Source organism: Biomphalaria glabrata, chromosome 13 (genome assembly GCF_947242115.1).
Source record: "Biomphalaria glabrata chromosome 13, xgBioGlab47.1, whole genome shotgun sequence".
Lineage (NCBI taxonomy): Eukaryota > Metazoa > Mollusca > Gastropoda > Planorbidae > Biomphalaria > Biomphalaria glabrata.
Genome location: NC_074723.1, coordinates 3,744,918 through 3,817,006, shown reverse-complemented (window position 1 = coordinate 3,817,006; position 72,089 = coordinate 3,744,918). Strand labels below are relative to the sequence as shown.

Sequence of the window (72,089 nt, the reverse complement as noted above, 5' to 3'; positions counted from 1 at the left end):
AATTAATTGAGAATAATATGATTATCACTGATTTATGATGATTTTATTATTTTTATTTTATCATTTTTATTTTATACATACTCACTCCTGTAACATACACATAGGCCTACCTTTATATTTCTCGCAAAGTGGTGTGAGATTGTAGACTTTACCAAGAAATGATACCCACAGATCATCTGTAGTATTGTGAACTGAAACTTCCTTGGGGGTAAAATACTTTGGGCGGCCGCTAACAGTCATTTTGCTTCAAATATTTGGAAAAAAATTAAACAGAACTATCGTTGCCAATGTCAACAAATTTTCCATGACCTAAAATTCTACCACTTTGCTTGGAGAGCGGTTAAAAACAAAACCTTAAAAAGTAGAAATAACCCCTTATCGAGAGAACAATTAAAAGTTAAAGCTAACGACCCCCCCCCCCCCCCCCCCCCAAAAAAAAAATCGTTATACAATCAATACAATGTATTTGTTTCCCTTACCTATTCAAAAGAATATCTAATGCTAAATATTGAGAAAATGTTGTTGTTTTTTTACAAATCTTTCTATATCTTTATTTCTCTTTAGTTTCACTCAATCACTTGTATAAACACAACTTCATCTGTTTACTATTTTTAGGTCTATTTAGTCTTCGAGACTTCTTAGTATAGATCCAGTGACCGTAGCAGGGTAGACGAGCCCGGGATCTGAAAATGTATCGTGTTATGCTGCCTATATCAGTCCTATAAATAGGCTATAGTTATAATTTTTTAAAAAGGTACTTCATTTTAAGTAATAGATATATTAATAATAATGTAATTCCGATTGCGGCCTCAGAACGAGACAGCTGGAGGTCACTCACGAAGGCCGCGGGATACGCATTTGAGACCAAATGAAAATCTGCTGCCGAGGACAAACGTAGACGGCGAAAAGAAAATCTAAATCGACCGCCTGCGGACAATGGTTATATGCTTGCCCTGGATGTGGCAAAATATGTAGGTCACAGCTGGGACTGCGCATCCACGGGAAATACTGCATTCCTCACTAATCTTCGGACTCGAAGACAAACCTTATAATTATTATTATTTCAACTTCGACGTTTAGCCTAATAGGCCTTAGTCAGTGGCGTAGCAAGGTACTCGGCGCGTACGTCGTGGGCTCGGGGTTTCAAGAAACGAATTTAGGAAAGCTGATCGAGTGTGACTGAAACCAAATTTATCCATATAAATATTGTATCTAATGGTAAGATAAAACAACACATTGGACGCAGTGCCGGCCCTAACAATTGCGGGACCCTATGCGAAACGGATTTACGGAACCCAGTCTGGGTGAGCATAATTATTAATGCCTATGCGTCCCATTAAGATTTTTAATAATTTCAGGAGATTTCCACGACTTTTTCGTATGCAATTGCAAAAATAGACAAAATTGTTTTTTTTTTTTTTTTAGGTGCCAATCATACGCGCGATAAAAAAAAAAAAACGGCATTGTCAGCTTTCATGTAGGCCTAATAAAAATTTATTGCAAAGACCAATGTTTTTTCTAATACAAAATCTTAATGGGACGCATAGGCATTATGCTTACCCAGACTGGGCTCCGTAAATCCGTTTCGCATAGGGCGCCGCCATTGTTAGGGCCGGCACTGCAAATTATGTGGGAAAAAAATTGAAATATTTGAACTCATTATTAAGTTGTAGTAAATAAAAAGAAGTAAAGTTCCTCTTTTCAGACCATGCGATCTATGGTGCAGACGATGTTAAGGTTTCTTTGGCCAACGGTTAACGAGCAGAGTGTCATGTGGCCAGCACAACGACCAACCGCATTTACTTTCCCCCAACCAAAAGTCAGATACTGTTATGCTCCAATCAAAACTATTATATCTCTCATTCGAGTTCGTACAGCTGCTCGGCCTTTTAGGCGCTCTTCAAATAACTGACTAACGCTTAGCAAACCTTAAAAGCGTTTATTTACATGAGGAACAATGGTCGTCGAGTCTTCTCTTTATAAGCGTCTCTATTGTCACTCCTTTTAGCGGCTCTAAATATGTCGTATTTTCTGTCTAATTCTATCTGCTATTTTGGTCTCGAGATTAATACTCAAAAATACTATAACTATACATCATAACAACTCCCTCCCCCTCCTTCTGAAGAAAAAAAAATCCCATTTTTTTCCCGTCTAAGTCACCGTCCATTACAATTGCACTAGAGGCTTTTAATACATAACAACATCATATGGGAACACAGGAGCACAACATACATCAAGGCAATTTCATGGCGTATCTTCAGGATGGTCAAGAGTGGACTCGAATGTTTAACAAAGTTCAATTCATTTGATGCTTTTCTTCATATATCGTTAAATCGTTCAGTTCATGAAACACAGTTCATGGTAAGTTTAAAGGTAGGCCTATCACTGTCTTTAGTTTCACCACAATCTGAGCATGCCATAAGCATGAAAGTTATAATAATAATCCATCTTGGTATCTGCCTTGTAAGTACTGACATTGCCGCTCACTCTCTAGACCGTCATGGGGCAAAGAAAATAACAACATTCCCATCCATCCATCCATCCCAGTGGCGCTACAGCCCATGGAGGGCTCTGGCCTGCTTTAACACATCCTTCCATTCAGATCTCTCCTGGGCCTTTCGTCTCCACGCCCTAACCCCTAGCTGCTTCAGATCTGCTTCCACGTCATCTATCCATCGCATTCGGGGTCTGCCTTTGGGTCGCCTGCCTTTTGGTTTTTGCCTGTATACGATTTTTGCCCCTCTGTTGTCTGACATTCTTTCAAGGTGACCTGCCCAACGTAGTCTGTTCTTTTTTATTTCGTTCACTATTGGTGGGTCTTCATATAATTGATATAACTCATGGTTAGTGCGTGTCCTCCACCCTGTTTCATCCTGTACGGCACCATAGATTTTCCTAAGAATTTTTCTTTCCCAAGTGTTAAGTAAATTTTCAGATGAACATTCCCATCAGCTACAACCTATACTATATTTACCGACTTTATATACATGGCCACCAATAAGTCTACATTTCAACAGCCTTTACAGATAGACCTATCCTCACTGATGAAAAAAAAAAAAGAAACTAAAATGTATACAATGAAGGATTTATACTTACATCTCCTGTGGTTACCATTATTAAAATTAAAGTAATAATACCTTATAGAGTTAAAAGATCTTCCTTTATATTTTATACCAATTCACTTCATTAGTAGGCTACTATAAAATATAGACGTTACTTCAAAAAAAAGAAGATGATTACGTCCTTCACGTCATATTCGTCTAGTCATGCATGTTAACCAAAGACTTAAATTCTGCCAAGTCACTGGTTTTCCTGGTTGGCTCAGACAACCCATTCCATGCTCTAATAGCACTAATCCTTACTGGTGCCAAAGTAAACATACTAAGATAATACCTTGCAAAAAATATTATCAACATAACACAATAGTCAACTCAATAGAATACATCAAAATGTACATAATTTTATCAGCCAAGAGCGACAGTTTCAGTATGTTTCTGTTCTGTTTTTATTGCCGTCCACTAGAAATACAAATCACAGTTATGCCAACGTGAGCTTTCTTATTTTTTTAGACTAATGAACTAATTGTGGCCATATTGAGATTCTTTTTCCTTGTTGATTTTTGTCTTTAAAATTGTCAACGTGCAGTCATGTACTCCCCCCCCCCTTACTCCCGGGGTTCTCTGGCATCTTCAAAAATGGTGTACACCTATGATTTTCTTACTTGATCATCATGTAAGCCTAAGCATGGTAATAATAGCGTGGGAAACGCCCAGTGCAAATCATAGCAAATTTAAAAGAAAAGAAAAAAAGACAATGTGGTTACAAAATTAACTTAATTTACACAAATGATTTAACCAGCCAGTTTCAAATTTTATAGAAACATATTCACTAGGTATATAATGTGGAGGTCATCGTTTAATAGTCTGTATTTTTAGAAGAAGACCAAACGTTTCATACCAAGTTAACTTAATTAGCATCTTGGATTAATTATACACAACAATGGTTTTAGTTATGTGTTTGTTTGCTACTGGGCGTTTCCTGTCAAGGAATGAACCACTGTCACCTCTTGTATTCACGTTGAGGTTTACCTCTTTTAAAAATTTAAATATGCGTTAAATATAGTCTAGCGTGCATGTAGGCCTACATATTTATATGTGTTCATATTTTTGTCAAACGTATGTAACAAGAATTGAAGAAACTACTTCGTTGATGGGAATATTGGTGAGGTGTGGTGCAGGTCTATTATCGAGACCTCAGTTTTGCAAGTGTTGGGTTGTGACATATAGATTTGGGTTTTACTTTTCCCAGAGCATGGGATGTATCCTATAATAAGCATGTTTCAGTTTCTCCAGGGAGCGATTATTTGCCGAATGACAAAACTATTTAAGTAGTTTTCTGTGTCTCTGTATAAATGTACATAGTAGTGTTATATGCTTCTCAAATACTCTTATTTAGTTGGCTAACTGTTAGATACATAAAGATTCATTAGGAGCGTGAAAGCTGATAGTCTAACAGCAACAAATAAATAATTTGGGAACTCAAATCTATTAACGGACAATCCAATAGTTGGTCAAACGGGAATTAGAATGCGTATTTCAGAAAAGTAACTGTAAAAATAAATTCCTTCATACATTTTTAGAAAGTAGGACGTAATCTTCTTCTTCTTTGAAGTAACTTCTGTATTTTATAAGATAATGTCTAAATAGCTTTCAGTGCATTGTATAATTTCCGTTGAATGCTGACGATGAAAAAGAATTAGCTAGATCTATATCAAGACTTCATTCCAAGTCCAGAGATTTTTTAGGAATCTTTGATTAGAAGGCCTGAATTGAACGAAACTACACTTTGCATTCTCTCTGTGTGAAGAGTTCCACGCACAACTTTAAGCAAAAGATCACCTCCATATAAGTCTATGATCACACCATGATCGCACCTTTATGTGCTTGCAGCTACGAAGTAGACTTAGCAGAGAGTCAAGTACTCCCTGGGGATCCGCTAAAACTTTTCTATAATACAACAGCGAAAGGACTGGTAGTGAGAACGGCACCATCTAAGGATAGGTTGACGAGTCGTCTTCGTCATTCCTATCACAATATAATTTATTCGCCCATTTTCTGCAATTTGGAACGAGAAGTCCACTAATATTTCAGTTTCAAATACAGTCTACGCTTCCGGCTTGTAGCGATTAACTCTTTCCCTCTGTAATTAGTGTTGACATTCCAACGGAATTCTTAATTTTGCCCATTAGTATTTTTCTACACTGCAATGATTAAGCTTGAATACGTTTTTTCGCTTGTTATCAGAATGTATGCCCATTTCGCAAGTGAGACCTGGACACTGACTAAGACATCTGAAAATTTACTTAATACTTGGGAACGTAAAATTCTTAGGGAAATCTATGGTGCCGTACAGGATGAAACAGTGTGGAGGACACGCACTAACCACGAGATATATCAATTGTATAAAGACCCACCAATAGTGAACGAAATAAAAAAGAACAGACTACGTTGGGCAGGTCACCTTGAAAGAATGTCAGACAACAGAGGAGTGAAAATCGTATACAGGCAAAAACCAAAAGGCAGACCCCGAATGCGATGGATTGACGGAAGCAGATCTGCAACAGCTTGAGGTTAGGGTGTGGAGACGAAAAGCCCAGGAGAGATCTGAATGGAAGGATGTGTTGAAGCAGGCCAGAGCCCTCCATGGGCTGTAGCACCACTGGGATGGATGGATGCCCATTTCAAAGAACACAAAGTCAAGTTTATAAAATCAAACACTGATTTAATTTAATGAGGTCAAACCAACGATGGCATCGTCCATTAACCCTTAAAATGCGTGTGGTATATTAGCCTCTAAACATCAGCATTGTACTTCCATTTGGTATGCACTCATTGTAAAGCTTCTCAGCACTTTAAGGGTTACGAGTGAAGGAGTGAAAATATAGTCTCCCTTATTTTTTAAATATTCATAGTGAATAGTTGTAAAAAAAAAAAAAAGGTGTATTTTTCTGAAATAAAAAAAAAAAGGTGTATTTTTCTGAAATAAAAAAAAAAGGTGTATTTTTCTGAAATAAAAAAAAAAAGGTGTATTTTTCTGAAATAAAAAAAAAAAGGTGTATTTTTCTGAAATAAAAAAAAAAGGTGTATTTTTCTGAAATAAAAAAAAAAAGGTGTATTTTTCTGAAATAAAAAAAAAAAGGTGTATTTTTCTGAAATAAAAAAAAAAGGTGTATTTTTCTGAAATAAAAAAAAAAAGGTGTATTTTTCTGAAATAAAAAAAAAAGGTGTATTTTTCTGAAATAAAAAAAAAAGGTGTATTTTTCTGAAATAAAAAAAAAAAAGGTGTATTTTTCTGAAATAAAAAAAAAAGGTGTATTTTTCTGAAATAAAAAAAAAAAAAAGGTGTATTTTTCTGAAATAAAAAAAAAAATGTGTATTTTTCTGAAATAAAAAAAAAAGGTGTATTTTTCTGAAATTAAAAAAAAAAGGTGTATTTTTCTGAAATAAAAAAAAAAAGGTGTATTTTTCTGAAATAAAAAAAAAAGGTGTGTTTTTCTGAAATAAAAAAACAACTGCTCTTATAGTTAATTTAAAAATTAAACATTTCGCTCTCAGAAAAGAAAAAAATAGTAGCCGTTGCATCAGAACTTTGAAAGATCTAAAATATTATGATATCAGATTTTCAAGATTTAAACAGGGTGAACAGACTGACCACATGAAACTAATAGCGGCTATTCCCCCTTTTAAAGGTGGATAAAATAATATAATTTTTATTGGCCCAATCAAATGGAAATTCAGTTTGACTACATTTGACCACCTCAGCGTGACTACTGCACATTTTCTGTCATTTTGTTCATTTTTCTATATCCATCAAAATTAATTAATTACCACTAATTAATTATCATTATTTATTTTAAAATTGATTCATGTTTTGTTAGGGAAATATGAGTAATAACGTGTTCAAATTTTGTACCAGACATACGGAGTGAGATGATATAAGCTCTGTAATAAAATAACAAAACACAAGTTTATTTTAACAGCTTTAATTCAAACATAGTTTCTCAAATGTAACATCAGAGATACATGACAACTCAGACAAAAAATGACAATATTGGAGAGAGGGGAATCCTATTTTGCATCCCTCCGGAGCTATCGCTTGTGCCTAAATGAAACTTGCTTATTAGAAAAAATGAAGAGGTTAGGAGGTCTCTCAAATCAACATATCCTTGAAAAAACTTGTATTTCTTGAAATATGACTTTTAAAAAAATAAAGTAAAAAAAAAAAATACATCACTGGTTGGAATTACAATAGAACAATTTCTGAACAAACAAAGGAGGGCATCCACTAACATCTTTTTTTAAATGTAAAAATATACAAAAATAAATTATGCATGCCTACAGTAGTAGGCTTACTAAATAAAAAAAAAATGAATAAAACTGAGAATAAATGAAGAAGTTGATTAATATGCTTTGGGTGGAGCGTGAATAAGGCAGGCAGAATCCACAGTACACATCTGCGAGGATTTCTATGCCTCTCCGCCTGTCACTATAACTCTCCGGATTCTCCATCTTTACCGTATAAGATGGCTTCTTGTTCGTGTGATACGCTCTTTGGGCTGTCCACACGATGGTTCCGAGTTTGTACTATTTCATGTACAGGAGATTTGGTCGAGAGCAGTGTTTCCCAAACTGTGTTCCGCGGAACCCAGGTGGTCCCCGAGGCCTAAATAGGTGTTCCCCGAACTGTCGGAATAATAAACTAGAGAAGGCCACCTCGTGATCTCCCTGGAAAATAAGCAAAGTGTTCCGCTAAATACTCAGAATGTTCCGTTAAGGAAACAGTTTGGGAATCACTGGTCTAGGGCATAATTCTTTTTCTGAAGGAGTTTCTGAAACGTTCATCATTAAATATTGCTCTCTCTCTCTCTCTCTTTCATTCTCTTTCGTTCTTTCTCTCTCTTTCTTTCTCTTTCGTTCTTTCTCTCTCTCTTTTTCTTTCACTCTCTCGTTCTGTCTCTCCCTTTCATTCTCAATCTCTTTCTTTGTCTCTCTATCTCTTTCTCTCTTTCTGTCTCTCCATCTCTTTTTCTCTCTCTCACATACACATACATGTTGTCTCTCATTTCCTCCTAGATCTATTTTTAGCTCTACCAATACCGGTAACTATTTTGTTAATTATATCCAAATTATCTCTGCACAACATCTATCTTTATCTTTCTTTTTCCCACAGTTTTTTTTTTTTAAAAGGTGGCATATTTTTTTAGTAGGGTCTCTCGGGATGATTCACTCAGATTTATTGCCTCTATCAAAAAATGTTGAATATAGCTACTAGTTAAGAACTTAGTTCTTTGAGTGATCGAGCTGAAATACTATCTAGTTCGAGTCCTATTTAAAAACAAACAAGTCTCAACTGTGTTAACAGTTGTCTTTGACCTTTGACACTTCCTTTATTTCGTGTACCGGATATACCAAAAAGGTGGCTATTTATAGTTTTTTCCGCCATGTTTGAAAATCTCTGCCTAACTTTTACCTAGCCTATCCCCCCCCCCCCTTTTCTCTCTGCAATTATTAGATCCCACAATGTCAAATGTAATACTATGAAATACTATCATTGAAAGTATTTAATGTACAGAGACTACGAAACTGTAAATGGCACATCGTCATTTTACGACTAAATGGAAACATGTTATATAGGAACAATCTTCTGTTTTATTTATAGCTATTGTATTTGCATTATGAATGAAGCCTTAATTTCATGAAAGATTCCAAAAACATGAAAAAAGGAAATCACATTTTTATGTTAGCATAAGAAAAAAAAAACATCAACAACACTAAACCGTTTAAAACCGATAGCATGTAAAATTATATCCGAGGAACAACAGGTAAGGTCGCAACACAACGGAACAACGGAACGATTTTTAAACCTCAGGATACTCTGCGAGAAATACCTTCAAAACCAAAAGAATCTTTTTCATGCCTTTGTTGAATTCAAGAAGGCTTTCGACAGGGCCTGGCATGGGGCTCTCTGGGCGATAATAAAACAGGAAAATGTAAACAAAAACATAACTAAAATAATTGAGAACCTTGATGCATTTTTGATGCACCGATTTAATCAATCAATAATCACTTTGGAAACTTAACACTTACATTTAAAGGCCTATTCATTTGTAGATCCACACACATATTGTTAACTTGTTACATGTTACGTTAGGTCTACAAGTCAGTACCTTACTATATAGGGGTCGGTTTGAATTAATATCCTGCTTCCATTCCACATAACATCATTATTTCAAAATCGTTTCTAAATATGTTTAAGATTGTCGGTAACTGTCAGAGTGACCTGCTAAATAAATGTAGACAAAATTTATTGCCCCAGTCAATGACATAATGTTTGAATAAAAAAAGATGATAGACACTGTATTAATTGAACTCATGTCGATCTAATATTAGGGCGCGTCCAGATTAGACTCGACATGTAAATAGTGAGGTAAGAGAGACACAAATCGAACGGTAACACACACTAAAAGTGCAAAATACCTAAGTGTTATGATAAATGAAAAACTGTCATGGAATCCACATATTGATGAAACTACAAAAAAATCAAATAAAGCATTAGGATTTATTAAAAGAAATTTCTATAAATCAAATAAGAACATAAAACTAAAATGTTACTTAACCTTGGTTATGCCAATAACAGAATATGCATCCTCTGTTTGAGACACCTCAACTCAAGAAAACATTAAGAAACTGGAACAAACACAAAATAGAGCAGTGAGACTCATAACAAAAGAATATTCACACTTGACTAGAGTAACACCTTTAGTAAAATCACTACATTTAAAAAGCCTTCAGGATAGAAGACTTAAAAGTAAAGTAGCAATTTTACATAAAACACTGAACTATAATCTTAAAAAACAAAACTCAGAGAGACACAAAAATAAAGGCACATTCCTTGTTTCATATGCTAGGACAAATTTGTACAAATGCTCCTTCTTCCCTAGTGCTATTAGAGCATGGAATGGGTTGCCTGAGCTAGCCAGGAAAACCAGTGACTTGGCAGAATTTAAGTTATTGATTTACATGCATGACTAGATTGACCTAGGAACACGCGTAGGACGTAATCATCTTCTTTTTTGAAGTAACGTCTATGTTTGATAAGATAAGGTACAGTTCAGGTATCTCTATGAACTAGTATGAACTCGGCAAATAACAGTAAGTTTCTGATGTTAAAAAAATAAACTACCAAAAGTGAAAAAGGTAAAAAAAAATAATAAGTGAAACAATATAGGTATAACATTGTTTAAATCGTTGAATTTTGTCTGCAATTTGAGTTTCAAGTGTAACTAGTTTTGTTTGCTCAGTGAGAAAATTTTTGATGCTGATCCATAACTTGATTCCAACGTGTGCCCAGATTGGGCTGATCAGGGAGAAAGCCAACACGAATAATCTCATTGAAGTGGTCTTGCGGTAAAATAATGGTTGTTGTCGACGTGGTTGTTGTAGTTGATTCTGTGGTTGTTTTTGGTGTAGTTGTTGCAACTGTTGTCGTCGTTGGTTCTGTGGTGGTTGTTAATGGTGTAGTGGTGGTAGTTTCTTCCGTGGTTGTTACCGGTGTAGTTGCCGAACTGGTGAAGTTGGTCGAGGCTTCCACCGTGGTGGTGTTCCCTGAATCCGCAGATTGTGCTGCTTTTTCTGGGAGATGACTAGCAGAGTAAGTGACGGAATTAGTGTCATTCTGAAAGAACTCTCTAAAATACGCCATTTTGTACGATTTCAGCCAATCATAAGTCGCCTTTCTTAGATAATCGCCAAACGACATTTGTTGAGAGGGTAAGACAGGCGCTGGCGTGCTACGAAAAACATAATGATTAATGTCTTCTTGGTTAATGTGCCTCTCCCAAGTCAAATCAGGCCGACTCGGAATATTCGATCGACTGAGAATATCACGGCCATTTTGTAGATCATTACGATTTGGCAAGTAGGGTTGAGCTCTCTGGTGATAATCATAGCCATTGAGCAGAGGCAGTAGCGAACTAACGGATGATTGGCCCAATAAGTTGTCAAGATTTAAGGAATGTAAAATAGTTCCAATAGAGAATACGGACGTAGTTGCTACTTGAGGTCCTGGCAAGTACGTGTTCTGAAACCCTCTTGAAATGTCACTTAAATAATCCGATGAACCTGGGAAGTAATTCGCGTTTGCAAGTCCATTCTTTAGAATTACGTAACAAAGTAAACACAATATTTGCATGGTCAACATACTGAAGAAAAGCGTTCAAAAACAAAAATCACCGTGTTTGAATACTCAGTAATATCATATCTTTTACAGCCTTTGTCACTTCACTGTACGAATAGCTAGTCCTGATTTTTGTAAGTGATTAATATGAACCTACCAACAGCTTAACAACTTCTAAATACAGTAACTCAGCCATAAATCATCACCTCTTTCTCCACCCAAAACGCATGTTGTCATGTCTCATCTGTTATGCAAATATTCATACACGAGAGAGATACTTGCGCGCAAAAAAAGAAAACACCACGGCTCAAACAGTAGTTGACTAGACAAACAAACAAACATAATTCATCAGCTACATAGGTACATCACAACAGCTTTTTTTTCGGGGAGGCAACCGAGGTCAGCGTGAAAAAAAAAAACCTGGCATAAAATGTACAATGTTGATTATCTTCTCTTTTCTTTATACATCTTCATCAAAACTTCTAGTTTGACAGCTTGTACTAAAGTTAGCCCCCCTTCCTCATAACATTATTGACAGTGAATTGCACTGACCGGTATAGTGGATCTAGGTCTGCTTATACGATGTAGACTATTTACTCTGAAATAAAACCTTTGTAAACGTACCGATATCTAGCAAGCTAAGGCAAAAGTTAGGTTACTGCTAAATGACTCCTTTATTTAATATCTGGTAGCACTGAATAAATCACGGGCTCTTCAGTAAACCGTTTGTTACGTATTTCTGAATCTTCTGGCTAAATGTATTAGTAGGCACACAAATAAAAACACTGCAAAGAACTTGACGACTCAAGTTTCAGTTTCATATAACTTTAATGACTATTAACTCTAACAATTCGTCACTGTAACATGTAGCGTAGAAGACTACAATATCTGTCAGTTTACAGTTAGCTATACTTCGTTGCAATTCATCTCTTCACTTCGTTGCAATTCATCTCTTCTCAACTTGCCTCGAGCCGTATTCCACAGAACAGACTAACGACACACTTCCCAGTGTCGCTCCAGGTCTCCCAAAGCTGAACCAAGTCGTACTCAAGTCTACCGAATCAGAGCCGCACACGTCTTACATCGACTGTATCGACTGTAACGGCTCAAGTCCACTGTATTTCGCTGTATAGACTTTAACGACAGTAGTCCACTCCAGTTAACTCTACCCTAGTTAACTTGCATCGAGTCGTACACATTTCTCTTCCACTAGAGCCGCACACGTCTTACATCGTCTGTATCGAGTGTAACGGCTCACTCACGACTGACTTTCACATTAACTCTCTGGCTTATATAGAGTCTTTAATCACTCCTCCAAAGTTGCACAAACACTGCTAGTATCTTCTGGAACATCACGTGAGGAAACGTCACATCATGTCTTTGTTTATGCATGTAGATTCCAGAAAACAATCGCTGCAGTGTCATCTTGCCGGGGTCACATTAAGTTGTGATCTCTATCTGTCACTGGACATTTTGCTAGTACCTTCTGGAACAACATGTAAGTACACGTCACATCCTGTCTTTGTTTATACGCGTAGATTCCAGAGAACACTGGCAGCTGTGTCATCTCGCTGGGGTCAGACGTTGACCTCTACTTGTCACTGTTCATTTGTAACACGTTTTTAAAGTTGTTGCTAATGTCAAGAAACAAAATATTCTTCGAGTCGTATCACAATCTAATAACCGATATTATAAGACCGTCTTTAACTTCAATTCCGAAGTTTAAGGATGATCAGTGCAGTAATTCGCATGACCACGTAAAGCCAGTTGCAACCTGCGTGGTTTGTCACATATAATGGAGACATAGTCATCGACCACCGGGGGGGGGGGGGTATATTAAAGGTCTTCTTTTGGTCGCAAGGCAGGGGTCTCAAATGTCTGTCCCGCGACCTTGACATTGTTCTGGACGTCTTGTACAATGAAAGATCCAATATAAGACGTCTCTGCTCATGCCCCTATCACGTCATTTTTTTTCACAATCAACAATATGAAAACGAAAGGTGCAAACGTGAGAAGGAAAACATCCACTGACTTAAAGTTGTGACGTCGCAGGTCAGTGTTGAGTCCTTCTATAACAAAAGGGCTCGTCCAAGCTCATTTGTGTAGACCAGTTGTTTTTTTTTTAGGGGGGGGGTGAGGGGGGTGTAGGAGAGTATACGGTAGGTTTCCGTTTAGCCTTGAGGCGCTCAGCTTGAGTCGATATTCGATCTCCAGCCCTTTTGATAGGTAGCTGAGCGGTTTTGCGACACATCAATATGATCACTTCAATGCAGATCTAACACATCAACATTATATGAAAATCTCAAGCTCATTGATTCATTCTATGTCATATTCACATGACTGCAAAGGCGGTACTGAAAATCTGTTTATTTCTTTCATTCCAAACGTTTGTGCACGACTTTATCTTCATATTGTCTTTAGAAAAAACAAACGCCTCTCACTGATCACTTTAAATAATTAGATGCTATAATATTTGCATGTCGATCAGCGAAAAGTCACTTTGAAGCGAACGCATTTTAAGAATTATGCACACGAATGCGGACAAAATTCAACATCTCGAAGAGTTTCTAAGAAACAGATTTCTTTGGAACATTCTTGAATTTTTTTCTGTTCCCGAAGGAGGTAGTCTAAATACTGGCTGATTCTGGAAACCCGTTCCATGTTCTAGTGGCACATTCAGGGGCGGACTGGGTGTTAAAATCGGCCCGGGCATTTCTATACAATCCGGCCGACAAAGTTTAAATCACATGATGTACATCAATTTCTAGTTCTACCTGTTCTCAGACTCATTCTGTTCTTAAGCTTGATAATGTATCGATAACTGATAATTGTATGCATACAATGAACAAATAAAATAGGACTTAGGCCACTGCAAGCATACAGTGGGCCCCGCACTTAGCCTACATAGGCCCCGCTATAGGCCTAATTCTAGGTGTGAATTATTAAATTAAACCATTATAACTGATATATAATAACAGGGTTTCCGCGGCCTCCTGATTTTCCAGGGCATCCCGGACATCTCATGTAATTTCAAAATATATATCCATAAAAGTCTTGGAAATCTCCTGAAATGATTAAAATCTCCTGAAAAATAGACAAAATTGTCATTTCGCATAGGGCCCCGCAATTGTTAGGGCCGGCCCTGGCGTTATGTTTCTTTTAATCGCTAAAAGTGAGACTAAAAGGATGAAGCTTACTTGTAGCACTGACGACGGATGTAGACTATTACATTATTTCGAAAATCGTGTTAGATTAAATTGGCATTATACTGTATTGTCTGTAAAATATTTTTGTTTGTTTATACACGACGCTCAGAGGGCCCCTTTTATAATAGGATGTTATAAAACCTTTAACAATTTAATACGTGCCCTAGTGGCATTGATGAGGCCCTTTAGGTGGACCTATCGGCCCATTTGGGTACCAGCCCACCGCGGGCATTTGCCCGAATGCCCATATAGCCAGTCCGCCCCTGGGCACATTTACTTAAAATAATTTATTATAACTGCTTAGATCTTACCGCATCGTTCTACATAAGCTGTCTCCATACCGAAACTAGCAACGTCCGCTGTGTACACTGTTCGCATTCAGGCCGGTCAGAGGGAGCTCTTGTTCGCTTTTGCTGACCTTGAGTTCCAAAAGCCGAAAGCTCAACTCTACCTGACAGTTTCAAGAAGTCTCTTCCCAGGCGGTGTTCATTGCTATGACTACTATGAGGTTCTCCATGAAGGTGCGGAGCCAAGTTATCCGAGGACATCCCCGCAGGTTCTGCACATTCTTGATCTAATAATTTTTAAATTTTTGTCAAAATAAACAGATTTTTAAAAATTACTAGAAGTACCGTATGAAGTCAATACGTTTATTTAACAAAAGACCTTTTTAAAGTTATTCTTTCATAGCAATAGATTTCACATCCAGATCTAGGTCATAGTTCAAGGAAATATGTGTTGTGTGTACACTTCAGGTCAGTAAGTAGATCTAAATATTTAGATTTACAATTAACACGTATCGGTACTCACTTAGATCTAGACTTGTCTTCTAACTAGATTTACTAGAGATAGATAGATAGAATGATTTCACCTTCAACTCTACTGATCAATAATGTGAAAATAAACTTAACCCTCACAAGTTTCTTCGTGCGCTGTACACATTCGTCTATTCGAAACGGGTTAGTAGGAATGGTAGGAAGAACTCCACTGGTCCGTTTGAACAAAATCAGCGATGAAACAGGTTGCGACATACTTGCAAAGGCAGAAATGTGCAACGGTGGAGGGTCAGTGAAAGACAGAGCAGCTTTGTTTCTAATTCAAGATGCCATACGGAAGGGTCAGTTAAAACCAGGAGGAACTGTGGTCGAAGGTACAGCAGGCAACACTGGTATAGGTCTGGCTCACATGTGTCTTTCAATGGGGTTTAAATGTGTAATATTTATGCCCAATAACCAGTCCCAAGAAAAAATTGACATTTTAAGAACTCTAGGAGCAGAAGTTACAACAGTACCAGTGTGCCCTTGGGACAATCCAAATAACTACAATCATCATGCTAGGAGGTTTGCCGAAAGTTTGAAAAATGCTGTTTGGACTAATCAGTTTGACAACCGTGCTAACAGACTGGCACACATTGAAACCACAGGGCCAGAAATATGGGAGGAAACCCAGGGGAAGGTGGATGCAGTGACTTTTGGAACTGGCACTGGTGGTACACTCTCAGGAGTAGGAACTTATTTGAAAGAAAAAAATCGACACATTAAAGTAGTTTTAGCCGATCCTCAAGGAAGTGTTTTGTACAACTACTTCAAGCATGGCAAACTAGAAAGAACTCCAGGGGATTCTATAACAGAAGGTATAGGACAAGGCAGATTAACTGAAAATCTTAAAGGTTCCCCAATAGATGATGCCTGTGTTGTTATAGACACAGAGGCTGTCAATATGACATTTAAATTACTAGATGAAGAAGGATTTTTGGTTGGTTCTACAAGTGGACTAAATGTCGCTTCTGCTTACCGACTAGCCAAAGAAATGGGCAGAGGTCACACTATAGTTACTTGTTTGTGTGATTCTGGACATCGGTACCATGCCAAGTTGTTTAATAAAGATGTTTTAAGAAAACGAGGACTTCTACAAACATTACCAGAACAATATCATAAATATTTACATGGTAATTAACTTGGTTGTTTGTGTGTGATTATTACAGCCTGATAACAGAACCGGTTGAGTTTTAAAAGGATGACTGAGTTATTTGAGGCTCAGCTTGTGTACTTTTTATTCAAAATATTTCTGATTTATTTATGTAGAAATTTAAACACATGTAATTTATTATTTCTGTGCCACTTTGTTAAATTTTATATAATATAATGCATATTTAATAAATTTTCTATGCAAACCTATCCCATAAAGTAGCTGATTAGATGAATTACATTGTTTGCAGTAAAGTGAAATTGTAGTTGTTCATTAATGAAAATTTACATTATAAGTCTTTTTATTTTTTAAAACAAATATTTTTATTGATTCTGTTATGTTTCGGAAAATTAAAACTTAATGCCTGAAGTTTACAAAAAATATTAAAAACTTGCTTAGAACCAGTCCTACTCATCAATTTTAACAAAATTTGTGGGGATAATCTTTCTATTTTGAAGAAAGTTTTGTAATTTCTAAGAAGAAAATAATTTATTACAAAATATAATGCATTGAAAACTTGTTTAATCATTAGTGCTTAGAAATGGACTTGGGAAAAAATATGATTTTCGCTTGATTAAAAACTATGATGACCATGAATCCTTAAAAATAATTTGTTGTAAGAGGTTTTGAATGAATAATGTATTGGTTTTCTTACTCAAATCTTTCTTATTCCATATGCTAGAACAAAATCATATAAGTGTTCCTTCTCCCCCTAGTGCCTTTAGTCTGCCATCAGCCAGAAAAACAACAATTCAGCAGAGTTTAAGTCGTTGATTAACATTTCATGACTAGATTGACACATGAAATGCTTAGGATGTAATTATCTCCTTTTTTGAAGTAACATCTGTAATATATAAGAAGATAATTAGAATAACTGCTCATTTTGATTGTGTTATTTGACTAATCAAAGCTTTTTTCAAGTTCCCAGCTTGTATACATACATTAAATATGTTTATCAATATTCTTTTCTTCGTTAGACTGCTAAGTCCCAAATCATCTAGGTAGCCAAGTATACCATGTCTAGCTAATCAGATCAATGTTAATTTATAGATTTTGTTTTGTTTCACTTGTTTTTCAATTGTATTAATCTTTATCAATTTTTTTTTCTAGTTAAGACTAATTGTGAGTGAATTTTGCTTATGATTAAATTTCCATTTAAACTTGTTATCTTCTGTATGTAAGTACAAGCAGATTGAGTACCAGTACGTTTTATTTTTGATTTGTTTTCATTTTATATTTAGATCTGTACTTTTGTTTTATTTGTGTTTACCCTTTTAATTTAAACTACAAAAATACTGTTCATTAAAGAAAATGAAGACATTTCAGCCATAAAGTATAAGTATATTTTTCTTAGTTAATTTATGTTTATAATTTATAAATATATTTTTACTAATTTAATTTAAAAGTTACTTTCAGCTACGTTAAATAATTTAATACAAACATGTTTTTTAAGGTAGATTTTGGGGCCTTTTTAGATTTAGAACTTGAATAGTATGTGTACCAGTATTCATTACATACATATGTACAGAAGATGGCATATGACACTTTTGTTTTTCATCAATACTTTCTTAACAAAAATTTATGACTTGAATGTCTCCATAAATTACACAATTAAGGTTTTATTCAGATATGTATAATTTAAGAAAACTTTGTAAAAGTACAATGTAGTGTATTTATAATAATATCTACCACTCTACATGCTGAGTCCTGCTATTTAGAAAATATAAAAACTGATCACGTTGATCCATAGATATACAAGTGAATATGTATATATTTTTGTTAAAGCTGCGGTCCTCGCAATAGTGACATCAAAATTTTATTCAAACTACTCTATTATTCTCTCTTTGTCATTGAATTAAGGCAAGTTTTTGATTTTGATTTCTCTAGTATTAAAAATATTTATGAAAATGTGTGTATGTTGTAAAGAAGAATTTCATAAATAATTGTAATAATTATTAGTAATCTGTATCATATATTTAAATTAAACTGCATCTATTTATTAAATATGTTTTATTGTAAGAGTACTTGTATATTATTTTTGTTTCCAGAACTAAATTATTACAGATTTATAGTCCAAAATTATTTCCATTCAGTGATCAATCAGAGCAGTAAATTATCAAACTTTTATTATAGTCTGATGGAGGAGGAGGTTGGAAAAACATTGTACTTAAGCTTTTAGACCAAGGAAAGAAGCTTGTAAATATTGAATATAACAGAGGTGTATTATGTGACCAGAAGTAACACATACGGTGACATACCTTATAACTTAGGGGAGTTTGATACCAACAGGTATCAAATATTAGCTTTCATTTTATTGAATTCTTATATATTCAAAGAACACAGATTAATTCTTGCCCACTACCACCACTGAGACTTACATCTGTAAGTTGTAAACCCCTATTAAGATCAACCCATGTGCCATTTTGTCCTCACTAGCTTAGAGGAAAGTAGCTGGCAGCAGATGGCCCCTGAAAAAGACAGTTGGAGAGCTCTCTCAAAGGCTTCGGGACACACATTTGAGACCCAAAGGAGAGATTTGGAAGAATATGCAGGTCACAACTGGGTTCGCGTAGTCATGGGAAACACTGCACTATCATTAATCTTCGAAATCGAAGACATTGCATTATTATTTGTTACCATTTTGGCCTCACTGGCAGATGGCTTCTGAAAGATACATCTGGAGAGCTGTCACGAAGATGGCATGACAAGATTTGGAGACCCCCCAAAAATTAAGCCCTTTCCAAAGATCCGGTGGCTGTGTCTGTATCATCATCATCATCAAACTCCATTTGAGTAAAGGCCTGAGAGGTTCAAATAATCTCTTGCAAAAGCCCTGAACAGAAACCCTGCTGTTTTGTGTAGTACATGGATGTCTGCATATAAGTTGAGAATTAGTGGAAACACGATTTCCTCTTCTTCACCGCAGCGAGACACCTCGAAGTTCGGACTGAGCCGTACGATATAGGCCTATTTCCAACGGTCAGTGGACTGACTATCCAGCACTGCTATAATATCACTGCTATAACAGCCTCCACCACGGGGAAGCGCAGTCAGGGCGCCTCATGTGCTCCCACTCTCCGAGGGCTTTTTTTGGGGACTGAGAAATATATTATCAAATATTATTGTATCCATCTATTTACTGGTACCCGTTTTTTATTAAATAGATAGTAGCCTAAGCATAGCTTAAAAAAAAGTTTTCCTTCCTCCATTTTAAGGGTTAGTCCTCCTCTGAGCGTGTAGGTGTCTCAATTTCTGCTAGTGTCTCTAGGCTACTTCGTCTACAGTCTTTACTTAATTTAAAAAAAAAAAAAAAAAATTTATACCGGTATGCTGACTTAAGGACAAGGGAGATCAATCTGCTTATTTTGTAACTTGTCAATATGTCGGCCGCCCATGTATCTTGAGTCTGAGTACGTAGATTAAACCGTTTAGACTTTTTAGTAAACTAAAAACTAGTATTAGTCTACTAGATCATAGTCATGGTAGATCTATCTAGTAGTGATTTATACCCTATTTTAGGCTATATTTATGATATTATTCTACTACTACCTCACTACACTCGAACTTGATAAAACCTTAAGGACTTTTTTTGAAGGCTTAAATTTAAATAGAAACCAAAGAAACTAAGACGACGGCGTCGACGGAGTCTAAGAAAGACAAAAATTGAAAAGAACAACAAAAAACTAATAAAATTCTAGATCAAGTCATCTACTCATCATCTAGACTTCTAGACTTAGATGATGGGTGGGCAACCTTTTCACATCGAGGGCCGCATTACAAAAAAAAATTAGAAATAGGGGGCCGTATATATATATATATATATATATATTATATATATATATATAATATAGTACATATAGAAAAATAGATCTACATCATTTATATATATTATATAGATCTATATATAATGTACTTGGCGGAAAACAGATTTTCCATTGAAAATGCATTTTTGGGAATCAGAATTCATTATCCCCTTAAATAGACCATCTGTTGCGTTTTTGTTTGTTTTGATAGATAGATCTATGTTTGTGGAAGCTTTGTTAGCAAAATTTTGTTGAAATTCGTTTTTGTAAAGATTTTATGGTTTTGTGAATTCCATGAAGTATTCAAAATGCGAAGCACAGGATTTACTTTTGGATTTATGTGATCCCGTTTGAAAAGGTAAGAAGCATATAATTTTTTATATTCATATATAAAAAAGACATTCTTACCATACAAAAATGGCTATTATACAAAATCCAGGGGGAGGGGAGTGAATTAATTGTTTTTTTTTGTCTTAGATTTTAAAAAAAAATGACCTTGATGACACTACGCAATTTGTGCAGAGCTAGTCCACGTGCACTATTTTATTTTTTTTTACACTTAAATATTGCCTATTTTATTTAAACGTTTTACATTTTCAATTTGAGAAATAATAATGTTTTATTATCAGTACTAATACGTATATATATCTATATATCTTAATAAAAAAAGAATTAATTTTTTTATCCGATCGGAAGTGCTTCTCCGGAAATAGGCATCAATAGCTTTTTTGAAAACATGTTTTTTATTCATTCAAGTTGAATCCGTCAGAGAAGGCACATCTCAGAATTGAGATCTTTATCTGTAAAAGCCACACGCTTACAATTTTTAAATTAATATTGACTATTAAGGTAATTATTATGCTTTAATGTTAGTGCTTCGCAATTGTCAATATCATAGGCGTCAATACGTTGGCCATAATGCACAACTGCCGACACACGCGTACATGGTTGCAGCGTAAAAAAAGTTAGGAAAACATTGATTTTTAACTTAGATCTAAATCTAAATTGGAATTCTAAAGATATAGATCTATTTTAGATCATAATGAATACGTTTTAAGGCGATCAAAAATAAATAAATGAAATCTAGTAATACTAGATCCAATACATGGACATAGATCTAGTAGATCGAAATGATATATATTTTAGAGTCATATGATATTATATTACATTAGATCTAAGTCTCTAGATATCTGACATTTTCTAGATTCGATCTAGAAATTTTGTGAGCGTGATTAGAGCTAAAAAAAAAAATGCTGACCGGTAAAAATCGAGTGCTGTATTCCTTCCATTGTTTAGAATCTTAGACAGTAGATTTAGAATAAAATTTAGATCTAGTAACTAGTAGATCTAGATTCTATCTAGAGCTACCAAAATAAAGCAGATACTGACATTTTTGTTTCAAAAAGCATTGTAAATCTAGACACTAGATCTAATAATACTTGTTATGTTTGTGATTTATAGATGTAGTCTATGTCGCAGTTATCTATGTAACTGTATAGTAGAATTATTTCTCTAATTGATAGTGCGGCGTTGATCACTATATTGATGACGTCATTACACTATTAATATTTTCTGTGTAGACTAGAGGACTGAGTTTTTGTTGCTTGTCACAACTTCTAGTGACGTAAATTTAGTGTGTGTGTGATTTGCGTCATTTATCGTCTAGTACAGTCTCTCCATTGTTTTGTACGTTGGTACAGATAGACGTGTTTTGAGAGCTCTGGAATTTCTCCTTGGTTTTTGTTATTGGATAGCCTTAGCATTTGCCTTGGACATTTTCTTGTTGGATTATCTTGACCCCTGTTTAGGGTGAGTTTTATTTTTCATTGTATAGTTTTTCTTTTTGAATTCGTTCGTATTTGTAAGTCTATAATTAGACTAGATATAGATGATTAGAAGAATCCTTTCTTTTATCTTCTATAGGGTTTTAGCGTCAAGACTAAGTTTTAGTCGCAGTCTCAGTTGAAGACTCTATTTCAAGTATTAGTGTCAAGTCTATATGTTAGACTCTGTGTCAAGTCTCAGTGTCAAGACTTGTTTATTCAGTCTCAGTTCTATATTGAGAGTACAACTTTAGGTCTACAGTCTACAGGACTGAGGTCTTTCTCTCAGTTGGTCGTCTGGTGTGCACGTTGATTTGTACATGAGTCTGAGGTTCAAGATTCCAGACTGCGGGTTGCAGTGGTCAGACCTGATGGTGTAGTGTCAACTATGAACTTCTACTTTTTGGAATTGTCGTCAGTGGACAGTACCTGATCTAGAGGCTAAATCTACATATATTACCAGTTGTTGTTTTTGAGATTGAAGGACTATGTGATCCATTGAATTACTTATTATAGTTAAGGTAATATACTATGTGTTTCATAATTATATGAATGTTCTGTATCTAAGGAGACTAACTGGATCATTGTAGATTACATATTATTACATATTGATATTTCATACTATTATTATCAGTCATCATGAATCAGTCATTTGTAAATATATCACAAGAATAAATTTTATTGTTATTTACATCATACACTTAGTTTATTAGTTTATCTACAACCATATGTGTATGATGTGCTTGTCAGGCTGAACTTGAGCCAAAATATTATAAGTTCAGAAAATAATAACAATAATACAAATTGAAATAATATTTAATATTAATAAATATTTGCATTGGAAATATATAATAATAATTTGATAAATACAAGAATACAAGAACCTGACAAGTATTTTGGGGGCTCGTCTAAACTGTTAAAGGAGTTATTTGAGGGATTATCTCAGTCATAATTTGTTATATTATTGACAGTTGAATATTTGCTAAATAAATTTCTGTACTTGTAAGAGTATATTTTCAGATTCTAGACACTTGTTTGTGTCACATTACTATTCATAACGGTACTATGTGATTGTACCTTATTACTCAGGAAAGGCATCGTATACATTTTTTGTGTGAGACTTTATTGGTGCCAGTGTATCATATTGTTATTGCTAACATTGTATCTTATATATAATATTTTTTTTTTTAATTTATACTAATAAGATATAATTTTGTTACATGCCAAACTGATTGGTGGACCTAAATTGGAGCTGTGATCGGTTTGTTGGGATTCTCAAGTTGTCCTGGTGTATCTGGCTGTACCTTGTCATCAATACTCTATCTTCCTGGTGCTGAGGCAGATTCTATCTTCGCAGGAGAAAGCACAGCTAAGTGTATTTTTTTTGGTTGCTAATAGTATGTCTTGTGCTCTAATTAATTTTTCCGATTTGACCTGTTAAACTTATATTGTTTGGAAATTCTAAGGATGGAGACTAGGTTTTCTATAAATTCACAATTTATAGCGGATGGGCAGGCGTTGGGTTTTACAGGAGCTGACTTGCAGAACTATGTGAAAGAACAGAAGGAGGAATATGTCAAGGCAGAACAAGCAAGATTGGATAGGGAGGAACGGCTCAAGAAGGAACAAAGGGCGGAGGAGGAACGCATAAAGAAGGAGGAGCATGAACGATGGAAAGAAAGGGAAGTAGTGGAAGCTAAAAAGAGGCAGGAAGAATTGGAATTGGCTAGACTTCAGGAGAAAATTGTGGAGAAGGAGTTGCAGAAAGAAAGTAAATCTGAAAACAAAGAAGGAGAACCTAAGATCCAGGATAAACATAGACATATAATTGATAAGTTGGACAAGAGTTTTCAGAATATGAAGGAAGATGAGGATTTGATTGGCTTTTTGACTCTATTTGAGGCGGTAGCAACAAGATGTTGTATTGATAAGAAAAGTTGGGCTATGTTGTTATCGTACAAATTGACGTCGAAACTCAAGAATTTTATGCTGCAAGATGATCTGTTTAAGAAGGAAAATTATGATGAAGTAAAGGTTATGCTAATGAGACAGGCTGATATAAATGGAGAAACGTGTAGGAAGAAATTTCACCAAATTAGACCTAAAGAAAATGATTTCAGGGGATATGTAGCCGATTTGAAAAGGGCACTAGACAATTGGATGAAGATGGCGGAGGTAAAGGAGACCATAGAAGGCATGAAAAATATGATTGTGACAGACAGATTATTAGAGAGTGTTTCAGGGGAAGTGTATCGTCAACTTATCTTAAATAAAAGTGATAATGTAGAAGACATGCTACAAGTAATTGAAAGTTTTAAGACTGCAAGTTCAACAAAATCATTATGTAATGAGGAAAATGTGTATGTAATGGGAGCTGCTGAAGCCACAAGTCAGAATTATGCTAGTGACAGGAAAGTCATAACTTGTTTTAGGTGCGGAAAAGTAGGTCACAGGTCAACGGAATGTTATGTGGGTGGAGCCGGAGTGAAACCAAAGCAGGTGACATATAATAAGGATGGACCAAGACATGTGTCAGGCACAAGGAATGTGTCATATGGAACTTACAGGAGGCAGTTTGATACTAGAGAAAGGAGAATGGATGGAGGGAATTGGAGAGGAGCTTACAATGATGTGAACCATGGTGGAGGAAATAACAGAAGGAATTATTCAGGTGTTGATTATACTAAGGAGAAAAACACAGACAAGTCAAAGAAAGTGCAAAACACAGGTACGCAGAGATGACTAAATTGTTCACGTAAAATTCAAAGTTGTTGTCATTCTAATCTGGCTGATGAAATAGAATATTTTACTCCATGTAGAAAAGAAACTATGTCTATTGTTGATCAGAAATTGAGGAAAAAGTCTGTAGGGAAATTACGTTTTGAAGAAGGATTATTAAATAATAAAATAGTGTCTATATTGCGTGATTCAGGATCTAGTGTTATTGGGGTAAGAAGTTCTTTAATTGAATGCAAAGACAAAATTCCAGGTAGCTACAAATTAAAATTGATTGATGGTACTATTAAGGAATATCCACTGGCATGTGTTGACATCAATTCAGACTATATCACAGGGAAATATATTGTAGCTTGTTTTGAAAATCCAGTAGCTGATCTAATAATAGGGAATGTACAAGATGAACAACATAATGAACATATTGGTGCTGCTGTTACAAGAGCAATGAAACAAAAAGAGAATGAGGCTGATATTATGAAACATTCAGAAGTTATTCAAGATTGTTATAAGTTATTTGGATCATGTGAAGATTTCTTGAGAGAACAAGTGAGTGATCCTACATTACAAGAATTATGGAATCGACAGAAGGAGAAGAGTGTGGATAATAAGACAAATGGAAGTGTTCGATTCAAGGTATTCGATAGATTATTGTATCGTGTATTCAAAGGTCAATTAGGTCAGGAAGAGAAACAACTCGTGGTTCCAGTGTCAAAAAGGGAAGTAATTTTGAAAACAGCACATGAAAGTATATTTGCAGGTCATTTGTCAGTTAGGAAAACAAAGTCAAGAATATACCAATATTTCTTTTGGCAAGGAGTTGATAAAGATGTTAAAGACTTTATTAGGAGTTGTGATATTTGTCAACGGTGTAGAATCCCACGAAGATGTGACAGAGTTGAACTTGGAAATATGAATATAGTAACAACACCATTTTACAAAGTGGCAATAGATATTGTTGGTCCGTTGGAGGTTACCGAGAACAAGAACAGATTTATTTTAACACTTGTTGACATTGCTACGAGATGGCCAGAGGCAATACCTTTAAGAAATATTACTACAGAAACTGTGATTGAGGCATTAAACACAATCTTCAGTAGAATTGGTATACCGCACGAGGTACTAAGTGATAACGGAAGTCAGTTCACTGCGGATTTATACAAGGAAGTGTGTAACTTCTACAATATTAAAATAGTGCACTCAACTATTTTTCACCCTTCGTCGAATGGGATGAATGAACGTTTCAATTCTTCATTGAAAAGTTTTCTAAGGAAAGTTACACAAGAGAGTCCAAAGGATTGGGATAGAAAGGTTAGCGCTGCACTTTTTGCTTATAGAGAGGTCCCAAATGAAACTACAGGAATATCGCCATTTCAAATGGTATATGGAAGACAGATGAGAGGACCATTGGCTATTCTGAAACAAGTATTTGTAAACAAAGAGGAGGAAGATGAATACAGGAATGTTTACTCATACTTAATGGATTTGAAGGAGAGGTTATTTCATGTGACATCAATTGCCAACAGAAATAGTGAGGTTAAAAAGCAAAAGTACAAAATTCAGTATGATAGATACTCTACATTGCGCAAGATTGATGAAGGTGATTGTGTATTGATACTTAAACCTCAAAGAGAAAACAAATTATCTGTATATTGGCAAGGACCATTTAAAGTTATAAGGAAGGTATCAAGATTCAATTTTCTAGTAAAGAAGGGAGATAAGTTGAAACTATACCATATCAATAGATTGATGAAATATCATAGCAGAAGTAAAGATGATACAAGTGAAACTGTTATTAATATTGAACATGAGAACAGTATTTTGTCTGCTAATATGGTGTCTGTTGTGGATGATGAGGAGGAATTTGATGAAGACTTGACAAATGAAGATATTTTACCAAGCATTCCGACATTAGAAATCAACAATAAGAAGCAGACGAATGAAGACATTTTATCTTCATTGAAGGTAAACCCAGATTTAAACTGTAATCAGAGATGTGAAATAATGAAGGTGCTGGATGAATTCAAAGATATTATATCAGACATACCGGGTAAAGCAGATGTGGAAGAATTTAGGATTAAGTTGCTGGACACTAAGCCTATAGCATTAAAGCCATATACGGTACCAATAAATATGAAGGAGAAATTAAAAGAGGAAATTGATAGTATGTTGAAGTTGGGTATCATAGGACCCACAGATTCATCATATGCCGCTCCTGTTGTGGTTATTAAGAAACGTGATGGTACACTACGTCCATGCATTGACTACCGTAAGTTAAACAGTGTTACACAAATACCAGCTGAATTAATACCAGATCAAGAAGAGCTATTCAATAAACTCTACAGGGCTAAGTATTTTACTTTAGTTGATTTAACTAAAGGGTATTGGCAAATACCTATAAGTGAAGAATGTAAAGAGTATACAGCTTTTAGAGTTCTGGGGGAACACTACATGTTTCATTACTTACCATTTGGTTTAAGTGGTGCCCCTAACCATTTTAATAGAGTTTTAAAGAGTATTTTAAGAGATATTGAGAATGTATTGTTTTATTTTGATGACATCTGTATATTTAGCGAAAGTTGGGAGACTCATGTTAGAGATGTACAGAATGTTTTCGGTGTATTGAAAAGTCATGGATTTACTCTAAAACCATCTAAATTAGAGGTTGGCTTTACTAACATTAAATTTCTGGGACATAATGTAGGTCGGGGAGAAGTGAAACCAGATAGTAGAAATGTTCAGAAGATCCTGGAGTTTAAACCACCCAGTACTAAGAAGGAAGTAAGGTCATTAATTGGGTTGGTTAACTATTACTCTAAATTTATACCTTGTTATTCAGACTTGGTGTTTCCATTCACAGAGTTATTGAAGAAAGGGAAATCTGTGAGAATTGATTGGAGTAATGAGTGTATTGTGGCGCTGAGAAGAATACAAACTTATTTGTGTGATTATCCTATTCTAAGATTGCCTGATCCTTCTCTTCCATTCTTTTTGCAGACAGATGCATCAGATAAAGGCATTTCAGGTATATTAAGTCAGATGAGAGATGGTGTGTTACATCCAGTGAAGTTTGTCAGTCGCAAGTTGTTGCCACGTGAACAGAAATACTCTATCCTTGAGCGAGAAGGACTGGCCATTGTATGGTCGATCAAAAAGCTAGATCGTTATTTGGCAGGAGTGAAGTTTCATCTCCAGACCGATAACAAGGCCTTGTCATTCATAACTAATAGTAATTATTGTAACAAAAGAATAACTAGATGGTGTTTAGCACTTCAGGATTATTGTTTTGATTCTGTCCATTTGAAGGGAGAATTAAATGTTTTTGCTGATGTATGCTCAAGACTTGTATAATTTTTTTGATCCATTTGAGCAATCATGTACTTATGTTATATTAATTTTGATATTGATTAAATTTGATAATGTAACTATGTAACATGCAAACAGTTGTAACTTTAACTGTACAATTTTGAGACAAACATTATTTTGTCTATTGAAGTGTATAATGAAGATTTTTTATTGTTGAGGTATTCATTGATGATTATTGGTTGTTGAGGATTTCTCAGTTGTTTTTTCTCAGTGAGAGTTTGAGGTCTCTTCTTGTAATTCTTGGAAACGTATTTGCAGTATTGGTCTTGGTGAAGTTGATTTTCTGGAGAATTTTCTTGCAGTTTTTATGATAACTGGAATTTTTTTCAAAATTGCCAGTTCGTTGAGGAGGGGGAATGTCGCAGTTATCTATGTAACTGTATAGTAGAATTATTTCTCTAATTGATAGTGCGGCGTTGATCACTATATTGATGACGTCATTACACTATTAATATTTTCTGTGTAGACTAGAGGACTGAGTTTTTGTTGCTTGTCACAACTTCTAGTGACGTAAATTTAGTGTGTGTGTGATTTGCGTCATTTATCGTCTAGTACAGTCTCTCCATTGTTTTGTACGTTGGTACAGATAGACGTGTTTTGAGAGCTCTGGAATTTCTCCTTGGTTTTTGTTATTGGATAGCCTTAGCATTTGCCTTGGACATTTTCTTGTTGGATTATCTTGACCCCTGTTTAGGGTGAGTTTTATTTTTCATTGTATAGTTTTTCTTTTTGAATTCGTTCGTATTTGTAAGTCTATAATTAGACTAGATATAGATGATTAGAAGAATCCTTTCTTTTATCTTCTATAGGGTTTTAGCGTCAAGACTAAGTTTTAGTCGCAGTCTCAGTTGAAGACTCTATTTCAAGTATTAGTGTCAAGTCTATATGTTAGACTCTGTGTCAAGTCTCAGTGTCAAGACTTGTTTATTCAGTCTCAGTTCTATATTGAGAGTACAACTTTAGGTCTACAGTCTACAGGACTGAGGTCTTTCTCTCAGTTGGTCGTCTGGTGTGCACGTTGATTTGTACATGAGTCTGAGGTTCAAGATTCCAGACTGCGGGTTGCAGTGGTCAGACCTGATGGTGTAGTGTCAACTATGAACTTCTACTTTTTGGAATTGTCGTCAGTGGACAGTACCTGATCTAGAGGCTAAATCTACATATATTACCAGTTGTTGTTTTTGAGATTGAAGGACTATGTGATCCATTGAATTACTTATTATAGTTAAGGTAATATACTATGTGTTTCATAATTATATGAATGTTCTGTATCTAAGGAGACTAACTGGATCATTGTAGATTACATATTATTACATATTGATATTTCATACTATTATTATCAGTCATCATGAATCAGTCATTTGTAAATATATCACAAGAATAAATTTTATTGTTATTTACATCATACACTTAGTTTATTAGTTTATCTACAACCATATGTGTATGATGTGCTTGTCAGGCTGAACTTGAGCCAAAATATTATAAGTTCAGAAAATAATAACAATAATACAAATTGAAATAATATTTAATATTAATAAATATTTGCATTGGAAATATATAATAATAATTTGATAAATACAAGAATACAAGAACCTGACAGTCTATAAGACTAGACTAGAATAGTCTAGATCTACATTCTAGAAATCTAAGAATAAATCTCTATTGAATAGATCTACTTATGACTTAAACTTTAAGACATCGCTAAAAACAACAACAAACACATTTAAACCAAATAAATGTTGTTTTTATTTCTTTTCTCAGCAACAATTACAACAGATACAAAAACTTAGATTATTTGATATATATATATATATATAGTAAACAGAAAACACCATGCACCTGTGAGTTTTTAAAAGCCAATTATATTAGGGCTAGAATCTAGACCTCTAATTCTAATGCCTAGATCTAGAAATGAACTAGAGAGAGATCTATTTATATCTTGATAATATTTCATTTAATATTAGATCTTTTCTAGTCTAAAATACATCTATACCCTTTATCTAAAATTGATATTGATATAAAATATAAATAGTATGTAAAAAAATGAAGATAAAAAAAAGTGACTTTATGGTAGGGTGGGCCGAAGAGGGGGCTTATTTATTAGTTATAAATACATTTTAAAGTTGTTTGTTTGTTTTTTCAAATGTTCTATAAATATACTTAACTTTGTGACACAGTTTTATGTTAATAATATTGTGAATTTGTGAAATTCATGGAATATTGGACATATTTTCTGTGAATGGTGGATTTTTCATTATTAGGGGTAAGTGTGTTTGATCTCATTTTTCTATGTTAAATACTTGTCTGATGATAATGAATTTACTTTTTTTGGATTCCTCTGTTCTTGGGCATTAAATTTGATACATATTATGTCAAAACTGATAATGGTTTTGTTATTCAGGATGATGATAAAGTATAATTTGCAATTTTTTTTTTTACGGAGGGGGTGGGGTCTGGGGGGGCTCAATTAACAGGCATAAATGTCTTAAAACACTTATTTATATATTTTTTTCAAATGTTCTATAAATATACTTTACTTTGTGATACATTTTTCTATTAATAATATTGTGAATTTGTGAAATTCATGGATTGTTGGACATATCTTCTGTGAGTGATGGATTTTTCATTATTAGGGGTAAGTGTGTTTGACCTCATTTTTTCAAGTTAAATAATTGTCTGTTGCTTCTGATTTTATTTTTATTGAATTCCTCTATTCTTGGGCAATAAATTTGATATATAATATGTCAATAAAAGCCAATTTGAAATTGGTCAAAAAAATGGTCCTAAAAGTAGAATGTTGAGAGCTCAATCTGTTTTCCGCCACTTACAACTTTTAAAAAATACACTAGCTAACCCTGTATAACTATATAATGTCTTTAAATTCACATTTATACTGTTTTTACATTTAATTTTTTGCACTCCCAGTTTAGGGAGTTAGCGATTTCTGAAAATAATTTTTAAAAAAATTTTGTTATCATCTGTTTATGTCTCATAATTTCACCACAAAAAGGGCCTAAATGTAAATACTAGACCAGTGTCACTCAGTTAAGTAGTGACCATAGTGTAGTATATAAGTGAACTTCAAATAAACACAACATCTATAGAACAAGTAAAGGCATATAAATATCTAGGCTTTATCATTAATAACAAGTTTTCATGGGAAGACCACCTTGGAACTCTGACAAAGAAAACAGCCCAGCGACTATTTTTTCTATACAGACTCAATAGCTTTAAACTAAACAAGAAGATCCTAGATACTTATTATGGCGCGACAATACAAAATCTGCTAAACATATGGAATAACTTGTTGGCAAGGCAACGCTTCATCTAAACTGTTGCAACATCTAAAAAACATCATAAAAAGGGCATCAAAAATTACACTCACAACATTACCATATTGAAAGGAACTTTTTGAACAAAAGTGACTAAGGAAAATTGAAAAAATCTTGGAAGACAACGGCCTCTATTCCAGCAAAAGGTCTAAAGAGATTTTAAAGCATTGCCTTGGACATATGGTAATCACCCAAGTGGTGTAGGTGCTTCTACATTTTATTATATTATTTACAAAAAGGTTTTCTCTCATAAAAAAATGAATCACTATCTAATAAAAATTTGTAAAAAAAAAATGTCTGCATTTAAAAAAAAAACAACTAAAATTGAAAAAGAGACTTCTATCTCTGCAAATCATCCTTTCTGAACATCCCCCCTCTAAGATTTTGAAATCTTTTAAAAGTAAAGCTCCCCTGTCTATGGTTAGATGATGTTTGGCTTATATTTATTAGTTTTTATTACCAATTGTTAATGTGGTGTCATATGGCCAGCACAATGACTTATACTTTCTTCAACTAAACTCAGGTAAAACTCCCCTATCTGTCTATAGGGTAGATGACGTATAGCTTATAAGTTTTTAAAACCAATCGTTAATGAGGGTGTTATGTGGCCAGCTCAGTGACCTTTACTTTCCCCAACTAAAGTCAGGTTTTAATAAGAATTGGGTGCACTCTGGAAAGTCTTAAAAACCCTGAGGTTCAAAACTTGAACTTGATTTCATTTTATGCAAGTAGGTTAATTAATGATTTATCTGGTTAATTAATGATTTATCTTATCTCCTGCTCCTCTGTACTTTTTATCTTTATTTTTTATCTACAGTGTACATTGCATATGATCACATAGAATGCATTTATAGCTGCACAGGAAAATATCCATAACACAAGTTCATGTACAGAAAATGGTCTACCTTGATTACAATGCTACAACACCTCTAGCTCCTGAAGTCATTGATGTGATAACTGAATCATTGAGAGAAGCATGGGGTAATCCTTCAAGTTCTCATGAGCTAGGTAATATGCGTGCTGCAACCTGTCACCTGTGTGATTGTGATTCAGTAAATATAAACACTAAATTCTGTCAGATTTAAATTGCTTTTCTTCCATGCAAGTAATGAGTTAGTATTGAGAATTAAATTCTGATATTGGTATTTTAGAGTAGATTTTTGTTTCATTTCTTGAGAAAAAATGATAGTCACTTCAAGAATGCTATAGTCCTTTAAAAAACGATTTTGGATATAGACTTTCATATAAAGCTCTAGCCAAATTTAAATTTACATTTAAAAAATGATAACGGTCAAACTAGAGTTTTCCGAGCTAGTATTTCTTTTCTCAGCAATATACATCAACTGTTAAATTTCTAGAAAAATCATGAGAGCTGTTTTTGAGATCAGCGTACAGGTTCCGCCCTCCATGAAGTTATGACTTGAATATATGTATTGTAAAAAGAAGACAAGAACCTCAAATAAAATTTCTAATCTCTATCAAAATTCCAACATTTGGTCTCCAGTTTAACAGCTCAATGCTTTGTTATTTGTCTAATCTTTCCCTTTTTTTAGTATTTTGTAAAGCATTAGTATAAAGTCCAATTAGCTAGTCTAGAATTCATATATGTTAATGTAAATGTTTTTATAATTTTCTATTGAAATGACAAAGTTTGTGTTTTAATGGGTTTAAAAAATAATCATTTTCTAGTTTCAAACATTCTAATAAGAGTATCAAACTGTTTTTTTCTTTTCAGGCTGTAAAGCAAAAGAGGTTATATCTTTAGCAAGAACCCAAGTTGCTAACATGATTGGGGCAAATATATCAGGTAACAGAGGACACTGTCTTGTATGCACTATTGGTGCGTCAGTTACTATGGTATCGCCTGTCACCATGCATGAGTATTAGAAAATATATTCTTTTTTACCTAGAAAATTTCAAACATTTATGACAGATTAGTCTCGTACTGCAACACAAGAAAGTGACTACATTTAGATGCATTTATAAAAATGTTTATGATTTCTCTCAGTATAAACTATTCTTACAGCCATATAATGAATATAGTCTAGTAATAAAATGCAATAATTTTTTTAGTTTTGGGTGTGACATGTTCACATGCCTAACATATTTATCTTAAAGTACAGGTTTTGATTTTTAAAAAGGAAATATCTATTTTACTTCATTATCTACAGAATAAACAATAGAGAATAAGATAATCCAGCCTTTTAAAGTACACATCACTTTATTACAGAAATAAGAGCACATTCGACATCATCAAGATTCACTTTAAGCAGTCTCATGTCCGTTATTCATCCTTAACCTATTTCTGTTCTTACTTTTTAATGTACTGTCGTGTCACTAAGGAAAATACCCAATTGAACCCAACTTCTAAGCGTCTTACTGTTGAATCATTACAAAACAATCAAGCCACACTCATAGTTTAACTTGTAATTAGAAAAAAAAGATGAAAAATTGTTAAAAATAGTTTGTACTAATTTTTCTTTATTTATAACAAAAACTTTTTTTTTTCTTTTAGATATAATTTTTACTTCAGGAGGGACTGAGGTGAGTTCATTTTAGAGTGTCTTTAAATGAACATCTAGTTAAACTTCTTTGTGCTGGCACTTTTAAAATTAATATTTTAGGCCAGGCATATGGTCTCAACTTTAGTTTATGTAGTCTCCACTTTAGTTTATGTAGTCAAATATGTTTGATGTGAATTGTTTTAACTGTACGTATTTGAAATGTTTGAAATTATTATTAAAGAATTTTAGTTTTTAACTATATCTCAGAATATCATTGCCATATATGTTGGGAATATTTTGGGAAAAAAAAAACTGGATTCTGTTGCCAGAAATGGTAGTGGATATGAGCACTCCACTACCTATAAAATGCCTCCAAAGCATGCATCTGAAATAGTCTTTGGCAATCAGTCCAACCCCAGGCCTTCACATCTGGCTCAGATATTGGGTCTGGAAAAACTTTTTTTTTGACTGACAGAAGGGACAAAAGCAGCTAAACTAGTAAGCTTCATGTTGGGGCGCTTGTTAGTTCTGGTTTGCTACCCACCTAGAAAATAGGCAACTCTGAATCCAAAAAAAACTTGTCTGCCTTGCAGCTATAACTAAACATGGGAAAGGCTTTGGGAGTCAACACTGAGGGAAACTCAGAAGCTGGTGACCCTTAGGCAGCTTGCAGCACACAGTGCTACACCCTTGCAGAACTTGTAATGCTGCTGATCCCAAACTGTATTAGCACCTGCCGTTCCTTTGGATACATCAGCTGCGAAAAGAGGTGGAAACAGCTGTGGGAAAAATCATTCCAACCAGAGCTTTCATCTCATTGCTATAAGATGATTCATAGTCGCTTCACTACTGAAGGAGGCTTTAGATAAGTTGTTAATATTTTTGTAGTGCGTCTAAATGGTCATTCAGTTTTCCTTGTTTTTCTCTATTAGGGAAATAATTGGATTCTACAAATGGCAGTTAAGTACTACCATGAAACATTTAAGATTGAATGTATTGGAGACACCAACAATAAGACAAGCAGACCACATTTTATAACTTCTAATATTGAGCATGACTCTATAAAGCTTGTCTTAGACCACTTTCAGTCGGAAGGAATAGCTGGTAACACTTTAAAAGACTCTTTTTTTTTAGCTTAGAATATTGTTTGAAAAAGTTTAGAATATTGTTTCAGTTTAGCTTAGAATATTGTTTCAGTTTAGCTTAGAATATTGTTTCAGTTTAGCTTAGAATATTGTTTCAATTTAGATATATTGTTTGTCTTCTTTGTATTACAGAAAAAATATTCTTCTGTACCTGTGTAATATTATTTTAGTGGGATTCATAGGTCCTAAACATTTGGGTATCAGTCAAGTAAAGTATTAAATTTTTTTATAGAATGTGTAGTGGGCAGCTGAGTCCTTCTTTTCATTTGAAATAATGGAATCTTTCTAAAGCTTGATCCCAGTACTCATACAATAATTTACTGGTTTTTAGGTTTAGACCATTAAAACATTTTTAGATAAGTTTTTAAATTTATAACAGAAGATTCTGACTGATTTAACCACATTTGAAGTCGTATATGTCATTATAATAAGCTGGTCCTTACAAAATGGTTTCAGAACTTGAGAATTTGGTTCACTTAACCAAATAATAAAATTTTTTTGGAAGGAGGTTATATATTGAGGAGAGATTAACGCAAGAAAAAGAATATCATGAATTTAAGTGCAAAATGTTAACTAAATTTGTCATAGAGCAGTTCTTATAAAGATTAAACTAATTGAAAGACATGTCTTTTTGGGCTCTTCGTCAGATGCTAGCTAGGATTAGCTTTGTATAAATGAAAGCTGCAAGCTATATAATGATTGCATCTCTGTCAGATGTTACCTTTGTACCTGTGAGAACCACAACTGGAGCAGTAGATGTTCAAGATATACTGGCTGCCATACGACCTTCCACAATAATGATTACTGTAATGTTGGCCAATAATGAAACAGGGGTCCTGCAGGTAGAGTGCTTACATTTAGCCTTAGATGCTGTCATACTAACAATAGCTGTCATTATAAATTGTATATGGCTCACAAACTAATTCAAAAGAAAAATATCTTGACTACTTAGTTGATGGGTCAATTTAATTGGCAATCTAGGAGTTGGTTTTCTGTGCTGCCTTTTGGCGCTCAGTAAACGCAACTCTGCCCGAGTCGGGTGTCTAACCTCGAGCCCCCTTCTAGGTAGCCAAGTTCAAGCGCACTTAGCCTCTTGACCACGCTTCCCACACTTAAATTATTCAAACTAGGAACAGGGAAATGCATTTATATTCCTTATGCTTTAGTGTAAGAATTTTCTCTCTTGATAGCCAGTGTCAGATATTTGCCACCAAGTCAAATCATTGAAAAGAAACATTGGTGAAACCAAAAGAATCCTGTTACACACAGATGCTGCTCAAGCTATTGGTAAAGTATCTGTGAATGTAGAGGATCTAGGAGTGGACTACCTCACTGTTGTTGGGCATAAAGTAAGTCTTCACTTTTTAAAAGAAGTTTTTCTATTCAATGCAAGATTTCAACAACTTTTATGGGTTTATTCACTAGGTGTTTTTTTTTTTCTTTTCTATAATAAACTTTGAAACTTTCTTAAGACTTGTTGCTTTTTGCAAAGACAGACACTCAGATATTCAAATAATTTGAGACAACATGAATAATGAGGCTGATGCTATTTTGCTTGTTTTATAAAATAAATTAACCCTTTTCTCTTTCTCTCTCTTGGTTTTGTTTACACCAAGATTTCATTTCTTTTTTTTTCTTTTCTATTTTACAATATTTTTTTTTCTTTTTTGTTTGTAAAATGTTTTGCATGTTTCGGATGTTCCTTCAGATTTGAAGGGTAGGGTAAGGTATGAACCCAGGACTATCAAGACCATCCAAACAACACTCCAGTGCGCATACCACACAACTAAGAAGCCATCAGATAACTAGTATCTAGTTTTTTTTTGTGTTTTACTTTGAATGAATTGTTTTAGCTTTCTTTGCTCTTATAATTTCAGTTTTATGCACCCAGAATAGGAGCTATATTTGCTAAAAATCCTGGGCAAACTTCACCAATCTATCCACTACTGTTTGGTGGTGGTCAGGAAAGAAATTTCAGACCTGGGTATGAGCTTTTTTTTTTATATACTATCAATAGATAAGTTAATACTACTGGCTTTGTCTTGGCATAAAGTTTTGATAAGCAATGAAAAAGAAAATATTATTTTAATATTACTCTGCCATTTCCAATAGCACTTCTAAAAATATACATACTAAATTTTCTCCAATTGCATTATGATACAAGCAAGCTCTACATCTTAGCTGAGCAAAACAATTAAGTTCACAAAATTACATGTAAGATTCCAATGTCACTCAAGTTTATATATGATTCACATAGCTCAATTCAAAAGGCCAAGCAGAGCTGATATATTTGAAATTTTAAAAAGTGAAAAAAAGATAAAACTAGACAATAATTTAACTAAGGACCTTCAGTTCAGAAGCCAGGCACATGAGTGATCATATCCTCATTTTTATGAACAGCATTGTCGTATGTGATTTTCTGTTAAGTTTGGCACAGAGCTTAAAATAAAATGGAACAAAGGGAGTGGTGATCACATTGTAAAGTGCTCAGCTTCGAAACCAAGGTGTTGCATGTTTAGATTCCTGATGAATGCTTGGATTTTGAATGATTTTGAGCTTGGAACCCACCCTCCTCTAAAGACATTGGAGAATGAAAATGTAGTTGTCATTGTGCTGGCTACATGACACCCTCTTTAACTGTCAACCATAAAAGCATGATTTTTACTTCATGTGCTTAATAATTAATCACATTTCTGATTGGGAAACTTTTTTTTCTTATTCATTATTACCTTTATCCAGTGGTTATTAAATTTAAAATAACTTTTACCATTGAGAGACTTGACCATTTTAATTACTTTTTGCTTCAGAACTGAAAATACTCCAATGATTGCAGGCCTCGGTAAGGTTAGTATATACTGTTAACAACCTATTGGTTTTATGTTAATTTAAGGTTTACACAACGAAGATTAAATAAATATGGCATTGATATTTCAGTAAAAGTTGAAAAATATAAAAGCCATGGTATAAACATTGATATTTCAGTAAAAGTTGAAAAATATAAAAAGCCCTGGTATAAAATATTTGTTCAGCTTAATATCTTTTCAACAATATATTTATTGTAACATCCAATTATATATTTCTAATGCTGAAAGAGTCTTAATCATTTTTTGAGTCTTATGACTTCTAATTAAAGACATTTCTTGATGAAGTTTCTAAATGAGGGTAAATATAGTTAAAGTCAATTGTTTCACTTAGCAATCATTTATGAGAATGTTATGTTGGCAACACCAATTTCCATTAAATTCTTGTGTCTAAACCTATTCAAACCTGGAGAGGTGAGACAGATCTTGACAGTACACTGACATGTGACCTGGCAATTTATGGTCAGTGGAGACTACAACAACCTGATTTTTTGGCTGTTACATATAAATCCAATATATATAATTAATTCTAGTATTCACTTGCCTTCATTCTTCAATTTACACTCATACCAGAATGACAGTCCACAGTAATGAGTAATAAACTCCTTTGAAATGTTGCAAATATATTTTATTACATATAAAATACTCAGTGAAAATCACAAAAATGAACATTTATATATAATTTCAATACAATATTTCACATTCACTTCCACATACAATATGCTAATAGATTCTATATCTTCAATGTTTCGTTAGATACATATAACCACCATGGCCATTAGAAGCAGCTGACCAAAACCTAAGTCCCTAACCCACAATGCGCTATTCTTGTTCCCCATTCTGCTCATTATTATCAAACTAATTTAATTTGAGTGACGTCCCTTTGTACCATTGAGCATTTACATTGCATGCCAGGCTATTATGGCCCACTATGCTATGTTACAGAAACCAATTACTCATTGCCATGTCACAGATCAATAAGTGAGCTACTGGTCTCCAATGACCACAGGTTGCCACATTACATGTCAGTGTTCAGGCCTAATATGACAAATGGTCTTGGTAGAGGGAATTAGCAAGCATGACTTCGATCTATTGACTCTCTAAATCAAAGGCGTGAGAAGTAGCAAAACAGTTTGTTCATGTTTTTACATTTTTGTTTTGCATTTCCTCATGACGTTTCTAAGTCATTGGAAACAAAAGTTGACTTTTTATTTTCTCTTCTGAAGGCGGCACAACTTGTATTTGACAACGTAGGCATGTATCACTCTCATATGTTGGAGATACGAAATTATTTGGAACTTAAACTGATAGTAAGAATTAATTTTTTAAAATTTCTTTTAAAAATTCATTTGATGTAGATTGTATATTTATATAAAAAAAAAATTGTTTAATAGAATGTTTTGTATTTAACACTATTTGATTGAAAAAAAAATTTATTATTTTGTTTCTAATTTTTATGTAGGAGAATTTTCAAGACTCTGTTTGTTTCAATGGTAAATTCCAATGCAGTGAACGTCTACCCAATACATGCAATGTGTCATTTATAGGCAGCAAGAGCATAAAAGGTCATTTTTCGTTACTTTTTTTATTTTCTAAATAAATATCTGTACAACTATGCTAGGACAAATTCAAGCAAATACTCTTTTCATTGATGTCTAGGTCATGAAATACTGAGTAATGTCCCCTCATTACAAGCAAGTGTGGGTGCAGCATGCCATGCACAAAATAGGTAAATTTTCTTTGGGCACACAACTTAAACAAACTTTGATAATGTCGACCCTGGGAAAATACAGGGCTTTATCCAGGAGGTGGGGTTGACTACAAAGGTTTGATCTGTGATGGACAAAGTAACTGTGAATATATAATATATACAACTGATTTTTATTAAATTATATAAATTTTTACTATTTATACCATCCTAACTGTGAATGGGCCATGTTTTTAATGGCTTAACTGTATAAAATTTAGCTCTTCAGCTATGAAGGGAAAATAACCCTTGAGGGTATATGGGGACAACATGGCCTAAATTGTGCAGATCAGAAACTATTTTGAATCTTATAAAAGCTTTTTGGTCTAATTGGCTTTAATTTGATGACATCAGATCTTGACTTTGTGAATTTGTTGTTGTTTTTTTTTTGATAAAATTGTTTTGTTGTCTGCATTCACCTGTAATTTTTCATAGTATTGTCTCATGTTTTTTTCTCTCATGTTTTTCTAACTCTCCAGGCCATCTTCCATATTATTAGCTATTGGAGTTCCAGAGGCTGTTGCCTGGAGTGCACTCAGGATTTCTGTTGGTAGAGAGACAAGAAAAGAAGACATTGATTCCGTCATTCAAGATTTAGTTGTGTTTTTTAATCAGCGCAAGTCATTAGTGCAAGGTCACTAAATATGTTGTTCTATAGGCACTTTATTTCATTCCAAACATAAAAAGAGTGGAATATTCAAATCATTGAGAACCTGTTTTAAAACTAGTATGAAAACACATACATTAAGCACAACCACAAAATCTTTCATTCGAAGACCAATGAGGATATGATAGTAATCATAATGTGTACACCAAATTGAAGATGGCGGATGCTTGATCTAGATCTAGTGCCTTGTTTCTATGATTTTGGCAGTTTTCTGCGTTGTTTTGATTGCTCTTGTGTTTATCTGTCAAGGGAGTATATCTCTATAGTGGAATTTTCAAATTGCTGTCTTTTTTTTTACTATCATATTTTTTTATTTCTTTAAAGGCGGTCGCTTTCCAATCGCATTTCCTGTTCCTTTTGTTATTGTTGTTCATTTATTCAAAGAACGCCTCTTTTGACTTTCTTGATTGAAAAAAAGGACCCAGCGGGTGGCCTTGTCCACCCCAAGGATACTCCTCTCTTTAAACTATCTAGCAATAATGCCATGAAATCCTCTATTGGGAGTCCAATAACTCTCAAGTTGTCAGCTGCTGAGTTAGTAGATTTATATAGGTTTGAAAACCCATATACATGTTTTTTGGTATCGATATCGGGGGAGAGTGAGAGATAGACTTGTTGTTAAGTCTTTCGAGAGTGAGGGCTCTTTCAAGATTGAGATCTTCCCAATAGAGGAGGAAAGAATAAAAATTACCCTACATTGGGGTTCGCCTTCAATTGCGAAAAAGAGAATTATTGAAATTTTAGAAAAATGTGCAGAGCAAGGATCCAAGGTGGAGGTGACGAAAATAGGTGCTTCGGACAAGTGGGTTTCCTTCTTCATACTAAAAAAAGATACACCTATCCCACACTACATCCAGCTACGGCATGAAGGGGATCCCAAAACGTATAAAGCTCTAGTCACCATACCAAGTCGTAGACCACAATGCTTACATTGTGGACTGGACCAGCATTGGTCAAATCAGTGCCCCACCCGAAAGGCCGGCCCGGCTCGAACTGTGCCTCCCAAGGAGAGACCTGGTCCTCTAAGTTATGCACAGGTGGTCAAGGAAGGTCATTTCAGGGAGAAGGAAATTGAAAATTGGTTGCAGAGGGTTAGGGTTTCACGATGGTAGATAAGGATAAGAAAGGAGTCTCCAAAGGTTCGCCAAAGAAGAACACTTAAGGAGTGTTGGATGTCGCGGCTACAATCGTAAGTGGCGTATGCAGCTACTACATCGGATTGTGCTGTTGTGGCAATTACATCAGATGTAGCTGTTAATGAGGAGGATTCTAACTACACGAGGTTCCGCTCTAGAGAGCATGTGAGGTCTGCTCCTGGGTCTCCCAAAAATCGAAAAGGAAGAGACGCTTATCTGTCTCCTCGTGTGAGGATCTTTCCACGAGCCCGCGTGTAATAAGAGAAGTTGTAAGCCCTCCCTCCCTCCCTTGGACATGCCAGAGACTCCACCCACGCTGGTAATAGATGAAGGAGGCACACCCACAACCAATCAATACAATTTGTTAAATTTACCTTTACAATCAGTCATGACAGACATTGCAATGTTATCACTAAATATCCGTAGTCTTAGGAACAAGCAAAAATACATTGTTCTCCTATCAAGAAAATACAAGCCCAACATCATACTCATTCAAGAAACAAATATGGACACACAGTATAAATCAGGCAAATACACATCAGGCATAGGACTGAAAGAAGGCTGGTTTAGCTCAGGTAACGAGTGTAGAGGGATAGCTATTTTCTCAGGTTTGAAGTATTTATTTAGTGACACCAGAGGGAGTGATCATTAGAGTAGAAGCAGAAAACGAACATTTACACACCAGCAAAGAGCGCAGAAAAACAGGATTTTTTGATTTTTTTTTTAAACTTGAGCGATACACTACACAATATTTATAGAGAGGATACGCTGATCATAGGAGGGGACTTAACTACATAGCAGCCACATTAGATAAACAGACTACTTTGGCAGTGGGCCCTCCCTCTCATAAGACCTTTCCGAATCTTAATTTCTTAGAGGAGAAGAGAAACTTTAAATTAGTTGATGCTTAGAGGACACTAGGACCTATGGGTCGCGATACCCCGACTCGACACGCTTAGATAGAATATATACACCTAATAATTACAAGTCCGGTGTCGCATTTTGGAAGAAAGATTAGAAAACACAGACCACAAAGCGGTGTTAGTTTCTTTGCAAAAAGAAATGTAAAGTCAGCCCACTGGAAATTTAATAATTCTCTTTTAGAGTTAGTTTCTACTAATCCTAAATTCTTGCTTAAAGATATAAATGATCCACATTTCGAGCTAACAAAGTATTGATGTTATTGCAACCTACGCTGGTAATAGATGACGGGGTCAGTCCCACAGCAACCAATCGATCAAATCTTTAAATTGACTTTTAGTCGTGACAGACATTACAATTTTATCACTTAGTACACATAGTCTTAGGAACAAGCAAAAATTTAGTGTGCACCTGTCAAGAAAATACATGCCCAACACACAGTACAAATCACGCAAATACACCTCAGACATAGGACTGAAAGAGGGCTGGGGAAAAACCATCACCAGACCAGACATGGTAGTCATCATAATCAATTTTTATCTAGTCCACTGAATTCCTTATGAGCTCACTGCATTGCTGTTTAGCCTCAATCTTGGTTTGATTACAAGTTAACATCAGAGGTTTCTCTACTGATGATATAGAAAAAAACGGTCATTTTAATAAAGTTCCTTTGGAACTTTCAGCCTGTATACAGTGGCGCAGAACACAACTTCGTTCGTTTGGCCTGTGAGCACATGCATGATACATGTGACTACATCAGAGAACAATAGACAACTTAATTATCATGAAGTTTGAACAATGTCGTAAAAACATGGAACTTACTCTTTTGTCTTGTTTTTTTTTTTTTTTTTTTTTTTTTTTTGCAATGTAATATAATGATTAAAAACAAATAAATGTAATTGATAAAGAATGTTAGTGTTATGTTGTGTTCAGATATTTATGTTACACGATCTTGCTGTAAAAGAAACTTATATATGACTGAGAAAATTACAAGATTCATAAAATGCTTTACAGTTCACAAAGAATGAACTAAAATAAATGAACTGATGTTTATGTAGTGATAGTTTTATTAGCTCACAGCGTAGTAATACAGCCAAAGGGTGGAAATATGCCGCCAGGGCTTTTTTCTGATGCAGCTAAAAAATCAACATAAAGAATACATGCATTTGCACAGAAGAAAGATCCAACTAAACTAAACTGGTGGTTTTTTAAAATCTGGTATGCGATTTTGGACTGTCATCTTAATGGTACAAAGTTCAAATTCTGCAATTCCCTGCAAGAGGCTGGACCAGGACCTAATTGTGGGAAGCGTGGTCAAGAGGCCAAATGCGCTTGAACTTGGCTACCTAGAAGGGGGCCCGAGGTTCGACACCCGACTCGGGCAGAGTTGTGTTTACTGAGCGCCTAAAGGCAGCACGGAACACCAACTCCTAGATACCCCCTCCCCCCCCCCCCCAACTGGTCCACAAAAGAGATTGGACCAAAGCAATCTGAGCATGCTATAAGCATGAAAGTAGCGCTATATAAAAGCTATAATAATAATATTCTTAAGGAACATCTGACAGTTTATATAAGGAACATTAAAACGACACAACTTAAAAGCTTGCTTTATTACGTCTTTCTCTAATACCCTGACTGTAATGTTGTGCTTGTCTGTTTCCCATTTTTCTCTGAAATTTTATTGGTCTAAAGGTCTTTTTTTTTTTTTTTTTTTTTTTCAAACGGTGGTTTTAGTTATGGACCTCACTCCCTGTTGAACTCTGACAAACCAACCGCTTAACGAACACAGACTCACATGTTAAACATACACCTTCATGCTATTATAAATATTGAAAACATTTTTTATTATAACATGTTATTATTACATGTGTAAATAGTTAATCCTGTTTTACAAGCCGTATTGTTATCTTATCTTATATAATACAGACGTTACTTCAAAAAAAGAAGATGATTACGTCCTACGCGTCATGCATTTAGTCATGCATATTAACCAATGACTTAAATTCTGCCAAGTCACTGGTTTTCCTGGCTAGCTCAGGCAACCCATTCCAGGCTCTAATAGCACTAGGGAAGAAGGAGTATTTGTACAAATTTGTCCTAGCATATGGGACAAGGAATGTGCCTTTATCTTTGTGTCTTTCAGAGTATTTTATTAAATTTTGTTTTTGTATTTGAAGATTATGGTTCAGTGTTTTATGTATTATTGCTACTTTACTTTTGAGTCTTCTGTCCTGAAGGCTTTCTAAATTTAGTGATTTTACTAAAGGTGTTACTCTAGTCAAATGTGAATATTCGTTTGTTATGAATCGCACTGCTCTATTTTGTGTCTGTTCTAGTTTCTTAATGTTTTCTTGAGTTGAGGGGTCCCAAACAGAGGATGCATATTCTATTATTGGCCTAACCAAGGTTAAATAACATTTTAGTTTTATGTTCTTATTTGATTTATAGAAATTTCTTTTAATAAATCCTAATGCTTTGTTTGATTTTTTTGTAGTTTCATCAATATGTGGATTCCATGACAGTTTTTCATTTATTATAACACCTAGGTATTTTGCGTTTTTAGTCTGTGTTACTGGTTTGCCATGAATAAGATAAGTGGAATTAATTTGTTTTAGTTTTTTTGTTACTCTTAACAACTGACATTTTTCTGGGTGGAAAGACATGCTCCAATTTGATTCCCATTTCTGTAATTCATCTAATTCTCTTTGTAAAATATCTGTGTCTTGTGTTGTTTTTATTGTTCTATATATTATGCAATCGTCTGCGAATAATCTGACTTTTGTTCCTGAAGTAATGCAATTTGGTAAATCATTTATGTAAATTAAAAATAGTAGTGGACCCAAGACTGTTCCTTGAGGTACACCTGAGTTTACTGTTATCGGTGTTGATTTAGAGCCATTTATTATTACAGTTTGTTCTCTCCCTATCAGAAAGTCTTTAATCCACTGATGCAGTGGACCATTAATGCCGAAATATTTTAATTTTTTAAGCAAACTATGGTGGTGAACTTTGTCAAAAGCCTTAGAAAAATCAAGTAAGATAGCATCTATTTGTTCACTATTATCTAAACCTTTTGAAAAATCATCAATTAGTCCTATTAGTTGTGTTTCACATGATCTATATTTCCTAAAGCCATGTTGGTATGGTGTGAGGACATTATGTTTGTCTAAGTGGTTTATGATGTTGCTACATATTATGTGTTCTAGGATTTTACATGTGATGCTGGTAAGTGATACTGGTCTGTAGTTTCCTGGGTCAGATTTTTCTCCTTTTTTAAATAGGGGGGTGACATTAGCTTCTTTCCAGTCCTTTGGTACTCTGCCCTGGTTAAGCGAAGCCTGAAAGAGTATTTTGAACACTGGGGCTAGCTCATTACTTAGTTCTTTGAGTAATCTAGCTGGAATACCATCAGGTCCAGAAGCTTTATTTGGTTTGGTGTTGGCTAATAGTTTTTGAATTCCATTTTCTTGTACTACTATATCTTCTATGTTGTCTACTTGGTTCAAATTCAGTAATATGTCTTTGTCTCCTGGGGCTGAGAATGCTGATGCAAAGTATTTGTTTAGAATGTTTGCTTTAGTTTCATTATCATTATGTATTATGTTATGTTCATCTTTTAATGGCGCTACGCCTGTTGTTTCCATTTTCTTAGACTTAATGTATGACCATAGGTTTTTGTTGTTGTCTTTAGATATTACATTGTTTATGTATTCACTCTGCAGCTGTCTGCTTACTTTTTGGGTTAAGTGTTTAATTTTTATATACTTGTTAACTGTCTATGCACAATTAAAGGACCATTTATTTTCGTAATGAAATAAAGTAAATGGATTGAATTTGAACTTTTGTCATTTTTATGTATGTATGTATTTATTTTTTTAGTAAAAGCACAACCGTGAATACAAATCATAGGTGAATACAAATGTCTGCTTTTGTACAAATCTGGCTGCTGAATCTTTTAGTAGAATTTTTTTTTTGTGGCTTCTTCGTTGTCATTCCTGATCTCTTAATGTGTCAAGGGCATGAGTAGACACGAGTTGTGCCCTGAATGCCTCAAATGAAGCAGATGTTAAAAAGAGTTTCCCCACTTTGCCAAAAACTGCTGGTAGACAACTAAACCGCTGTAGGCGTATTCTATTTTAACTTAGCCTATACATCTTGAAACAACTTGAATAACTTCTGTGTGAACACAACTAAATAGAACGTTTATTACAATGAAGACGAAATCAACTTGAGATGAAAGGAAATAAACTGATACCGTAGTTAAACTAAGCTAACTCAATAAAAATACTTCCTTACATTCAGGCATCCTGGAGTCGTCTGGCGTACTTAACACAGCCTAAAACAGTGCCGCTATCTTGTATCTTTCTATTAGACTGAGATTTAATTAATGCCCTCTCTCTACACTAATAATAATTACTCCCTTTCTTCATAACCACATTAGACTGATATTAAATTAATGCCCTCTCTCTCTACACTAACAATAATTACTCCCTTTCTTCATAACCACATTAGACTGATATTAAATTAATGCCCTCTCTCTCTCTCTACACTAACAATAAATACTCCCTTTCTTCATAATCACATTAGAAACCATAGACTATATATATATATCTATGTTGGAAACCCAGACACACTCTCCATAACACACGTAGCTTTGCCAGATTTAAAAACATGTAAGATCAAGGATAGGATCTCAGCAAATAATAGAACAGAAGGTCTGAACTTATTCTGCCCAGGTTGCTTTAAAAAAAATTCACCAGATGAATTAGTTTGATTTCACTTGACTGAAATCTTACACTTGCCATAGAACAAAAGGTCCCATTAACTATGGGCTGGGCATGTAACCGTATGTCAGATAGCCAACTGCGTCAACGATTTTAGTGTGCAATGGAAGACGTTCTCAAGCTGGTCAACGCAAGAGATAAAGAGCTCCTTCAGAAATGTGGAATGTACTACGGTACCAAGACTGGGAAGAACTAGCCATGATAATCCATAATCGTGAACTTTCAACGTCAATGTTTCATGTCACAAGGCAGGGGTGGACTGGGTGCCAATTTTGGCCCTGGCATTACTTAGTAGCGCCCCACATCTTGCGTGCCATATGACAAGTTTCGTACCTATACTATGTAAAGTGTAGAGACGCACTTTAGGTGACTGCCAGTAAATGCACAATTATGACGACATTAATTCAAAGTGAGTGTAGATTAGATAGAAGACAGGCTAGCCTTTCATAGGATTAACATCGTTTTAATATAGTGACTGAGACTAGACTTTATTCTAGTGACTGAGACTAGACTTTATTATAGTGACTGAGACTAGACTTTATTATAGTGACTGAGACTAGACAGTTCCCGTTCTAAACTAAACAGTTCTATTCTTACATACACCTGTTGATTGACTTTATTGTGGAGTGTCGATCTGAATGTCTGTGGCCACGAACTTACTAGTAATACTACGCATACACCAACATCAACCTATAATCTTCTGATCAGTACAAATTATACAGACTCAGATTAGACATCTTCTCTACCAAAGTTTAACAAAGTGTTCCTGAACTCGTGCCTTTTTTACTTGACGCAACGAATTGTATTTTTAAGTAGGCTACCGGTATAGACTTCATGAAATCTAAATAAAAAATCTACGCAATCTTAATGGACCTCATTCACCAATCGTAAACAAACAACATTTAGTCACGTGGTTCTCTCTATCTCTTCTATACAAATTACGTAATCCATAAAGGCTGTCACGTGATACTTTTTTTTTCATTGTTTTATCAATATTATCACGTGGCTAAATGTTGTTCGTTTAAGATTGGTGAATGAGGTCCATTAGCCCGAATAGAAAACTTCATTAGGCCTACATGATATTTGAAACTAGCATTATAAACCGGCTTCGCCCGTTGATTTGTTTACCATCACAAAAGAGATACAAGACACAGATAGCAAAGACAAACAGACACAAACACTCTTTTGTTCTCCTGGCAATCAAATCATTAAATAAGAACAATCTGGTATAAACTTTGTCACATGTAAATTATGAGTGAGTCTGGTGTGAATGTACACTTTGGTTTCTTATAGTTATAGGCCTAATGTTTTTTGTTTGGTGAAATGCACAAATTGTAAGACAAATTTCTTTACGGACAATAAAGATTATTATTATTATTATAAAAGAACGAGTATTCATTCTCTGGCGAAGCCAGGGTCGAGTTTCGTTTAAAGGGAAACAAAATTCATCGTAGTCCCTTTAACAGTTTCCACCGAGAAATTTTCTGGTGATGTGGCAGGTCTGCAGAAGTACCGCCCTCTGACAGGCAACGAGAATGTTCGTTCCTAGGGATGCCAAGGGCCTTGAAGGTATCTGTGAGGTCAGTTGTTATTATTATTATAGAAAATTCCAAAAAATAAAATAATGACCTACTTTACCTTTGTTCAAGAAATGTCTTCAGACCTACAAGCTAAAATCTAGATCTCTTCATGTAATAGGCCAAGTAGCTGGTTTCCATGTTAATGTTTGTAATGGCCTGTGAAGAATTGATTTCATAAAAACTAATGCACATGCCTGAACTCCTCTTTGTTCTCTTAAAATATTCAAAGCTAATGCGAGGAACTAATTTGATTGGTTAATTAGTATGTCGTCTGTTTCAGCACGAGCCGTGCTTACTTTAGGTCATCTTCGAGAATACATATTCAGATGTCAGTCAAAGCAAACAAAACATCGCAAAGAAATTGAATTATATTTATTAAATGTTATGATGTTTTAATTGTGTAAATATACAGCGTTGTGGACTTGGTTTTATACATTGAATGTGAGTTTTTCTATTGTTAATATTTGTAAAAAAAAAAATAATTAAAGTTTAACTCTTTCTCTCCTTAATTATTTATAACATTCTGGTGGGACCAACGCTGGTATCGTCAGTTAGGAGAGAAAGAGTTAACTAATTATTAACTTCACAACTGTCAGTGAACTGTGCCTTAGTTGTTTGTTGTTGTTTTTTTATACCGTTGGGGAATTCCATATGATTTTTTGGCTATATCTCTCCATTCCAATATTTTGTCTTGACTAGAATCTCATTCCCGTCCTTTCTTTGATTGACTTCCAATCGCTTCTTTTGTCTGCCTCCCATTTTTTTCCTGGTACTGTTCCCTGCAGCAAGGTCTTTGAGAGCCCTGTTGATTTCGTTATCTAAACATTAATATTTAAAGAAGAAATTCTAAGCTTCTATCAGTTTAAAAAATCTTGTTGGTTCACTATAACGTCTCTGACTTAAGGCTGCTTTCTCTTAGTTTGCTCTCTTGTTAGTGTTTCTCTTTAGTTTGACCTGCTAGTCATTTCCAAATTTAGATCATGTTAGTAAAATAGTAAAACAAGCAAACTATTTTTAAAATTCTTTAAAAAACAACAACAACAAAGTTTATGTGGAAAGAACCTGCAATACATCTCAAATCTCAATGCTGCAAGATTTATCCCACCTTTCTATATAAAACAAAAGTAATTAATCACCACTAATTAATTAATGAATTGGTTACATTTTGATTGATTCATGTTTAGTTTGGAACAATGCATAATTTTGAGAAGTTTCAACTTGATCCAAGAATGGAAATGGGGGAAATAACGTGTACAGGATGTGTACACTGTGTACTAGACTGTCAGACAGACAGACAGACAGAGTGAGTTGATGTACAAAAAAGAAATAAGAACGGTAACTAATGACCATCTTCATTAATAAATTAACAGATTGACCTACATTCGTTGTTGAGTATGGATGCAACGTTCTGTTTCATTCTTGATATTATGATACAGGTATAGACAATATAAGACTATATTGCATTATGATACAGGTATAAGTCATACTGTGTTAAAATGTGTTATTATATAGGTATAGGCCATAACTTTAAAAGGTATTATACTACACGTAACAATGATGGCTGCAGACAAGCATTTGTAACTTTGTAACTCTTTTGTGTTTTCTAGCAGACGATGTCGAAGTCTAGAGGTTCATGGGGTTCTTGGTTTGAGTTTTTGTTTTCGGCCTTGGGCTCGATGGTTGGTCTTGGCAATATTTGGAGATTCCCCTACGTGTGTTACAGAAATGGAGGAGGTAACTACTTTTAGTACTGTTATCATTTAGTACTTTTAGTACTGTTATCATTTAGTACTTTTAGTACTGTTATCATTTATTACTTTTAGTACTGTTATCATTTAGTACTTTTAGTACTGTTATCATTTGGTACTTTTAGTACTGTTATCATTTGGTACTTTTAGTACTGTTATCATTTGGTTCTTTTAGTACTGTTATCATTTGGTTCTTTTAGTACTGTTATCATTTAGTACTTTTAGTACTGTTATCATTTGGTTCTTTTAGTACTGTTATCATTTGGTTCTTTTAGTACTGTTATCATTTAGTACTTTTAGTACTGTTATTATTTGGTACTTTTAGTACTGTTATCATAACGGATCATAGCATTTAAATAAACTTTGAAGCTTGGAAAAAAAGTTGCTTTAGTTAACAACAGTCTCGTTTGTACTTTAAAATGTATTTATATATAGTTCGTCCATCGTGCAGGGGAGATAAGAGAGAAGCATGCAGAAAATATCAAGTTACTGACTTGTTGGGTTTCTATTAAACAACAGCACGCAGCCAACAGCAAAGAAAGTGCACCTGAACAAGCAAAATATAAAAATACTTTTAAAAACAAAACCTTTCTAAGGAGAAGCACTATATATATCTCAATACTGTATGATTTTTTTCCCTTTGCGATATCAAAATTAATTACCAAAATGGAGAATTATGAATTTTTCGACTGATTCAAATTTTGTTACACACAACATATAACTATGTGAAGTTGTAACTTGATCCGAGAATGGGAAGTTGAAGAAATAACGTGTTCGAAATTTGTACCAGACAGACAAACAGACAGACGGAGTAAGTTGATATAAGCTTTAGTAAAAAGCAGAGAATCACAGCGGAAAAACTTAGCAACAGACCCAAAATTCACGTGCTTTGTGAGCGGCCTCCTTTTCAATGCGAAGATAAGACCCCATTTCGAGTTCATATGAAATGAAATCGTACACATCTCCGATGACGAAAGAGGAGGTAGTATTATTATTCTTATCATTTTATTATTAAACAATATTATGTTCTTCACTTATGTGAAAAATGAGATAAAGTTATATACAGGACTGTATCCTCACTATTCATAATTATAAATGTCTGTCATCTCATGTTCAGTGTTAAGACGTGCATCCTGTTTCCATAGAAGTGTTAGATGTATTTATTGATATGTCTTCCTCTAACGACTTTCTCGACCAGGTGCTTTCCTTATTCCCTTTTTCGTGGCCATGGTCGTCTGCGGTTGTCCTCTCCTGTTCCTGGAAATGCTTTACTGTCAGTACTCCAACCTGGGTCCCGGCAAAGTTTGGATTATCTGCCCATTGTTTAAAGGTTGGTTGTTTATTTATTTTTTCATTTAGTCATTCAGTACAAATAGACGCTGTTCTCAAATGTTTCTATTCGACTTTGTCTTTCGACCCACACATGGTTCAGCTGCAGATACGTAGATTAGGCCAGATTCGACCATATATAACAACGGAGTCAACCAATAAAGCTAGCTGTGGCGTTCATAATCTCCCGCGTTGACTACTGCAATGCTGTCCTAGCAAAAACAACAACAACAACAACAAAAAACAATTAAAATATTTACATTTTGTATGGCTGTCTGGTCGTGTCGTTAGCTCTCTGGACTTTCTTTTTGATGGTCCCTAGTTTAAACCTCTGATACATAGTTCAGTTCATTTCCTCTTGGATCTTACGATGTCAGTCAAAACTAATCTTCAAGCAATACACATGAACACTATACACATGAACATTATACACATGAACATTATACAAGCCACATTATACACATGAACATTATACACATGAACATTATACACATGAACATCATACACATGAACATTATACACATGAAGATTATACACATGAACATTATACACATGAACATCATACACATGAACATTATACACATGAAAATCATACACATGAACATTATTATACACATGAAAATTATACACATGAACATTATACACATGAACATTATACACATGAACATTTTACACATGAACATTATACACATGAACATTATACACATGAACATTATACACATGAACAATATACACATGAACATTATACACATGAACACTATATGCTTTATGGTGGTTTAAATCCGAAGTATTTCGGAATGTTAATTAGCGTATGTTCCTATCTTCATTTCTCTTCAACTTTTATTTCAGGGATTGGCTGCGGAATGATGGTCATAACCTTCGTAGTGTCCGTCTACTATACTATGATCATGGGCTGGACTTTGTACTATTTGACAATGTCGTTCAGTTCAAAGCTGCCATGGGTAGAACACAGTACCATCAACAGCACACACAGCAGGTATAGTCAATAATGTCTTGGACCATCAACAGCACACACAGCAGGTATAGTCAATAATGTCTTGGACCATCAACAGCACACACAGCAGGTATAGTTAATAATGTCTTGGACCATTAACAGCACACACAGAATGTATAGTCAATAATGTCTTGGACCATCAACAACACACACAGCAGGTATAGTCAATAATGTCTTGGACCATCAACAGCACACACAGCAGGTATAGTTAATAATGTCTTGGACCATTAACAGCACACACAGAATGTATAGTTAATAATGTCTTGGACCATCAACAACACACACATCAGGTATAGCTAATAATGTGGAAAACATTTCCATTAATATCGACATGGAAAATATTGTTAGTGGTTTCATGATTGAAGTACAGATATCAGGTACTTTTAATGTGGCCCCAATAGTGCACAAAGATGAATAGATACTTGAAAGTACATGCTGATGTAATGATTTCTATAACACATCTCTCAATAATATAATCATCTTTTTAATGAGCTTAGTCTCCACTTGTATACCTTAAATATTGGTGTTAAGGATGTGTCGCAGCTGCAATCAAGGTTGGACCCTCCCCTCTCCCACCATTACGACCTCAAGCATTTCATACCAGTCACACATCTTGCCTGTCACACATCTTGCCTGTAACACATCTTACCGGTCACACATCTTACCAGTCACACATCTTACCGGTCACACATCTTGCCAGTCACACATCTTACCAGTCACACATCTTGCCAGTCTTTACCGGTCACACATCTTACCAGTCACACATCTTGCCAGTCACACATCTTACCAGTCACACATCTTGCCGGTCTACCATTTATAGTTTGCGTTTAGCTTTGTTAGACATTCAAAGTGAATAGTGAATAATCGAAAACCTCATTTAGCCAATCAATAAGGCTTGTATTCGAGTCCGAAGATTAGTGAGGACCTACATATGTTGCCACATCCAGGGCAAGCATAACCATTGTCCGCAGGTGGTCGATTTAGATTTTCTTTTCGCCTTCTGCGTTTGTCCTCGGCAGCGGATTTTCTTTTTAGTCTCAAATGTGTATCCCGTGGCCTTCATGAGTGACCTCCAGCTGGCTCGTTCTGAGGCCGCATGCAACCAGGTGCTCTGTTCTATGTCAGCCAAGGAAAGTTGACGCCTAAGCTGGTCTTTGAATCTAGTCGTGTATGTTAAATCATTGGTTTCATGGCTGATTCAGGCAACCCATTCCATGCTCTAGTGACACAAAGGAAGAATTTACGAATTAGTCCTAGCATATGGAATAAGAAATAAGCTTTTATCTTTGTGTCTTTCTGGGTATTTTATTAGGTTGTGTTCTTGTATTTGTAAATTACACACCATCACACATTTAACCCTTAGAGTGCTGAGCTGTTATACAATGAGTGTATACAAAATGGAATTACAATTCTGTTGATTAGAGGCTAAAGTACCACACGCGTTTTAAGGGTTAATGAACGTTTGAAGATGTCTCTTATTAATAATGACTTTTTCCTAGTTACAAATGTTTTCTTTCATTCTAGAGCAGATGTCGGAGCAGATCTGAACACGTCAACCCTGTCATTTAACGTTAGCAAAAGTTTTGTGTCTGCAGAAGAGACATATTGGTTGTAAGTTGTGTTTTTGTTAATATAGTACACATACCAGGACTTTCAAATAGCCCCAAAAGGGGCCCATATTTATTATAGGTTTAGAGCCTTTTGAAGTCTAAATACGGCACTCTATAATATTTTAATTAGTTATAATTATTTGTTTAGAGATTGAATACTGTTACTAAATATTTTATAAACCTTTTAAATTTAAAAAAAAACAAAAATCGGGTCCTTATCTTATAAAATACAGACGTTACTTTAAAAAAATAATTACGTTATTAAATTATCTTTTTTTTTCTATATAAAGCAACATTAACAAATACCCATAAGTTAATTATTTAATTTGTCACTTTTTCATTGATTTGCATGTTCTTATCGACAATGAATGATTGTGCAAAGTTTCAACTTGATCCGAGAAGTGGAAGGGGGAGAAATAACAGGTACAAGTTTGGTACCAGACAGAGTTGATAGAAGCTTTGTCATAAGTATCAGAATTCACGGTTCATCTAGTGCAGGGGTTCTCAACCTGTGGGTCGCGACCCCTTGGGGGTCGATTGACGATTAGCCAGTGGTCGCCAAAGACCATTGAAAAAATGGATTGTTTTTTGTCTATTCTTTAATTGCTGTGTGTGTGTGCGGGGGCGGGGGGGGGTCGCGGGTAAGTGGGGGATTGTAAAAAGGGGTCGCCGAGCATAAAAGGTTGAGAACCACTGATCACTGTGTAAGTCGGGTTCAAATTCGTGATAAGCATATGTGTAGTATCAAGGCTGTAGTATCATTCATATTTTTTTCTTAGTACAATTAGATGAAGCACAAACTTGATTTTAAAAATTTGTCAGTTTTTTTATTTAAAATTTTACATTCTTTATTATAGGATTTTAAAAAGTGCATTTCACTCTAAGGTCCAGTTTTACAGAGAGATTAGGATACACTCTTTCACACACACGATGCTAGCTATAATAATTAAAATCTTCATTATTCTTGAGGAAATATTTCTTATAATTGTGCATTACACGTAACAATAGATTATATATAAGAGCAAATGAAATGTGTATGTATGTTCATACCAAAATTTCTCTGAGATATTACATGTCAAGTTTACATCAGAAAGTCGGATTGGATTCAAGTATTGAAATGCTTGACAAGGAACAAGATAGTTTTTGTTTCTGTTTTGTGTGATCGCTTCTCTTGTATTTTCTTTCTGATGGTAAAATGTTCAAATCTTGAGCCAGAGGGTGTTTTGTTATACAATGAAAAACTTTTTAAGGTACTTAACAATGTGTTTGTGTCTAAGTGTGATTTGTTTGTAGCTATTTCGACATTATAAAACTTAACCGTCCTCTGATTTTATTTCTGTACAGCCAAAACGTATTGCAAGTGTCGCCAGGTATAAACACACTTGGGAAGATCTCCTGGCCACTTCTGATTTGCCTGTTTGTTTCCTGGCTTCTTGTTTTCTTGTGTCTCTTTAAGGGAATTAAAAGTATGGGCAAGGTAAATTCAAGTTACATCATAATTTACACAGCTGTTCATTTCATCACGGCTACCTGATCATTTCAACACAGCTACCCAGGGCAGGCGGGGCCACAACACCGGGGGCTCCACTAAATAGATTAAAAAATACATCCGCATTTCGACAGGTCAGAAACTCTTTAAGTTTTTCTTTTCTTTTTTTCCCCTCATTTTTACGGCTGGAAAATGATTGAAAAATGTACGCTTGTAGCATGCTCGTAATATGTAAATACAGCTTCGGATTTACGACAGTGCGTCTACCAAGGGCTTTACCCTCCACGCACTCAAAAATATACACTTTTTAAACAAAAACATGTGCATGTTAAATATTTTTTAAAAGGAAAATGAGATTACGTTTACAAAAACTCTTTTTGCTCCTGAAAAATTGTAGGGGCCTCCACGTACCTAAATCCGGCCCTTTTCAACACAGCTAATCTTTTTAACCCAACTACATGATCATTGCAACAATGTTACCTTATCATTTTAATACAGCTCCATGACCATTTCAATAATCATTATTATTATACATTAAAATACCTTCAACTTAAAATGAGTTCAAATCTTTACCTTTACCTATCCCTTAGTCTGTTGGACCGTTGGGGCACCAAGCAGGATTAGTCGACCGTCTTTCTCCATTCCTCCCTGTCTTTTGCCTTGTTTAAAACCTCTATCAATGGTAGGCTCGTCCATTCTTTTATGTTGTCCTCCCATCGCTTTCTCTGTCTGCTTCTTCTTCTTTTTACTGGTACTGTTCCCTGAAGGGAGGTCTTTGCGAGCACCGTGGATCTTGTAATATGGCCTTATATTTTAAGCTTGCCTTTCTTTACAATAGTTAGCAGGTCAACTTAAAATGAGTTCAAATCTAGCCTAGAGGTAATCACATTCAGTGCCCACGCCATGTCTGTTTCAGGTTGTGTACGTGGCTGCGACCTTGCCTTACGTTTTACTGACTATCTTGCTGATTCGTGGCTGTCTGATGCCTGGTTCTGGCAATGGTTTGTACTATTACATGGTGCCCTCTTGGGATAAACTCTTGAATTTTGAGGTTTGATGCTATATTCTCATACAATCATATTACTTTAGACCTGCGTACAAAATATGAGTATTTTACATATGCCAAGCAATATAGGTTTAGTTGTTTTTTTAGCGGTCACCGTAAGGGGAAAAGCCGCTATTACGTTTGTGCAAAATGTCAGTCTGTCCGTCTGTCACACTCAGATCTCGAAAACTTTAAGAGAAATGAAAAATATTTTTTCACCTTGCGATGCAGCTTGAAAAGTTTAGGTTCAACGGCTACTTTTGGTTTTCTAAAAGCAAACCGTTTAATTCATAAAAATAATTATGCAAACGATTTTTTCATAAAAATACACCAATTCTAAAACAATTATATAAATGTAAGGGAGGTAATGTTACAATATGTTAACAAAGAAAGACACTTTTTTGTGTATTTTCAGTATCACCTAGTCGAATATATTTACAAAATGTACAAGAAATGTTCACAACAAATATAAATATTAGTTAAAAGTATTATTCTGGTCAACTAGCTGTAAAAATTAAAAGAAAACATTTATATTTGTTTATAAAGGCTAAGAATGCACTTTGTATGTAAATATTACGCACATTGTTTAAAATGGACTTTTTATGCAGCGACTTTCGTGCAGTAGCGTAAAGACCATGTACTAATTAGTTTCCTCCAAATTTTTAAAATAATCAGATTTTATTTATTTTTTGTTTAGTGCCCACATCAGGATAAAAGACGCTTATTTTTGTGCGTTTTGTTTGCCGGTCGGTCTGTCTGTCACGTTTAGATAACAAAAACAACAACTCTAAAAGCTATTGAAAATCTGATTTAACCTTTAAAGTTCCTTCCGAAACATCTCAAAAGTTGTAAGTGTATATAATATATTGTTCCGGATGTTTTTGTGAAAAAAAAATCAATGCCAACCAATATGTTTGTTTGCTCTTCTAACTTTTATTACATTTAATTTCCATGCTTAAACGTTGCAAAAACACATGATCAATAATATGTTGTTCCGGTTTTTTAATGTAAATAGCACATAAATGCTTAATGAAAATCTCTATACTGACTTATATTTCATCCACTATAAAGTTGTTCCGGATATTGTTTCATAAAAAAAATAAATTATGCCAAATGATTGTTTGAAACCGTATAATTGACTAATATTACACTTATATTCTTTGACAATACGTCACTTTAGTTTATTTATTATTAGTTAATTGTTCCGTATTTTCAACTTAAAACACATTTATGTCGACTAAATTTTTTTCAAAAATATCGACAATAGGTTGTTCAGGATTTTAAATAAAGAAAGTAATTTACTAGAAACGATTATTGAAAATCACTTTTTAGACTTGTTTTACAGTTAGTTTTCTTGCCGAAACATAACAAAAATTGTTTAATCAGTAAAGAATGTTCCGGATTTTGTTTTGAAAAAGAAATCGATCTACATTACTTTAATTATCTCGCAAATCGTCGCCAAAAATGTTCCGAATTTTATATGAAAAATCTACTAACGTCAAATAACTGTATGAAATCCCTCTTCTAATCAATAATCTTCTCATTTACGAAAATTGGTTGTTCCGCGGATTTTTTATGAAAATTTTTTTATTTTTATTTATGTAAAATCGCACTTCTCTTACACTACATTTAATTTTTTAGCTGAAACGTTAGAAAATCTAATTGTCGTTTTTAAGGAAAGCAACTTCCTAACACCAAAGTATAGTTTGAAAATCTCTCCACAAGGCTATGGTACATCTAATTTTCATACGAGACCATTCCAAAAATTTAACTAACGGTATTTATCTGGAATTCTTATTTTCTCTCACTATATATACAATATATATACAAACATCCGGAACAATCTATTATAGAAATTTAAAACTATTGCCCCGCAACGGGTCCTGCACACTATAATCAGCCGAGGGCAGCGCTAAGCATGGGCAATATGCCTCATATTTCTATACTATAACCGCGACTATTCCGTGAAATTCCCCCATTCCTATTGCTCTCTTATGACGGCCCCTTACATACCTGAGCAAAATTAAAAAAAAAAAAACAAGTATAAATATATAAAAAAAACTTTAATGAAACAAAGCTTATATAAAGGGAAATAACTCGTCCTTTAAACTATATCTACTAATAACTTACTAGTTATTTCCCTTATTTGATATCAAGCAAAATAATTAATAACCGACAATTAATTGGTAAAAAGTTTGTACACGTTATTTTTCCAACACCCATTCTCAGATCAATTTAACAACTTTTGCACAATTTTCATTGGCGTCGACAAGACATGAATCAGTAAAAAGAAAATTAACACATTAGTATCATAAATTAGTCAAATAATCACAGGTAATAATTTTTTTTGTTTGCCAGCACAAAGGGAAATCAATCCTTCAGTATTCATATATATGGTTAAATTTAGAGGGTCTCATCTCCTTACATTCTGGGAGGCCAACCTTTTGCTTCCGTGCGCCTTTTTTTTTTTTCACTACTCATTCAGATGCGCCACTTAAAATTGTACATGTTTCAGTCCATTCTGGCAATAAAGGATTATAATTCCACCAGTCATTAACTGCAGAGGCGGCTTTAGCAGAGCGCGGGGCCCTGGGCGAGTGTCTTGTGCGGGGCACTTAGCCATAAAGGTATATAGAACTAAAACACTTTAAATAAATCCTTTCTTTTACTGTAGGTGTTTTACTAAACTAAACATTCATATTTTACTTTTATAACAAGTATATTAAATAGTAATTATTTCTATATATTTTCTTATGATTAAAAAATATTCGCATAATGGCCAGTATGGGGATCGAACCCACGACATTCGCGTTATTAGCACGACGCTCTAATATATTCCGTTCCACATTACGCTAGCGGGCTAATCCGTCTCTAACGCTGTAACAATAACAATTCAGTATGTCCGCCTCTAACGCTGTGGGCCTTATTTTCGTTACAAAACAGAAAATATTTTGCTAATTAGATAAATATTCTTATATTAGCTTTTGATAACTTAAAATATTTAGTGTAGGAAATGATACATATGACGTCAGAATGTGTCGTTCCAGATTTTTGTGTAAATTGTTTTCTTACGCCAGGTTTGGCGAAGTGCTGCCACCCAAGTGTTTTTCTCTATTGGCCTTGGATTTGGTCTGATTTCTACATTGGCCAGCTACAACAAGTTTCATAACAACTGCTACAGGTGAACAGAAGCACCTTAGCCTGCGGAATGAAATACATACTTGTTTTAGATTAATTAGATTTATCATTCACACTCTCGTAGAAATCATTCGAAAGTTTTAGTTTTAAAACGATTACAAATTAGGTCACCAAACAGACCTACATTCAACTAAAAGCAACATTTTTATGGTTACATTTCATTAATCTAATTCCCTTTCCAAATAACACACTTATTAGATAAAGGGTCAAAGGTCAGAGTTGAGTTCACTGATTAACGGAGGTGTGAACTGTGTCATCCACTAGACTGCTGACTGTACTTTGATTTGAAGTGCAGCCGAACTATTGTGACACTTGCATTGTGTCTTTAGACACGTCACAGCTAGTTACACAAACAATTGTTAAATAGAACAATATAGCAGCGTCCTGACAACGTAAAGTGGGAGGGTGGTGGTGGAGGAGGCGGGGGACACACACACAATGTTGTAATAGGCCTATGTTGTTGTTTCTTTGTAGTTATAAATCCTTGTTTGAATAATTGAAATGACAGTGTTTCAAATATTTTTAAAATTTTAAGATAAGCAGTTTCATATAAGTAAGATCTTTAAAATCCTGTTCCGTTTTCCACACAGGCGTCTGCGATACTTTTCAAATCGCTATTCTTCTCGACATAGTTTGTTTTTTCATAACGGTCGAATTTTTGGAAACTGTTGTAAATCCTTGTGTTTTGTGATGTTGCTTGTTCAGGCTGTCTTGAGGTCAACTATGGATGACTGTTGAATTTCAACCAATTACTCTGCAAGCGTTTGGGTATTATTGTTCGGGTGTATTCCGTGTAGTTGATCAACAATCCAGACAAAACAAACACATCGGTTTTAACTAGTGAAGAGATGTAGTCAACGCTGAAGAACAGTATAACTTGTATTTATTCTAAGAAAAGGCCACAGTAAACGTCTCTGTCACTAAACACGTCGTTACCCTAGAGGATTATATCGCTAACTGATTTTCCGGTCTCTAACCCAACATATCCCAAACGTCACTAGTCCCGTTCAATATGCGTCTTCTATGGTGCGTCGCTAAATAACTAATCTATATAAATAAGGTGTCTAACAGTTTTCAATTGTTTGACCTAATAATAAGAATATAAGTCCCCGACAAGACGTCTTACTTAACATGCAGATGATTTTAGGACGATCATGCTCATTACATACCAGGGGCGGACTGGGTGTCAAAATCGGTCCGGCGATTTCTATACAGTCAGGCCCATAAATTTCATATATGATGGACATCCATTTATTGGCATGCCTGCCCTAAAATCAATATTAAGTTTCAGTATCGATAACTGTACACATGCATACAGTGAGCTCTATATTTTTGATAAGAACTTCAGGTCTTATGCTGCTTTTTAATCACTCAGTGTGTAGCCCCTAAAAGGATGAAGTCCACTACTAGTAGCACTGTCTAAGGATGTAGGTTATTACATTATTTCGGACAATTAGTATTTCACTATGGATAGATGTCTTTTAAACATGATGCTCAGAAGACCGTTTTCATAAAAAAAATAAATTATAATAAAACTTTTAACAATTTACTACATAGTGGCATCCATGGGGTCCTTTCGGTGGTCCTACTGGCCCATTCAGGTACCGGCCCACCGGGCATTGGCCCAAATGCCCATATAGCCAGTCCGCCCCTGCTACAGACGTACGAGCGGTACATTTACCTCAAATGCCACTCACATTATGGTATAGGTCAGTGCTTTATTAGGCTAAATTTGGCATACGAATTGGGCCTCACCTTTTTTTTTTTATCTTCTTACTATTATTTAAAGTATTAGATAAAGTGCGCAGCAGATACTGATCGATTTTATATCTGAAGCTCAGAACGCAGGAAAACATTTGGCTGTAAATCAGTTCACTATAGATCTAGGACATTATTTGATATAGAATCACTGATGTCAATGTGTGACCTTCTTTTCGATTCTTGAACTCACAGGAAGCCAAGGGAGTGTACTCAGGAGAGCTGTAGCAGAATTGTTTTAGGGGCATTATGTCCCTCAGAGAAGCATTCGCCAAGTGCGCCTCTTGTTGTGCCAAGTTTTCTGCTCAAACTTTGTTCGCGGGCTTTTTAAGTACATGGGCCAATGGTTTGGAACCCGCTCCCCATTCAGCGCAGACAAACCATATGTCTCACTACTTTTCAAGAAGAATATTAAGGCTTTTGTGTTCAGAACCAAATTTAGATCTAGATCAGTTTGTCATCTTAATGTCCACTTTTAAGTCTCTATGTTCTTATTGCACCTTGAGCCACTGAGTCTACATTTTATTTAACAGCGCGTTATATCTTATTAAAAGTTATTAAGTTCCCCTTTCAGATGATGTTAAGGTCATCTGTTTCTTTTGAACAGCGGTTAACGAGCCTGGTGTCATGTGGCTAGCACATCCGCCAACCGCCTTTACTTTCCCCAACTTAAGCCAGAGAAGTTAGAAGTTCAAGAACGCCCTAAAAATCCCGAAATTCAAAATCCCAGTCTTCACTGAGATTCGAATCCAGGGCCCCAGGTTCGAATACAATCAGCCACCGCGTAGTTATTATTATTATATTAGAAACGAACGAGTAGTCATTCTCTGGCGCTGCCAGGGTCGAGTTTCGCTAAAGAGAAACAAAATGCCACTGAGGAATTTTCTGGTGATGTGGCAGGTCTGCAGCAGTACCGGCCTCTGAGAGGCAACGAGGATGTTCCTAGGAATGTTAAAGGCCTTGAAGGTGTCTGTGAGGTTAGTTGTTATAATCCCCTCGATTGATATAACAAAGGGGTACATTGTAATTTTGGACAATTTCCATAGACGCTTAATCTCCTAGCCTAGGTTCCTATATTTTCTTTGTTTTTCTATCTCAGTTTTTCTTAAATTATGAGATAGTGGTGCGGCGATATCGATAATGGTAGCGGTTTTTTCTTTTTTTATCAACGAACAGAAGATTCGGGCGATTGAAATCTACCGTTTTGTCGGTCAGAATAGGCCTATCCCAGTACAGCAGATGTTCAGTAGACTTGAGAACCTCTTGTGGCGAGTAATTATAATAATTATTACTATTGTTATCATTATTATTATTATTAATCAAATTAATGAACATTAATCCCTATAACATCTCATCAGAGATGCGCTGATCCTGCCTGTCCTGGACTGTGTCACCAGTGTGTATGCTGGATTCGTTATATTTGCATATCTCGGCACCATGGCTCACAACTTAAATGTTGATGTTGATAAAGTTGTTGATGAAGGTGCGTTGTTTCTGTGTTGTTTTAAATACAAACTCACCTTCATTTCATCAACACATCTACCAGAACACTGTCACACACACACAATGACATCGATAATTTTCAAGTATTTTTGTAAGAATTTAAGCCAATGAAAAGTTTGTATGTGCATTTCTTTATAAAAATATTACATAAACCTGATTAGGACATAGTCAAGACCTCTTTATTATTTATATCAATTATATCTTATATCAATTCACACCGTCACTAATCTCTATATCTGTCTGGTGCACATTTTGAATACGTTATTTATCCCACTTCCCATTCTGGATCAAAATTATTCATTACAAAGCATGAAAAAAAATAAAAAAAATAAAGATAACATAGCAATTTTGTTTGCTATCGAAAAGGGAAATAAATCTTACAGTATTGTGATGACCATGCTTGAATGTAAATGTGGAGTTATTCCCCTAAGATAACCTCTTTTTTTTTAACTAGTATTTTATATTTTGCTTCTACTAATTATATATTAAAAACGTTTTGATATTTTACTGACTACTATTTACGGCTTCATATTTGTCTCACTGTTCAGGTCCAGGTTTAGTTTTCATTGCCTACCCAAGTGCCCTGTCTACTCTTCCACTTCCACAGCTGTGGTCAGTTTTGTTTTTTCTGATGCTGTTTTGTGTCGGTCTGGACAGTCAGGTACCGTAGTTACAAACAAAAAAAGATCATTAGTATTAGGCTAGAAGTCAAGAAATGTGTTGTTTTTTTCTTCTTTCTCTTTGGCTTGTTACAATAAGCACTTGTAGACTTGTCAGCTGAATGTGCACTTTGACTTGTTACAATTAGCACCAGGAGACTTGTCAGCTGACTGCACTTTGACTTGTTACAATTAGCACCAGGAGACTTGTCAGCTGACTGCACTTTGACTTGTTACAATTAGCACCAGACGTGTCATCTGACTGCATCGACTTGTTACAATTAGCACCAGTAGCCTTGTCAGCTGACTGCACTTTGACTTGTTACAATTAGCACCAGGAGACTTGTCAGCTGACTGCACTTTGACTTGTTACAATTAGCACCAGACGTGTCATCTGACTGCATCGACTTGTTACAATTAGCACCAGGAGACTTGTCGGCTGACTGTGCACTTCGACTATTTCAGTTTATGCATGTTCAAGGGGTGACAACTGCATTACTGGATTGTTTTCCTAGTGTGTTCAAGTCCAGGCAAACCAGATTGACCTTAGGTTTGTGTCTCGTCAGTTTTCTGCTCGGGATACCATTATGTACACAGGTAAGACCCTCACCTTTAACTATACAGCCTGCCGCATGGCACACAGTATATCGCTACCAACGGAATATAGAATAAATCCTTAAATGTATCTAGAGCAGGTCTTTAACATTACATTTCATGACTGATCTTAAGTCCATTTAGATCTGATTATCATCCCCTTCGTTCTCTATTTTGTTGCAGATATTAGTTAAAAAGTAATGTTCATGTTTATAAGTAGTTATGTCTACATTGTCATTTGCAGTGCAGGGAGCATTTACACTGAACATAATATCATTAAAGTCAGCAGCTTAAAACGGCCTTATATTGGCCTACACTTTTTTGATAAACCTGGCCAGAACGAATAAACTCAAATTTAAATAACTTATGCTAATTAGTATTCCTTAATGACGATTACTATTTTTTCTTTATAAACCCAGCTCTACTAAGTTTCCACTACAGTATACACTATTACTAATCTCAGGATTTATTCTCGCTCCCGTAGAAAAGTTCCATCCACAGACCTTTATATAGATCTGTGCTTCTATTCAACAATAAACAATATGTTTCGTTGATCAAGAGTACTAGATCTGCAGAATATATAGGTCATACTTATTAATGACTGTGACTGCGATACCCAAAAATCAAAACGCTCATTTAGTTGTTTTCTTCGTTTACGACACCAGGGTGGTTCTTATATCCTAAATCTACTCGACTGGTACATCGCAAGTTTCTCTGTTATGTTGATTGTCGTTATTGAAGTCCTGGTGCTGGCATGGATCTATGGTAAGTTTGTGAGGGGACTATGTATTTCTTTTAAATATTCGAATTTCTGAAGCTTTCATGGTTTTTCATTTTCATACAATGAAGAACTATCGAAACTAGAATGATACTACAATAACGTTTAGAGAATAAAGGCCCTGTGATTTTGGGGGCCCGGGGAGAGGGGGGGGGGCTTGACATTTTAGATGTATTTTGACATTCGGCATCAAGACATGTGATAATGTACTTCATAAGTATATAAGTCTTAATTCCAATGTGTACAGTATATGAGTAAAATTTAAAAAAAAAAATAATTGAGACTCCTTTAATGAATAATACGGCTATTTATTGGCGAGATTATGTTGCCTACAAGTGACAAATGTCCATATATATATCGCCTCACGTCGTGCTTTCTGTGCAGCAAAGGCATCGATAACATAGTCTAGATCAGTGATGCCCAACCTAATTCGACCTGCGGGCCATTTTCATTTCCAACACACGTGTCGCGGGCCACATGACCGAAAAGGTTCAAAAACGAAATGAAATCGACCTGAAACTATTTGATTAGGAACTTACAATAATTAATGAGACATTGGAAGTTTATCTTTTTATTTTACGCTTCGGATAGTGGTTTCATTTCTCTATTTAAAATGTGAGAAACATTGTAGCTAGCTTTTTTGTAAATATTCTCATCAATCCTCCAATCTCTAGGCGTAGTTTAATACTTTTTTATTCGCGGCTCAAATAAAAAAAAATGCCGTCATATTTGTTTTCTAAGGCCTTTATATATGTTTTTTTTTAAACAACCACACTTTGTTTACAAATTAAATATGTTGGCTAATTATCATGTTCCACAAAAAAGTAAAGATTCGTCCACTTCCCCTGGTAGATTCTACATTCAGGTCCCATTTCAGAAACGCAAATGTGTTAAAGATTAATAGTGAGGGCCCTAAAGTAGGAAAAGATGCATTTTCAACTCCTTTTTAATGAACGTTGTTCTGAAGTTTCTGCGGGCCGGATAGAACCACGTCGCGGGCCGGATGTGGCCCGCGGGCCGTAATTTGGGCATCACTGGTCTAGATCAATGCTGTCGAGTATTTGTTACTCAACATTAGTATCAAGATTAAATGACAGTGGCGTAATATTTGATGCAAAACATTTAGGGCATTCATTTGCAGGTTCTCAAGTGTGGGGCCCTGGGGGTTTTCGGAGTTTGAACACACACCACCTCTTCCCACCCTAGCTACGCCACTGACTTAGATTTAGATCTTGTACAAATACCCTGACAGAACAGGTTTTCATTTGCACTTATTTAAGGTCTACTTTTTTAAAGGTACTGAATGTCTGTATGATGATCTTCAAGCAATGCTGGGTTATCGACCTTGTAAAGTGTGGGTGTACTTCTGGAAATATTTAACACCTGCATTTGTTCTCGTGAGTACCTCTAACAGGAGTCTTTTCATCTTTGCTCAATCCATGTTTGTGTCTGGTAAACCTCATTTGCATTGTAGATATCTAGCATAAGCTTTGTGTAGGCATTCTTAACGGTGCAAGATAAATTTAACATGTATAATCTCCAGCGTAAAGTAGGCCTACACATAACTGTCTGAGACTAGTCTATATACAAATAAAAAGTTTAATTTGATTTAGAGCAAAAAGGCAAAGAGAACTGATAGAGAGAAGTCAGAGCATTGAATTTTTAAAAACGTTTCAATTTAAAACAAAAAATGCTTAAGATTCTCAATATATCTCAACATGCATGACTAGTCTGACACGTGAAATGCGTAGGACGTAAATTATCTTTTGAAGTAACGTCATAATTATAAGATAAGGTATCCCCAACATACAGTCCCGATAGCGCGCATCACACCAATGCGAATTTCGTGAAATGATTTAGGATTTGTTTATCGTTACGCGTATAATATAGTCTTTGTCCATTTTCATTTACTTTTCCGACACCAAAACGCCCAACACAGCTGTCCCATGCAGAGGTGTCAGATCCAACGCGTGCATTGAGGTCGCCGAGGATGATAACCTGTCCCGTATTTGGGATCTCGCTGAGAGCAGACGAAAGGTTGTCGTAGAACATATCTTTGACCTCTGGTGTGGAACTCAGAGTAGGAGCGTAGGCACTTATCAAAGTTATGTGTCCAATAGATGTGTTAAGGCGTAGTGATAGGAGTCTTTCTGAACCGATGCACTTCAGCTCTACTGTGTTCAGCAGTGTGTTCTTAACTGTGAAATCAACGCCGTGTTCCCTTACTTCATTTTCGGCTTTGCCTTGCCAGAAGAGGGTGTAGTCTTTTTCTTTGAACCAGAGTCAGCTAAACGAGTTTCCTGGAGGGCAGCAATGTCTACATTGAGCCTGGACAGTTCATCATTTATCATTGCGGATTTGATTTATGGTATCTTCTATGTCTGGTAAGTTTACATTAAGTCCAGTTTGTAAAGGCTTTGGGAGACAACCCTGAGGAAAAATCAGGAGCTGGTGACCCTTAGGCAGATTGCTGCACACTGTGCTAAAGCCTGGCAGAGCCTGCGGCGCTACTGATCCCAAACTTTATCAGATATTCCGTTCCTTTGGTCTCATCAGCTGCGGAGAGGGGGGAACTGCTGTGTGGGCGACATGGTTCCAACCATAAACAATGCCCAGGCTTTCATCTCGCTTACCTAAAAGTGGAGAGGACACTCCAGCTTCGCCTTTGGCGTCGACCAAATACGGGAAGTGTCAGTTACCGGTTATAAGCTCAAATGCTCAATTGACGTAGAGCAGAGCTCCAGGGGCCACTTTCGTCGGTGGGAGGGATCCTAGGACCCCAATGAACAACTACCGCCCGCCTTAAGGACTAACTTGCCAGTACAGCAGAAGTCACTGATCTTATGATCTAATCATAATACTAAGGTGCTGTCCCGTCATGCCTGTTTTCCTCGATTGGGTACACGAGGATAGGACAAAATCTGAAAAGTAGGCACAAAGCCAATGTGCCAGTCGACATGAAGAAAAAAAAGAGGAGCTCCACTTTTAAACTGGGCACGTGGAATGCGAGAACAGGCCTTCCCAGCATCTTTACAGTCCTCAGGCAACGCCTCCTGCGCTGGCTCGGACATGTTCGCCGGATGGAGGACAATCGTATCCCGAAAATCATACTGTACTGGCAACTTGTGTCTGGCTCAAGAAAAACTGGTCCCCCCCCCCACCTTCGTTACGTGGATGTGATAAAGCGGGATTTAAAATCAGTGAACATCGATATCGACCATTGGGAAGACATAGCCTTAGACCGCACTAGTTGGAGAGAGACGGTGACCAAGAAAGCTATGGACATCGAGAAAACATGGGCCTCAGCTCTTGAAGAAAAGCGTGTCAAACGAAAAATGGCCGGCTCCTCTACCACCAAAGTGAAAGCCACCTTGATCTGCAATATATGTAGACGGGAGTGTCTCTCCGAAGTAGGGCTCCACAGTCACATGAAAAAGTGTTCGAGATGAACCCTAGTCATTCTACGACTGAAGGAAGCCAGTGATTGATGATAATAATAACACTATGCCATTCAACATAGATTTATTATTACCAATCTTATACTAACTGTGACCTAGTATTATGATTAGATCATAAGATCAGTGACTTCTGCTGTACTGGCAAGTTAGTCCAGTGATACTTTGTGGTCCCAAATTATAGGCCTACTACCCAGGCTATTAATTATAACCTCTAGATATACAACTTACTGAGACATACAAGAAATAATACTAAGATTTCAGTTGCAACTAATAATGAGTCTATTTAGAAACAAAAGAAAAAGACCATTTAAAAAACGGAAATAAAGGCCAACAAAATAAAATAAAATAATGGGAAAAAAAATCAAAATAATTGGACAGGTTCAGTTCAAAATAATCAAAGAACCGCCATCACAGAGGCACAATAGTGTCTCATCTAAATAACAAAACGATGGCTTACAATAATATAATACAGGTCCTAGCAATCAAATGACCGTCATCCATGAGACACACTACTGTCTCGTATCAAGACAAAAGTTTGTCTCTTACATACTATACGACCCTAATCTGGTCTTTACAGTAAAAAAAAACACATACAGGAGAGGATAAGAGACTAAGTCGACATATAATATTTACATAAACCAACTGATTAATAACAAATAAATAAAGTCTACTTAGCTCGTTTTTGAGAATAACACTCGCATAACAGTGGCACACTCCTCTTGAGTAACACAGTCTATTATAAAAGATAAGATAAGATAAGAAAGACTCAAAAGAAAGTGGCAATTGAATACAAACAACAGAGACTTAGAGAGTGTATTAAAGGGGACTAACTCTTAATGAAAAAAAAAAGTAACTACCTTTATTGTCCCTCTTGTCACACAACTCACTGTGTCTGTCGGGTGCAAATTTGGAACACATTATCTCTCTCACTTCCCATTCTCGGATCAAGTTGAAACTTTGTACAATTATTCATTGCTTCTAACAAAATATAAATAAATTAAAAAATAACAAATTAGCTCTTGGAATAGTGGCACTAAATACATTTTGTTTAATATCGTAAAGGGGGAAATTAATCTTAGAGTATTGAGATATGTAGCTGTAAATGTGGTACTCTTCCCCTTAGATAAGCTTTATTTAATCAAAAAATGAATATTTCGCTGTTTTTGTTTTTGTAAATTTAGACTCTTTGGACTGCCGGTATTGTCGGATTCAAAACGATAGGATCTGTCTATCCTGGATATGCCAGTTGGGCTGATGGTATCGGCATCTTTGTAGCAGTGCTTCCGATACTTCCCATACCTCTCAAAATGATATGGACTCTAGCGAAACTGGAAGGTAGCTTTCAACAGGTGGGTTATAGATCTAGCGACATCTCATTTTCCTTCGACTGTTGGCGCAAAGTAAATTAGATTTGTGGCAAAATATGTAGGTCACAGCTGGGGCTGATTAGCTATGGGAAATACTGAATTCCTCATTAATCCTCATTAATCTTCGGACTCGAAGACAAGCCTTATTATTATCAAATCAAAACTTCTACGGTTTTATAATAAGATAATGTCTTAACTAAAACTATGCCAAAACTTAATAATAAGGCTTGTCTTCGAGTCCGAAGATTAGTGAGGAGTGCAGTATTTCCCGTGGCCGCGCAGCCCCAGCTGTGACCTACACACTCTGCCACAGCCAGGGCAAGCATAACCATTGTCCGCAGGTGGTCGATTTAGATTTTCTTTTCGCCGTCTGCGTTTGTCCTCGGCAGCGGATTTTCTTTTGGTCTTAAATGTGTATCCCGCGGTCTTCGTGAGTGACTTCCAGCTGTCTCGTTCTGAGGCCGCATGCAACCAGGTGCTCTCTTCTATGTCAGTCAAGGAAAGTTGACGCCTAAGCTGGTCTTTGAAGCGTTTCCGTGGGGCGCCTCTGTTACGTCGACCACTTTTTAGCTCACCAAAAAAGACTGCATTTGGCATTACGTTCGTCTCCCATACGGGATACTTGCCCTACCCAGCGTAACTGCATGCATGACGCGTAGGACGTAATCATCTCCATTTTTTTGAAGTAACGTCTGTACTATATAAGATACATTTAACTGAAAATAGTAAACAGTTTTAGATCTGCTTTTTGAACTTCTTGTTGATGTTCACACTAACAGTTAAATCAGAGTGACCTGTTCTTTGTTTACACTTTGATTTTTAAGATCATTAAGCAATACAATTCTATAAGACAAGGGGGAAAAAACAAGAACCAAAACGATTTAATTTTGAAGGTAATATGGCCGCGAATTGCGAAATGAGTTATCCACAAAAATGGCTGAAGAAGGTCAGAGTGGCCACCTTTCTAACAAATGCAGGGACAAAATCGATGGACATATATGAAAGATCATTGTTGCCTATATATTGATTATATATATATTATATATATATATATATATATATATTCATCAAATCACATTTTGAATTCAATTTAGTTTTGTGTATTGCAGAGGTTAAAACAGTCAATACGACCTTCACCTTCATGGCAGCCTGCAGTAGAATTAGAATTGGAAGAAGACTTTATGATATGTGAGAGCGGGGAACTTTTCAAACAATAAACAGAAATAAATTGTTATTGTTTTTTTAAAGCTAACATTTTTCTGGTGTTTTTTTTTTTTTTAATTTAAGGTTCACATGTTTTTGTTTATTAATGGCACTTTATTTCTTTTGAGTCGACTTATCTCTAACCACGATGTACCTTTGTTTACTGTTAAGGCCTCCGCGCGGTGTTGATTCTTGGCAATCTGTCTAGTGTAGATCTGACTGGAAGTAACGCTGAACTCAACTACTTCAGTAACACCGGCGAAAGGCCGAAACAATCAAATATGTAGTCGACGCTGATATGTTGTTATACAAATATGTTTAATACTCAAGAAGGGAATCGTCCGATGTCAATTATGTCGTACTCAAGTCTACTACTCTACAAGAAGCGTCTTCCTTTTAGCGTCACTTAGAGCGTTCTTATTTTTTAAAGATCTGTCACGTCACTTGTCGCTAATTAAAACTTTCCCCTTATTCCCGAAACAAATAACTAATTCCTAATCATGTCATAACATTACTTATATGTT

The 72,089-nt window shown here is 35.2% G+C and overlaps 5 protein-coding genes across 11 annotated transcripts in view; 4 read left to right on the top strand and 1 right to left on the bottom strand.

The window, feature by feature from the left end:
- LOC129922292 (cytochrome b5 domain-containing protein 1-like) overlaps positions 1-338 on the bottom strand; it is a 6,824-nt gene extending 6,486 nt beyond the window's left edge. The window contains exon 1 of the mRNA XM_056007733.1: positions 111-338. Within this exon, the coding sequence (XP_055863708.1) occupies positions 111-240 (130 nt within the window). The 5' untranslated portion in view covers positions 241-338. The remainder of the gene's footprint in view (positions 1-110) is intronic.
- A 14,798-nt stretch (positions 339-15,136) lies between these two features.
- LOC106062872 (selenocysteine lyase-like) lies at positions 15,137-40,741 on the top strand. 3 transcript variants are annotated; one of them, XM_056007610.1, is made up of 13 exons: positions 15,137-15,196; positions 32,284-32,474; positions 33,202-33,273; positions 33,982-34,010; positions 34,903-35,074; positions 35,830-35,957; positions 36,306-36,464; positions 36,993-37,099; positions 37,923-37,959; positions 39,203-39,286; positions 39,439-39,541; positions 39,636-39,705; positions 40,203-40,741. In XM_056007610.1, the coding sequence occupies exons 2-13, from the start codon at positions 32,363-32,365 to the stop codon at positions 40,363-40,365; spliced, it is 1,236 nt and encodes a 411-aa protein (XP_055863585.1). In that variant the 5' UTR covers positions 15,137-15,196; positions 32,284-32,362; the 3' UTR covers positions 40,366-40,741. The 3 variants fall into 3 exon arrangements, with proteins under 3 accessions (XP_055863585.1, XP_055863583.1, XP_055863584.1); XM_056007608.1 differs by lacking the exon at positions 15,137-15,196 and adding an exon at positions 19,743-19,819; XM_056007609.1 differs by lacking the exon at positions 15,137-15,196 and adding an exon at positions 30,145-31,649.
- Positions 15,160-18,428, top strand: LOC106061328 (uncharacterized). Its single transcript, XM_056007611.1, has one exon. The coding sequence runs from the start codon at positions 15,303-15,305 to the stop codon at positions 16,395-16,397; it is 1,095 nt and encodes a 364-aa protein (XP_055863586.1). The 5' UTR covers positions 15,160-15,302; the 3' UTR covers positions 16,398-18,428.
- On the top strand, positions 23,503-30,553 carry LOC129922391 (uncharacterized). Its single transcript, XM_056008298.1, has 4 exons — positions 23,503-24,763; positions 24,968-27,549; positions 27,766-27,906; positions 30,536-30,553. Exons 1-4 carry the CDS (start codon positions 23,503-23,505, stop codon positions 30,551-30,553), a joined length of 4,002 nt encoding a protein of 1,333 aa, XP_055864273.1.
- An 8,361-nt stretch (positions 40,742-49,102) lies between the features above and the next one.
- LOC106080127 (sodium- and chloride-dependent glycine transporter 1-like) lies at positions 49,103-71,614 on the top strand. 5 transcript variants are annotated; one of them, XM_056009051.1, is made up of 16 exons: positions 49,103-49,252; positions 50,182-50,247; positions 50,419-50,545; positions 51,758-51,889; positions 52,738-52,885; positions 54,428-54,514; positions 55,858-55,990; positions 56,919-57,053; positions 60,125-60,228; positions 63,362-63,486; positions 64,055-64,167; positions 64,631-64,762; positions 65,425-65,524; positions 66,834-66,934; positions 70,177-70,344; positions 71,472-71,614. In XM_056009051.1, exons 2-16 carry the CDS (start codon positions 50,206-50,208, stop codon positions 71,577-71,579), a joined length of 1,755 nt encoding a protein of 584 aa, XP_055865026.1. In that variant the 5' UTR covers positions 49,103-49,252; positions 50,182-50,205; the 3' UTR covers positions 71,580-71,614. The 5 variants fall into 5 exon arrangements, with proteins under 5 accessions (XP_055865026.1, XP_055865030.1, XP_055865029.1 ...); XM_056009055.1 differs by lacking the exon at positions 50,182-50,247 and having other exon boundaries at positions 49,105-49,252; positions 50,422-50,545; XM_056009054.1 differs by lacking the exon at positions 50,182-50,247 and having other exon boundaries at positions 49,108-49,252.
- Positions 71,615-72,089: the final 475 nt, after the last annotated feature.

Excerpts from the sequence above, each read along its gene's own strand:
- LOC106061328 (XM_056007611.1), top strand. The coding sequence starts at position 15,303 with ATGATTTCACCTTCAACTCTACTGATCAATAATGTGAAAATAAACTTA.
- LOC129922391 (XM_056008298.1), top strand. The coding sequence starts at position 23,503 with ATGGAGACTAGGTTTTCTATAAATTCACAATTTATAGCGGATGGGCAG. Across the intron at positions 24,764-24,967 it reads AAAGAAAGTGCAAAACACAG|GATCTAGTGTTATTGGGGTA; the intron begins GTACGCAGAGAT and ends TGCGTGATTCAG. Across the intron at positions 27,550-27,765 it reads CACCCAGTACTAAGAAGGAA|ACAGATGCATCAGATAAAGG; the intron begins GTAAGGTCATTA and ends TTCTTTTTGCAG.
- LOC106062872 (XM_056007610.1), top strand. The coding sequence starts at position 32,363 with ATGGTCTACCTTGATTACAATGCTACAACACCTCTAGCTCCTGAAGTC. Across the intron at positions 37,100-37,922 it reads GAAAGAAATTTCAGACCTGG|AACTGAAAATACTCCAATGA; the intron begins GTATGAGCTTTT and ends TTTTTGCTTCAG. Across the intron at positions 39,287-39,438 it reads ATTTGGAACTTAAACTGATA|GAGAATTTTCAAGACTCTGT; the intron begins GTAAGAATTAAT and ends ATTTTTATGTAG.
- LOC106080127 (XM_056009051.1), top strand. The coding sequence starts at position 50,206 with ATGGATGCAACGTTCTGTTTCATTCTTGATATTATGATACAG. Across the intron at positions 50,248-50,418 it reads TTCTTGATATTATGATACAG|CAGACGATGTCGAAGTCTAG; the intron begins GTATAGACAATA and ends TGTGTTTTCTAG. Across the intron at positions 64,168-64,630 it reads GTGTCGGTCTGGACAGTCAG|TTTATGCATGTTCAAGGGGT; the intron begins GTACCGTAGTTA and ends CGACTATTTCAG.